A 72,089-nucleotide genomic window follows, 5' to 3' on the forward strand; every position below is an offset into this window, starting at 1 on the left:
ATCCCGTCTAGTGCCCCCCTCAGTGCCCATCACCCATTCATGCCCACCCCCTGCCCTCCTCCCCTTCCACCACCCCTAGTTCGTTTCCCAGAGTTAGCAGTCTTAATGTTCTGTCTCCCTTTCTGATATTTCCCACACATTTCTTCTCCCTTCCCTTATATTCCCTTTCACTATTATTTATATTCCCCAAATGAATGAGAACATATAATGTTTGTCTCTCTCCGATTGACTTCTTCACTTAGCATAATACCCTCCAGTTCCATCCACATCAAAGCAAATGGTGGGTATTTGTCATTTCTAATAGCTGAGTAATATTCCATTGTATACATACTCCACATCTTCTTTATCCATTCATCTTTTGATGGACACCGAGGCTCCTTCCACAGTTTGGCTGTTGTGGACGTTGCTGCTACAAACATCGGGGTGCAGGTGTCCCGGCATTTCATTGCATCTGTATCTTTGGGGTAAATCCCCAACAGTGCAATTGCTGGGTCATAGGGCAGGTCTATTTTTAACTCTTTGAGGAACCTCCACACAGTGTTCCAGAGTGGCTGCACCAGTTCACATTCCCACCAACAGTGTAAGAGGGTTCCCTTTTCTCTGCATCCTCTCCAACATTTGTTGTTTCCTGCCTTGTTAATTTTCCCCATTCTCACTGGTGTGAGGTGGTATCTCATTGTGGTTTTGACTTGTATTTCCCTGATGGCAAGTGATGCAGAGCATTTTCTCATGTGCATGTTGGCCATGTCTATGTCTTCCTCTGTGAGATTTCTGTTCATGTCTTTTGCCCATTTCATGATTGGATTGTTTGTTTCTTTGGTGTTGAGTTGAATAAGTTCTTTATAGATCTTGGAAACTAGCCCTTTATCTGATACGTCATTTGCAAATATCTTCTCCCATTCTATAGGTTGTCTTTTAGTTTTGTTGACTGTATCCTTTGCTGTGAAAAAGCTTCTTTTTAATTGTGTGAAATACATGTTTACTGCTTGAGCCACTCAGTCTAGGATATCTAAGTATAGCAGCCTTAACTAAGACTAATATTTAGACTCTGGAATATATATCCTCACACCTCATAAATAGATCACATTTAGAGGTGACTATTATGAAGTTTTAATTGTCAATCTTTGCATTTATTATTTTAAAAATTGAATATTGGGATCCCTGAGTGGCGCAGCGGTTTGGCGCCTGCCTTTGGCCCAGGGCGCGATCCTGGAGACCCGGGATCGAATCCCACATCAGGCTCCCGGTGCATGGAGCCTGCTTCTCCCTCTGCCTGTGTCTCTGTGCCTCTCTCTCTCTCTCTCTGTGACTATCATAAATAAATAAAAATTAAAAAAAATAAAAAAAATAAAAATTGAATATTTGAGTCCTTATTTTTTAGAACAATGGGAATACATTTAGAAATATGATGGCTCTTTATATTCATATCCATAATGCACTTGACTGACACTCTTTGAATCATTGCTAATCAGTAAGTAAGCTTTTTACATCAAATCCATTCTAATTGACCATTTTGCTCCCAAAGATAGCAAAATAGAACAAACTACAGAACTTCTGATCTAGTATGTTAAGTTTCAGTAATTCTATTGAATTTAGAAACCACAAAATCTAAAATGTTATTAATGTTGTTTTGCAAAAATTATGAAATGGGAAGCTAGGCAAAGGCTCTATACCTGTCCCTCCCTCTTTATTACCTTACAAGTTGGAGAGGTTGGTATAGAGCCATGCAAAGGAGAATTGCATCACTTTCTTTCCCCAACCATCTCTTCTTCCTACAAATTTTCATCAATCAGAAAGGTTTTCCTTTACTGTCTAAAGACTCTGTTAATGTTTTCTCTTTTGTGAGTTGTTGTTTTCCCTCCTATATCTTCCTAGGGCCATTATGTGAGAATAGCTGCCAAAAATATGATTTTGTACTGCAGAAATGAAAACCCATATTCAGTACTTTCAAAGTACCATTTCCTTTGAATCTTCATTCTTTCATAAGTATTCATTGCACACTGAATTGGTACCGAAGAGAATACTAGATTCAACAAAAACAATGATATCTTGCCTTAATCAAGTTAGATCCTCTGAAAATAATTATAAACATATTCTAAGGTCTAGAATGGCATTCACTTCTACTGTGACTTTCATTTATTTCAGTGGGCCAAATGTAATTGTATATCCTCACTAAAATATTCTTTTTAAAAGAACTACCAATATTTCATTGCATTCTTTAGTTTTTCCATCTAATCATAATACACAAGAATAACCAAGGTCTTTTGGTTTTATATAAGGATATTGATTTCCATCAGAATGACCCCTATAATTATTTCATTTTTTGAAGAACAAACTCCAACTGGTGTCATTCAGTTCTCTTAAGTATTCATAGCTTATCATTTTATATGTGTGTATAGGTATCAAACTTAATCAGCTATTTTATGGAGGTTTGGGGACCGTCCTTAAATTTCCATTTATATGATTTTCTGCCCACTATACTCATTTAGCATATAATATTAATACTCAAATAATTAAGAGTACAAACATCAGTGTACAAATAGTAAAATATAGGGTTTTATTTCTCTTGATAAAACAGTTTGAACCTAGATTTGTGAAATATTACCATGTGGCAGGAGCAACACTAAATGTTTTAATCATTATTTAACACTCAATACAACCCCATGGTGCATATGAGGAAACTGATATACATAGAGATTGCATAGCAAATGCAATGTTTCATGCCTGGTAAGTAACACAGCTTGGACTCAAAGAGAAGTGTTTTTCAAAAAAATCTCAATTGAAATTTTTGTTTTGCAGAATACACTTTGGTGCCATGAGAGAAATATTTTTATGGTAGTGATAACTATTTCAAAACTATGCTGTGAATAAGTAGTGTCAAGATAGCCCTTTCTTTGAAAAGAGGAAAAGCAATTGCTATCAATTCCACCTTATCTAAGAAGTAATTATTCTTCAGTATCAGACAAACTCAACCTTCTCTGTCAAGCCTTTCATAAAGTCTCTGGATTCTAATAGATAATTTCCTTAAATCCTGGTAGCAACTTGTGATTTTTCTTAATATTTCATCTCCTTTGACAATCTCACTAAGGAATTTTTGAGGCTATAACCTGTGTCTGTACTTATCTTGCACCTGGTCCCATATAATGGGTACTTTTAAAAAATACTAACTATTGGAACACATGCACATTTGTTGTAATTACAAGTCACATTTGATGAAATGAATATACCTTGTTGAGTTGGTCTCTGTTGGTATCTATTTGATACAAATGATATTAGTTTCAGGTGTACAACATTGTAATTTCACAGTAATATCCATTACTCTATCATTGATAAGTATAGTCACCGTCTGTCATGATGCAATGTCATTACAGTATTATTGACTATATTCCCTATGTTCTACATTTTATCTCCATAAACTATTTATTTTATAGCTAGAAGTTCAGACCATTAATCCCCTTCTACTGTTCTCCTATCTCCCATTCCACCATAATGGACCACCCCCCCACCCCAGCAACTACCCAGTAGGGTTGTTCTCTGCCTTAAAGTCTTTTGTTTTTCTAGATTCCACTAATAAGTGAAATTGTATGGAATTTGGCTATATGAGTCTGATTAACTTCACCCAGCGCAAAACTGTATAGGTCCATCCATGTTGTGACAAATGGCAAATTTTGATTCTTTTTCAATGGATGAGTATTCATTCTATATTTATATGTCATATCTTCTTTAGCCATTTGTATATAAATGGACCCTTGGGCTGCCTCTGTCTCTTGGCTATTTGAAATAATGCTGCAATAAAGGGGTGTGTATCACTTTGAATTAGTGTTTCATCTGTGTTGGGTAAATACCCAGAAGGAGAATTGCTGGATCATGTAGCATTTCTATTTTTAACTTTTTGAGGAACCTCCATACTGTTTCCCATAGTGGTTGCATCAATGTACATCTGTACAAACATTGCATGAACCGTCCCTTTTTTCCATATCCTCACCAATACTTGATATTTTTTGACTTTTTGATATAACCAGTCTACTAAGTGTGAGGGGATACCTCATTGTGGTTTTGATTTGCATTTTCTTGATGATTACTGATTTTGAATACCTTCACATGTGCCTGGGGGCCATCTGTTGATCTTCTTTGGAAAAAATGTCTATTTTAAATCTTTTTCCATTATTCAATCAGGTTGTTTTTGATTTTGATATTAAGTTATGTAAGGCCTTTATATATTTTGGATATTATTACCTCTTATTTTATTTATGATTGCAACCTACTGAATGTGAAAAGATATTTACAATTTGTTTTTTTTGATAAGGTTTTCTTCATTGTACAGAAACTTTTTATTTTGGCTAGTCCCAATTGTTTGCTTTTGTTTCTCATATCCATAATTATCTTGCTCAATCGATGTCCATGAAATTACTATATTTTCTTTCAGGGTTTTATGGTTTAAGGTCTTTAGTCAATTTTGCATATATTTTTTTAGTATAAGAAAGTAGTTGAGTTTTCCCAACAGCATTATTGAAAAGACAGTCTTTTTTCCATTGTATATTCTTGCCTTTGTCCTATATTAATTGACAATATAGGAGCGGTTTATTTCTGTGGTCTCTATACTGTGCTGTTAATCCATCCATTTTTGTGCCAGTACCATATGGTTTTGGTTATTATAACTTTATAGTATCTCTTTGAGTCTATGCTTGTCATATCTCCAGCTTTGTTCTTCTTTCTGAAGATTGCTTTGGCTATTCAAAGACTTGTTCCACACAAGTTTTAGGAGTAATCTAGTTCTGTAGAAAATGTTGGTATTTTGATAGGGATTACACTATATCTGTAGATTGCTTTGAGTAGTAGGGATATTAATAATATTATCTTCAATTTATTACATCAATAGCTTACTGTTTTCATAGTGTATGTCTTTCACCTCTTTGGTTAAATTTCTCTTAACTTCTCTTTCTAGACCTACAATAATAATGATCAGAAACACAACATATTTCTATAGATTAATTTTATATCCTGCAACTTTACTGAATTCATTTATTGTGCTAGTTCTTTGGTAGAGTCTTTAGAGCTTTCTATATACAGTATCATGTCATCTACACTGAATGACGGTCTTACTTTTTCCTTTCCAATTTGGATATCTTTTATTTCTTTTTCTTGTTTGATTTCTGCAGCTAGGACTTCCAATACTATTTGGATAAAATGGTGAAAGTAGATATCCTTGTGTTTTTCCTAATCTGAGATGGAAAGATTCATTTTTTTTTCCACCATTAAGTATGATGGCTTTTTTCATATATGGCCTTTATTCCATTGAGCCCACTTTGTTGAGAGTTTTATCATGAGCAAATGTGTATTTTGTCATAGGCTTTTATCCTTCCTCTTGTTAAGGGGATGTATCACACTGATTGATTTGGGAATCAAATATTTCCTGGTGTCCCTGGAAAAAATCCTACTTGATCCTGGTAAATTAAATTTTTAATGTATTGCTGGACTCAGCTAATATTTTGTTGAAGATATTTGCAGGTATGTCTTCAGAGATTGTGGCCTGTAGTTTTCTTTTGTGTGTGGCATCTCTACCTGGTTTTGGTATCGAGAGTAATGCTGACTTCATAGAATGGATTTTAATGTTTTCCTTCCTCTTCTCTATTTAGGAATACTTTGAGTAGAATAGCTGTTAACTCTTTAAATGTTTGGTAGACTTCTCTTGTTTTTTTAAGGATTTTATTTATTTATTCATGAAAGACACACACAGAGAGAGGCAGAGACACAGGCAGAGGAAGAAGCAGGCTCCATGCAAGGAGCCCGATGTGGGACTCGATCCAGAGGCCACAGATCACGCCCAAGCCAGGGGTAGGTGCTCAACCGCAGAGCCAACCAGGCGCCCCGGTAGACTTCTCTTGTGATGCCATCTGGTCATGGACCTTTGTTTGAAAGTGTCTGTTTAAATTTTCGAATTCTTTCTGATCCAGCAGTGTTGGAAGATCATACATGTCTAGGAATTGATCCATTTCATCTACATTATCCAATTTATTGCCATATAATCTTTCAGAAAATTGTATTTCTGTTGAGGTTTTGTGTCTTGTATTGATAAAAACTTCCCTCTTACACACAGCGAAAGCAGCTCTGTGGTTTTTGATTTCTTCATTGACCTCTTAGTAGCATATTATTTAGCCTCCAAGTCATTGCAGGTTTGTTCTCCCAGTTTTAACTTGTAATATGTCAAATTTGCTGAGACAATAGAAACAATTTGTATTCTGCTGGTTTTGGAGGGGGCAGTCTAATGTGTCATTCAAAGTCACTGGACGGAAGGAGGGGCAAGATGGTGAAAGAGTAGGGTCCCCATGTCACCTGTCCCCACCAAATTACCTAGATAACATTCAAATCATCCTGAAAATCTACAAATTCGGCCTGAGATTTAAAGAGAGAACAGCTGGGATGCTACAGTGAGAAGAGTTCGTGCCTCTATCAAGGTAGGAAGACGGGGGGGGGGGGGGGAAGTAAATAAAGAAAAAAAAAAGGCATACAAGGGGGAGGGGCCCCCCGAGGAGCCAGGCTAAGGCCGGGCGAGTGCCCCCAGGACAGGAAAGCACCATCCCGGAGAAGCAGGAGCTTCACCAATGTTAACGGACAGAAAGTGGCTCACAGGGAGTTAGAGCAGGACCGCAGGAGGACGGGGATGCCCTCAGGCTCCATGGGACACTAACCGACACCTGCGCCCCGGGGAGACCACGCCAGCTACCTAAAAGGCTGCAGCGCGTACATGGCTGGATCCGGGAGCAGTTGGGCTTGACCCGGGAGCAGCTCAGAGGGGCTCCGGCCGAGGTTCCACGTGGAGGGGGCTGCGCGGCTCCGGGAGCAGCTCGGAGGGGCTCAGGTAGCGACTCCGCGGAGAGGAGGCTGCGCGGCCCTGGGAGTAGCTCGGAGGGGCTCAGACTGCAGCTCCACGGAGAGGGGGAGAGGGGGCTGCCCCGCCTGGAGCGCGAATCCAAGAGCGCAAGCCTGGAAGCACAGGGCGCCGGGACACAGCCCAGGATCCGACCTCCCTCCGGGACAGGAAGAGCCCAGGAGGGCCCAGGACAGCAAGGACGCTCCTGCCCCCACCTGAGCAGATAAGTGGCAACGCCCCGGAGCATCCAGGCCCCTGCAGACTGAGAGCTCCATAGTTACTGCGGGGGCTGAATCCAGGGCTCCAGAGCTACCGCCACCACTGGGGTTGTTCCTCCAGGGGCCTCCCAGGGTAAACAACCCACACTGAGCCCTACACCAGGCAAGGGGCAGAGCAGTTCCACAAAGTGCTAACACCTGAAACACAGCACAACAGGCCCCACCCCCAGAAAACCAGCTAGACGGACAAGTTCCAGGGGAAGTCAAGGGAAAGAAAGTATACAGAATCAGAAGATACTCCCCCGTGGTATTTTGTTTTCGTATTTTTGGTTTGTTTGTTTGTTTGTTTTGCTTTTTGATTTCTGTTTGCTATCCCCACCCTTTCTTTCCTTTCTTTTTCTTTCTCTTTTTCTACTCTTTTTTCTTTTTTTCTTCCTTTTTTCTTTTTTTCTCTTTTCTTACCTACTTTCTCTCCGCTATTTTTATCTTTTCCCAATACAACTTGTTTTTGCCCACTCTGCACTGACCAAAATAAATAGAAGGAAAACCTCACCTCAAAAGAAAGAATCAGAAACAGTTCTCTCTCCCACAGTTACAAAATTTGGATTACAATTCAATGTCAGAAAAACAATTCAGAAGCACTATTATAAAGCTACTGGTGGCTCTAGAAAAAAGAATAAAGGACTCAAGAGATTTCATGACTACAAATTTAGATCTAATCAGGCAGAAATTAAAAATCAATTGAATGAGATGCAATCCAAACTAGAAGTCCAAACGACGAGGGTTAACTAAGAGGAAGAACGAGTGAGTGACATAGAAGACAAGTTTGTGGCAAAGAGGGAAACTGAGGAAAAAAGAGACAAACAATTAAAAGATCATGAAGATAGATTAAGGGAAATAAGTGACAGCCTGAGGAAGAAAAACCTACGTTTAATTAGGGTTCCCGAGGGTGCCGAAAGGGACAGAGGTCCAGAATATGTATTTGAACAAATCATGGCAGAACACTTTCCTAACCTGGGAATGGAAACAGGCATTCAGATCCTGGAAATAGAGAGATCCCCCCTAAAGTCAATAAAAACCATTCAAAACCTCGACATTTAATAGTTAAGCTTGCAAATTCCAAAGATAAAGAGAAGATCCTTAAAACAGCAAGAGACAAGAAATCCCTGATTTTAATGAGGAGGAGTATTAGTGTAATAGCAGACCTCTCCACAGAGACCTGAGAGGCCAGAAAGGGCTGGCAGGATATATTGAGGATCCTAAATGAGAAAAACATGCAAACAGGAATACTTTGTCCAGCAAGGCTCTCATTCAGAATGGAAGGAGAGATAAAGAGCTTCCAAGACAGGCAGGAACTGAAAGAATCTGTGACCTCCAAACCACCTCTGCAAGAAATTTTAAGGGGGACTCCTAAAATTCCCCTTTAAGAAGTCCCGTGGAACAATCCACAAAAACAAGGACTGAATAGATATGAGGAAGCAGTATTTTCATGGAAAACCCAGGTTTCAGTTAAAGCAAGGAAATTCAAGAAACAGGAAATCAAGAAACCGTCCAAGGACACAGGAAGTTGTCAGGTATTCACCTGGACTTCTTAATAATATAACTGATATTCATAGAGTGACCTAAGTGATGTACGAGGGCTCTGGAGAAGGGAGTAAGTTAACTAGCTGGAGGCATGCACTTCCCACTTTACCCACACCTGCTTCCGATGCATTCTCTTGGTGCCCAGGCCCTGACTGCAGCACAGCCCTTTGATCGATCTTTGCCTAGTGAGGGGCAACACTACATGTTCTCCCAAGGCCTAGGGACTCCTATGACAATTGTCTGTCTCCTATGACAGACATTCTTCTGTCTGCTATTTCCTGGGATCACTCTCCAACCTCGCACCCGGGGCCATGTCCCTGGCTGGTGAGCCTGCTGACGTGCCCAGAGGGAGGGGCACACACATATCATAATGGGCATTGAGCCAGGGGATGATGCGCGGCCTGGCGTGGGACATAAATAATGGGGTAAGTCTGAGCTTATGTCCAGTTACTCATTTGGTCAAGATGAGTAACTAGCCAAACGCCCTTGGAGAAATGACACAAAAGCTGCCTCGGATTTCTTCTTCTCGACCCCAGGCTCCACCTACGCACTCTATTCCTTCCTCCTCTCCACCCCGGGCTCCACCTACCCACTCTATTCCTTCCTCCTCTGGACCCCGGGCTCCACCTATCCACTCTATTCCCTCCTCCTCCCGACACCAGGCTCCACCTACCCACTCCATTCCTTCCTCCTCTGGACCCCGAGCTCCACCTACCCACTCTTTTGCTTCCTCCTCACGAACCAGGGTTCCACCTACCCACTCCATTCCTTCCTCCTCTGGACCCCGAGCTCCACCTACCCACTCTTTTGCTTCCTCCTCACAAACCAGGGCTCCACCTATCCACTCTATTCCTTCCTCCTCTCGACCCCGAGCTCCACCTACCCACTCTTTTCCTTCCTCCTCTCGAGCCCGAGCTCCACCTACCCACTCTTTTCCTTCCTTCTCTCATTGTCCAAGGCCGTTTCCTCTTGTACGTAACTCTTTTTGTCCACAGAACACTCCCCAGCGTCAGCCACCTCTCTCAACTCATAAGCCTATCTCTTTCCCTCCTGTTCATAGTGATGTCCCTCCTGGCCGCCCCAATGTACAGGTTTCCCCACCCAAAACTTCCTCTATTCCTTCCAAAACCTCCAGCACCCGCTCCTCTTTTCTCTCTACTGTTCTCCATTACTCCAGTTTGTTCTTTGATCCTACTCCCCCTCCCAGCCCTAAGTAGACGTTAAAGTCTTCTGCTCCCCAACATTCCAGCCAACTCCATCCAGACCTCTGTGATTCACAAATCCTATCCTGGAGAGATCATTTCCCTGTGAGTGGGGCGGTTCTGATATCATCCAGAATTGCCAGAACAATCGATCCCCAGGAGCTTCCCTTGGTGAATGTTGAGAACTCAAGACAATGCCAATCAACATTTAGCTTGCAGGGTAAGCCTTGTCCATGATGGTGTTTTCACCCACAACATGGTTATCGTACTATTCTCTGTATGTTACCTTCACCCTTGTAAATCGCCTTCAGATGCCAGAGATACCTTTAGCGAGATCGTCTCTGCCAGAAAATCAGTTTCTTTCCTCTCTTTCCTAATTAGCCGGACTGAATGAATTCTACATTTATAACTGGTTTCTCCATGGAATTTGGTCTGTGACCACAGAGCAAACAGCAAGACCAGGGACACAAGGTAGAGAAGAGCGAGTGGAAATCATGTCATCTGATCTCTACACAGGTGAGTCCTATTGATCTGCCCTGGATGAAAGTGAATGCGAGAATAGGTGACCTTTAAGAACTCCCACACAAGCACAAGACCCCTATTATAGACATAGAATGGTTCAAGATTCTTTGGTCTGGTTCCTCCAAGACTCTATTGTTCTGCACCAAGGATTTGTGGAAATGGACTAGGGACTTTTTGCCTTTGAGAAATACCTCCTGCAAAAAAGAAGGCACCCCCCCCCTTATGATCTCATTGAAGCTCTGACCCTTGAACCTCTGAATCCCAGAAAATGGCAGGCACCAAAGCCTAGAAGTAAAGTATACATCCATATCCTTTCGAGGTGATAGCATCAAATAAACAGATGATATATATATATATATATAGTATATATATATATATATGTTAAATAAACAGTTGATAAAGATATACATTAAGTATATATTTATATATATATATTTATATTAATATAAATTAAAATCGTTTTCATAAACCGTTTCATAAATCATAAATAGATTCCGTGGAATCTCAATCAAGTATATATTTATACTTTATATAATCAAGTATATATTTATATATATATATTTATATTAATATAAATTAAAATCGTTTTCATAAATCGTTTCATAAATCAGAAATAGATTCCGTGGAATCTCAATCAAAATTCAGACACATATCTTTAGGAAAGGTGAGAAGCTGATGATACTTTGCAATGACAGGCAAAAGAGCCAGGAATACCCATGACTCCTTTAAGAACTGGTAAGAATAATTTTGCTACCGGATACCAGACTTACCACAAGCACCAAAATTCCATAGCCCTTGCCTCTCTACCTTTCTATTGTGGGGCGTGGCACTCTCACCCCATTCTACAACTCTAGTCCAGGCAGGTGTCTCTGTCACAAGGCTGCCTCAGGGGAATTGGGGTAAAGGGCTCAGTTCAAAGAAAGCAAGGGAGGGAGGGAGGTGTGGACTGAAGGCCAGAGAAAGAAAGGGAGGAAGCAAGAAGGGACATAAGGAAGCAAGGAGGGAGAGGAAATTAAGGAGGGAAGGAAGGAAGGAAGGAAGGAAGGAAGGAAGGAAGGAAGGAGGGAGGGAGAGAGGGAAGGAAGGAAGGAAGGCCTTAGTAAAAAGCTCCCCATTTACTGTAGCTTCTCTTCGGCAGTGGGGCATCAACCCTGCAGGGCAGACTGGGAGACCAAAGGGTCCAGCGGGGAAGCCCAACCTCCACAAGGGGTGCTGAGCCTGAGAGAGCTCCATTTTCCCCAATGTATCTTAGGGCCCCCTGCCCCCCACTCCAATAGCAAAGCTTCTGCCCCCCCCCCACCCCGGACATGAGACCATGCCACTCCCAATGTGGGGACACTGGGGAAGCCACACTCCAACACCTGCAACTTCTGCCCTCCTGGTAAATTTGAGGAAAATGCATCCATTCAATTAATTGTGTAAGTTAATCTTACAGCTTCTCTAAGATGGACGTGTCAGAGCGCTTGCTGTTGCTTCTCCGTGTAACCACGTCAACAACGTCCATTCTTTCATCCTGTGATCGTGTGCTGAGCCCCTGTGGTGTGCTGGCCCAGGCCCCACGGACTTTGAACCCAGGTCGCCCTCCCTCCCCCTGGGGCGTCCTTCTGATGCCCACGATCTCCTCTCTGGGTCAGCCCGGAACGTGATGACCACAGGCTGAACCATGTCAGGGTGCACAGCGATATCGCGCTCCACAACGCTAAAGTGTGGAGCTTGGGAGAAGATGATCGCCACACGGAGTGTTCAGCGCGCATCTCAGCCTCGTTCCTGAAACCCAGCCTGTGTGCTGCGTGGATAAATAAAGAGGACTTTCAAGCGTCAGTCGCACCTTTCCTTTGTGGAGTCTCACATTTTTCTGCCCGCATGCACTGGTTCAAATCCTTCATCTTGGGCATGGCTGCGGGGCCCAGCGGTTTAGCACCTGCCTTCAGCCCAGGGCGTGATCCTGGAGTCCCCAGCGGTTTAGCACCTGCCTTCAGCCCAGGGCGTGATCCTGGAGTCCCCAGCGGTTTAGCACCTGCCTTCAGCCCAGGGCGTGATCCTGGAGTCCCGGCATCCAGCTGCACAGCCGGCTCCCTGCCTGGAGCCTGCGTTCCCCCTGCCTGTGTCGCTACCTGTCTCTCTCTGTGTCTCTCGTGATTACATATATACAATCTTTAAAAAGTTCGTGGTGTCCATCTGAAGTGTATACTATCCACTGATTTCTTTATCTCAATGACTCCATTTTTCTTTCTGGGGCTGGTTTCGTTGTTTGTTTGTTTTGGCATCTGTTCTTCAGTGTCTTGTACTTTTTCATAGAATTTCAAGTTCTTGTTCTACGCCTTTCATGACGTGAAATTATTGGTGAAGTATTTGTGTAAATATGCCCTTTTTTATACCTGTTGACCATCCCTCACATGGATTGTTTGCTCGTCTGTTTCCTAATTTTGGATTGTGAGCTCACCTTCAGCGGGGCTTTCCTTGTGATCTGGACCATGGTGGTGCTCCTACAGTGTGACAAATATTCTATCTAACACCTCAGAAGTCCCATGGACCTAAAACCAGTTTCATTTTTGGCTGTGGATCTCTATATCACCTAGCTCACATCTTGGACTCAAAACCCGGGCAAGCGGTAGGCACAGGATTTCTTTTATTTTGGTTTTAAGATTTTATTTATTTCCCCATGACAGACACACAGAGAGAGGCAGTGACACAGGCAGAGAGAGAAGCAGACTCCCTTCAGGGTGCCCTATGCGGAACTCGATCCCAGGTCCCCAGGATCAATCCCTGATCCAAAGGCAGATGCACAGCGGTTGAGCCACCCAGGCATCCCAGGCACAGGATTTTGGTATCTCAGGGGAAATTATGTTTAACTCAGATACCAGTCAGAGACCTTTCCAATTCTTAGTGACGACAGTTGTTTTACTTCCAGATAAGCAGCAAACACCAAGCCCCTAGCAGTTAACAACTTTTATCATCTGCACGCCCCTGCATCCTAGACTGCCATTAACATAACCTCAGCTGCTTGTCTCTCCTTATTTTTTACATCTGGACATTTCCTTTTCGTATTCTAGGATTGGCTGCACCGTCGTTTTTTTATATAAATTCATTTATTATTGGTGTTCAATTTGCCAACATACAGAACAACACCCAGTGCTCATCCCATCAAGCGCCCCCAACGGCGCCCTTCACCCAGTCACCTCCACCTCCCCTTCCCCTCCCAGTTCGTTTCCCAGAGTTACCAGTCTCTCATGTTCTGTCTCCCTTTCTGATATTTCCCACTCATTTTTCTCCTTTCTCCTTTGTTCCCTTTCACTATTTTTATATTCCACAAACAAGTGAGACCCTATAATGTGTGTCCTTCTCCGATTGAATTATTTCACGTAGCATAATACCCTCCAGTTCCATCCACGTCGAAGCAAATGGTGGGTATTTGTCGTTTCTAATGGCTGAGTAATATTCCATTCTATACATACACCACATCTTCTTGATCCATTCATCTTTTGATGGACACCAAGGCTCCTTCCACAGTTTGGCTGTTGTGGACATTGCTGCTAGAAACATCGGGGTGCAGGTGTCCCGGCGTTTCATTGCATCTGTATGTTTGCGGTAAATCCCCAGCACTGCAATTGCTGGCTCGTAGGGCAGATCTAGTTTGAACTCTTTGAGGAACCTCCGCACACTTTTCTAGAGTGGTTGCACGAGTTTACATTCCCACCAACAGTGCAGGAGGGTTCCCCTTTCTCCACATCCTCTCCAACATTTGTGGTTTCCTGCCTTGTTAATTTTCCCCATTCTCACTGGTGTGAGGTGGTATCTCATTGTGGGATCGATTCGTACTTCCCTGATGGCAAGTGATGCGGAGCATTTTCTCGTGGCTGCACCACAATTTGCCTAAGTCCTTATTGACGTGCATTAAGGTTGTCTCGCATATTTCTCAACTCTAATAAAAAAAAAATCTCACCGTGAACAGTCTTACAGGCATTGAGAATTACGGTTACTTTTTTCTATCTTCCTCGTTGTATGACATTTTGTTCAGCAGCATTCATCAACATCAGAATGTCAAATTGTTGGAGTCTGTCAGACTGGGGATTTTCTGCCCAAGAAAGCAGAACAAAGAGATCTGGCAAGAGAGCATAGACTTTGGTAAGAAAATCATTGAAATTAGGAATCAGAGATTCTGAAGTGGGTGAGGAGAGAAATCAACATAAAAGGAATCAGAATCAATAAGAAGAAAGGAAGGGTCACTGGTTGTAGTCCCCATGAAGTAAGAACAATTCAGTGATTACATTGCAAGCTCAGGAAGTGGTAGTCAGAAAATGCAATGTATGAGTACATGATTTCAGAAGTGGGATAATTCTTGGGTACTGGAAAACACCAGGTATGGCCATAAGCAGCTAAGGTGGAATGGATATGTGGATATTATTGATAAAGAAATCAAAGGAGAAAACAAAGCATCGAATCTACATGGACACTGTAGATTCAATGGGATCATCTACATGGACGCTGAGGTCACTCAAGATGATGGACTCAAGGGGTGCCAGGGTTGCTCAGTGCGTTGAGCATCTGCCTCTGCTCCAGATCATGATCCTGGGTTCCTGGGATCACCACATGTCAGACTCCACACTGAGTGGGACGTCTCCTTCTACTTCTCCCTCTGCCCCTCCCCAGCTTCTTCTCTCTCTCACACACACTGCCTCTCCTCCCTCTCTCTCTCTCTCACTCTCTCTCTCTATCCCTCCCTCCCTCCGTCCTGCTCTCGCTGTCATTCTCTGTCTCTCTCTCTCTCTCTGGCTAACTCTCTCTAATAAATAAATATTTTTGTTCAAAACGATGATGGCCTCGAGACTAAGACTTTGAGATAAGCGCAAATTTCTCATAGAAAAAAACGGGTATCTACATCTGGAGTGCCAGGGAAATGGTGAGTAGCAAAGTTTCCATGGAACAAGAGATTTCCTAATGAGGAAGAGTAATAATAGCTTGAAGGTGTCAGAAGAAACAAGGAAAATACTGTACATCCCCAGCTCGAAGAACTGTAGAGTTTGGGAGGAAGGGTCCCTATTTAAGACATACGCAAAGGAAGTGGTATTTTCATGGAAAATCCAGGTTACAGTTAAAGCCAGGAAATCATGAAACCGACTAAGGAAACAGGAAGTTTTCCAGGTATTCACCTGGACTTCTTAATAATATCACTGATATTCATGGAGTGACCTAAGTGATGTAAGAGGGCTCTGGAGAAGGGAATAAGTTAACTAGCTGGAGGCATGCACTTCCCACTTTACCCACACCTGCTTCCGATGCATTCTCTTGGTGCCCAGGCCCTGACTGCAGCACAGCCCTTTGATCGATCTTTGCCTAGTGAGGGGCAACACTACATGTTCTCCCAAGGCCTAGGGACTCCTATGACAATTGTCTGTCTCCTATGACAGACATTCTTCTGTCTGCTATTTCCTGGGATCACTCTCCAACCTCGCACCCGGGGCCATGTCCCTGGCTGGTGAGCCTGCTGACGTGCCCAGAGGGAGGGGCACACACATATCATAATGGGCATTGAGCCAGGGGATGATGCGCGGCCTGGCGTGGGACATAAATAATGGGGTAAGTCTGAGCTTATGTCCAGTTACTCATTTGGTCAAGATGAGTAACTAGCCAAACGCCCTTGGAGAAATGACACAAAAGCTGCCTCGGATTTCTTCTTCTCGACCCCAGGCTCCACCTACGCACTCTATTCCTTCCTCCTCTCCACCCCGGGCTCCACCTACCCACTCTATTCCTTCCTCCTCTGGACCCCGGGCTCCACCTATCCACTCTATTCCCTCCTCCTCCCGACACCAGGCTCCACCTACCCACTCCATTCCTTCCTCCTCTGGACCCCGAGCTCCACCTACCCACTCTTTTGCTTCCTCCTCACGAACCAGGGTTCCACCTACCCACTCCATTCCTTCCTCCTCTGGACCCCGAGCTCCACCTACCCACTCTTTTGCTTCCTCCTCACAAACCAGGGCTCCACCTATCCACTCTATTCCTTCCTCCTCTCGACCCCGAGCTCCACCTACCCACTCTTTTCCTTCCTCCTCTCGAGCCCGAGCTCCACCTACCCACTCTTTTCCTTCCTCCTCTCGAGCCCGAGCTCCACCTACCCACTCTTTTCCTTCCTTCTCTCATTGTCCAAGGCCGTTTCCTCTTGTACGTAACTCTTTTTGTCCACAGAACACTCCCCAGCGTCAGCCACCTCTCTCAACTCATAAGCCTATCTCTTTCCCTCCTGTTCATAGTGATGTCCCTCCTGGCCGCCCCAATGTACAGGTTTCCCCACCCAAAACTTCCTCTATTCCTTCCAAAACCTCCAGCACCCGCTCCTCTTTTCTCTCTACTGTTCTCCATTACTCCAGTTTGTTCTTTGATCCTACTCCCCCTCCCAGCCCTAAGTAGACGTTAAAGTCTTCTGCTCCCCAACATTCCAGCCAACTCCATCCAGACCTCTGTGATTCACAAATCCTATCCTGGAGAGATCATTTCCCTGTGAGTGGGGCGGTTCTGATATCATCCAGAATTGCCAGAACAATCGATCCCCAGGAGCTTCCCTTGGTGAATGTTGAGACTCAAGACAATGCCAATCAACATTTAGCTTGCAGGGTAAGCCTTGTCCATGATGGCGTTTTCACCCACAACATGGTTATCGTACTATTCTCTGTATGTTACCTTCACCCTTGTAAATCGCCTTCAGATGCCAGAGATACCTTTAGCGAGATCGTCTCTGCCAGAAAACCAGTTTCTTTCCTCTCTTTCCTAATTAGCCGGCCTGAATGAATTCTACATTTATAACTGGTTTCTCCATGGAATTTGGTCTGTGACCACAGAGCAAACAGCAAGACCAGGGACACAAGGTAGAGAAGAGCGAGTGGAAATCATGTCATCTGATCTCTACACAGGTGAGTCCTATTGATCTGCCCTGGATGAAAGTGAATGCGAGAATGGGTGACCTTTAAGAACTCCCACACAAGCACAAGACCCCAATTATAGACATAGAATGGCTCAAGGTTCTTTGGTCTGGTTCCTCCAAGACTCTATTGTTCTGCACCAAGGATTTGTGGAAATGGACTAGGGACTTTTTGCCTTTGAGAAATATCTCCTGCAAAAAAGAAGGCAACCCCCCCTTATGATCTCATTGAAGCTCTGACCCTTGAACCTCTGAATCCCAGAAAATGGCATGCACCAAAGCCTAGAAGTAAAGTATACATCCATATCCTTTCGAGGTGATAGCATCAAATAAACAGATGATATATATATATATATGTATATATATATATAAAGTATATATATTTATATATATGTTAAATAAACAGTTGATAAAGATATACATTAAGTATATATTTATATATATATATTTATACTAATACAAATTAAAATCATTTTCATAAACCAATAAATAGATTCCGTGGAATCTCAATCAAAATTCAGACACATATCTTTAGGAAAGGTGAGAAGCTGATGATACTTTGCAATGACAGGCAAAAGAGCCAGGAATACCCATGACTCCTTTAAGAACTGGTAAGAATAATTTTGCTACCGGATACCAGACTTACCACAAGCACCAAAATTCCATAGCCCTTGCCTCTCTACCTTTCTATTGTGGGGCGTGGCACTCTCACCCCATTCTACAACTCTAGTCCAGGCAGGTGTCTCTGTCACAGGGCTGCCTCAGGGGAATTGGGGTAAAGGGCTCAGTTCAAAGAAAGCAAGGGAGGGAGGGAGGTGTGGACTGAAGGCCAGAGAAAGAAAGGGAGGAAGCAAGAAGGGACATAAGGAAGCAAGGAGGGAGAGGAAATTAAGGAGGGAAGGAAGGAAGAAAGGAAGGAAGGAAGGAAGGAAGGAAGGAAGGAAGGAGGGAGAGAGGGAAGGAAGGAAGGAAGGCCTTAGTAAAAAGCTCCTCATTTACTGTAGCTTCTCTTCGGCAGTGGGGCATCAACCCTTCAGGGCAGACTGGAAGACCAAAGGGTCCAGCGGGGAAGCCCAACCTCCACAAGGGGTGCTGAGCCTGAGAGAGCTCCATTTTCCCCAATGTATCTTAGGGCCCCCTGCCCCCCACTCCAATAGCAAAGCTTCTGCCCCCCCCCACCCCGGACATGAGACCATGCCACTCCCAATGTGGGGACACTGGGGAAGCCACACTCCAACACCTGCAACTTCTGCCCTCCTGGTAAATTTGAGGAAAATGCATCCATTCAATTAATTGTGTAAGTTAATCTTACAGCTTCTCTAAGATGGACGTGTCAGAGCGCTTGCTGTTGCTTCTCCGTGTAACCACGTCAACAACGTCCATTCTTTCATCCTGTGATCGTGTGCTGAGCCCCTGTGGTGTGCTGGCCCAGGCCCCACGGACTTTGAACCCAGGTCGCCCTCCCTCCCCCTGGGGCGTCCTTCTGATGCCCACGATCTCCTCTCTGGGTCAGCCCGGAACGTGATGACCACAGGCTGAACCATGTCAGGGTGCACAGCGATATCGCGCTCCACAACGCTAAAGTGTGGAGCTTGGGAGAAGATGATCGCCACACGGAGTGTTCAGCGCGCATCTCAGCCTCGTTCCTGAAACCCAGCCTGTGTGCTGCGTGGATAAATAAAGAGGACTTTCAAGCGTCAGTCGCACCTTTCCTTTGTGGAGTCTCACATTTTTCTGCCCGCATGCACTGGTTCAAATCCTTCATCTTGGGCATGGCTGTGGGGCCCAGCGGTTTAGCACCTGCCTTCAGCCCAGGGCGTGATCCTGGAGTCCCCAGCGGTTTAGCACCTGCCTTCAGCCCAGGGCGTGATCCTGGAGTCCCCAGCGGTTTAGCACCTGCCTTCAGCCCAGGGCGTGATCCTGGAGTCCCCAGCGGTTTAGCACCTGCCTTCAGCCCAGGGCGTGATCCTGGAGTCCCCAGCGGTTTAGCACCTGCCTTCAGCCCAGGGCGTGATCCTGGAGTCCCGGCATCCAGCTGCACAGCCGGCTCCCTGCCTGGAGCCTGCGTTCCCCCTGCCTGTGTCGCTACCTGTCTCTCTCTGTGTCTCTCGTGATTACATATATACAATCTTTAAAAAGTTCGTGGTGTCCATCTGAAGTGTATACTATCCACTGATTTCTTTATCTCAATGACTCCATTTTTCTTTCTGGGGCTGGTTTCGTTGTTTGTTTGTTTTGGCATCTGTTCTTCAGTGTCTTGTACTTTTTCATAGAATTTCAAGTTCTTGTTCTACGCCTTTCATGACGTGAAATTATTGGTGAAGTATTTGTGTAAATATGCCCTTTTTTATACCTGTTGACCATCCCTCACATGGATTGTTTGCTCGTCTGTTTCCTAATTTTGGATTGTGAGCTCACCTTCAGCGGGGCTTTCCTTGTGATCTGGACCATGGTGGTGCTCCTACAGTGTGACAAATATTCTATCTAACACCTCAGAAGTCCCATGGACCTAAAACCAGTTTCATTTTTGGCTGTGGATCTCTATATCACCTAGCTCACATCTTGGACTCAAAACCCGGGCAAGCGGTAGGCACAGGATTTCTTTTATTTTGGTTTTAAGATTTTATTTATTTCCCCATGACAGACACACAGAGAGAGGCAGTGACACAGGCAGAGGGAGAAGCAGACTCCCTTCAGGGTGCCCTATGCGGAACTCGATCCCAGGTCCCCAGGATCAATCCCTGATCCAAAGGCAGATGCACAGCGGTTGAGCCGCCCAGGAATCCCAGGCACAGGTCTTTAGTATCTCAGGCGAAATTCTTTTTTAATAATATATTTATTTTTTATTGGTGTTCAATTTGCCAACATACAGAATAACACCCAGTTCTCATCCCGTCAAGTGTCACATCAGTGTTCGTTACCTATTCACCCCCCTCCCCCATCCTCCAACCCTTTCACCACCCTTAGCTCATTTCCCAGAGTTAGGAGTCTTTTTTTTTTAGTTTATTTTTTATTGGTGTTCAATTTACTAACATCCAGTAATTGGTGTTCAATTTACTAACCCCCATTGCCCATCACCCATTCACTCCCATCCCCCGCCCTTCTCCCCTTCCACCACCCCTAGTTCGTTTCCCAGAGTTAGCAGTCTTTATGTTCTGTCTCCCTTTCTGATATTTCCCACACATTTCTTCTCCCTTCCCTTATATTCCCTTTCACTATTATTTATATTCCCCAAATGAATGAGAACATATAATGTTTGTCCTTCACCGACTGACTTACTTCACTCAGCATAATACCCTCCAGTTCCATCCACGTTGAAGCAAATGGTGGGTGTTTGTCATTTCTAATAGGTGAGTAATATTCCATTGTATACATAAACCACATCTTCTTTATCCATTCATCTTTCGATGGACACCGAGGCTCCTTCCACAGTTTGGCTATCGTGGCCATTGCTGCTATAAACATCGGGGTGCAGGTGTCCCGGCGTTTCATTGCATTTGTATCTTTGGGGTAAATCCGCAACAGTGCAATTTCTGGGTCGTAGGGTAGGTATATTTTTAACTGTTTGAGGAACCTCCACACAGTTTTCCAGACTGGCTGCACCAGTTCACATTCCCACCAACAGTGTAAGAGGGTTCCCTTTTCTCCGCATCCTCTCCAACATTTGTGGTTTCCTGCCTTGTTAATTTTCCCCATTCTCACTGGTGTGAGGTGGTATCTCATTGTGGATTTGATTTGTATTTCCCTGATGGCAAGTGATTCAGAGCATTTTCTCATATGCCTGTTGGCCATGTCTATGTCTTCCTCTGTGAGATTTCTGTTCATGTCTATACACTAACAATGAGACTGAAGAAAGAGAAATTAAGGAGTCAATCCCATTTACAATTGCACCCAAAAGCATAAGATACCTAGAAATAAACCTAACCAAAATGTAAAGGATCTATACCCTCAAAACTATAGAACACTTCTGAAAGAAATTGAGGAAGACACAAAAAGATGGAAAAATATTCCATGCTCATGGATTGGCAGAATTAATACTGTGAAAATGTCAATGTTACCCAGGGCAATATACACGTTTAATGAAATCCCTATCAAAATACCATGGACTTTCTTCAGAGAGTTAGAATAAATAATTTAACATTTGTGTGGAATCAGAAAAGACCCCGAATAGCCAGGGGAATTTTAAAATAGAAAACCATATCTGGGGGCATCACAATGCCAGATTTCAGGTTGTACTACAAAGCTGTGGTCATCAAGACAGTGTGGTACTGGCACAAAAACAGACGCATAGATCAGTGGAACAGAATAGAGAATCCAGAAGTGGACCCTGAACTTATGGTCAACTAATATTCGATAAAGGAGGAAAGACTATCCATTGGAAGAAAGACAGTCTCTTCAATAAATGGTGCTGGTAAAATTGGACATCCACATGCAGAAGAATGAAACTAGACCACTCTCTTTCACCATACACAAAGGAGTCTTTATTTTCTATTTTCTCTTCTATCTTTTTTCTCCTTTTCCCCTTACAAATTGTTTTAGTCCACTCTGCACGAAGCAAAATGACTAGAAGGAAAAACTCATCTCAAAGGAAAGAAGCAGAAACAGTCCTCTCTCCCAGAGTAACAAAATTTGGATTGCAATTCAACATCAGAAAGCCAATAAAGCCAATTAGAAGCACAAAGCTACTGGGGGCTCTACAAAAAAGCATAAAGTATTCAAGAGACTTCATGACTGCAGAATTTAGAACTAATCAGACAAAAATTAAAAATCAATTAAATGAGATGCAATCCAAACTAGTGTTCCTAATGATGATGATTAATGAGGTAGAAGAATGAGTGAGTGACATAGAAGACAAGTTGATGGCAAAGAGGGAAACTGAGGGAAAATGAGAAAAACTATTAAAAGATCATTAGGATAGATTAAGGGAAATAAATGACAGCCTCAGAAGGAGAAATCTACATTTAATTGGGTTTCCCAAGGGCGCTGAAAGAGATAGAGGTCTAGAAATTGTATTTGAACAAATCATAGCTGAGAACGTTCGTAACTTGGGAAGGGAAACAGGCATTCAGATCCAGGAAATAGAGAGATACCCCCCAAATCAATAAAAACCATTCAGCACCTCGACATTTAAGAGTGAAGATTGCAAATTCCAAAGATAAAGAGAAGATCCTTAAAGCTGCAAGAGACAAGAAATATCTAACCTTTATGGGGAGAAATATTAGGTTAACAGCAGACCTCTCCACAGAGACCTGGCAGGCCAGAAAGGGGTGGCAAGATATATTCAGGGTCCTAAACAAGAAGAATAGGCAGCCAAGAATACTTTATCCAGCAAGGCTCTCATTCAGAGAAGAAGGATAGATAAAGAACTTCCAAGATAGGCAACAAACTGAAAGAATGTGACCACCAAGCCAGCTCTGTAAGAAATACTAAGGTTGATTCTGTAATAAAGGATGTCCAAGAAAACAATCCACAAAAACCATGACTGAATAGGTAGTATGATGACACTAAATTCATATCCTTCAATAGTAACTCTGAAAGTGAATGGGCTTAATAACCTCATCAAAAGGTGCAAAGTTTCAGACTGGATGAAAAAGCAAGACCCATCTATTTGCTGTTTACAAGCGACTCATGTTAGACATAAGGACACCTACATCCTGAAAATAAAAGGTTGGAGGACCATGTACCATTCAAATGGTCCTCAAAAGAAAGCAGGGGTAGCCATCCTTATATCAGATAAAGTTTATCCCCAAGACTGTAGTGAGAGATAAAGAGGGACACTATATCATACTTAAAGCATCTATCCAACAAGATGACCTAACAATCATCAATATTTATGCCTTGAATGTGGGAGCTGCCAAGTATATCAATCAATTAATAACCAAAGTTAAGACATACTTAGATAATCATACACTTATACGTGGTGACTTGTACGTAGTGCTTTCTTTTTTTTCTTTTGTTTTGTTTTTTTCGTAGGGCTTTCTATAATCAACAGATCTCTAAGCACATCTCCAAAGAAACAAGAGCTTTAAATGATACACTGTACCCAATGAATTTCACAGATATTTACAGAACTTTACATCCAAACTCAACTGAATACACATTCTTCTCAAGTGCACATGGAACCTTTTCCAGAATAGACCATATACTGGGTCACAAATCAGGTCTGAACTGATAAGAAAAGATTGGGATAGTCCCCTGCATATTTTAAGACCATAATGCTTTGAAATTAGAATTAAATCACAAGAAGACGTTTGCAAGGATTTCAAAAACGTGGAGGTTAAGGACCATCCTGCTAAAACATTAAAGGGTCAACCAGGAACATAAAGAAGAATTAAAAAGATTCATGGAAACTAATGAGAATGAAGATACAACCATTCAAAATCTTTGGGATACAGGATAAGCAGTCCTGAGGGGGAAATACATCACAATGCAAGCATCCATCCAAAAACTGGAAAGAACTCAAATACAAAAGCTAACCTTGCACCTAAAGGAGCTGGAGGAAAAAAAGCAAATAGATCCTACACTGAGCAGAAGAAGAGAGTTAATAAAGACTTGAGCAGAACTCAATGAAACAGGGACCAGAAGAACTGTGGAACAGTTCAACAAAACCAGGAGTTGGTTCTTTGAAAGAATTAACGATAGATAACCCACTAGCCAGCCTTATTAAAAAGAAGAGAGAGAAGACTCAAATTAATAAAATCATGAATGATAAAGAAGAGACCACTACCAAACCCAAGGAAACACAAACGATTTTAAAAACATATTATGAACAGCTATGTACCAATAAATTACACAATCTAGAAGAAATGGACGCATATCTGGAAAACCAGAAACTACCAAAACTGGACTTGGAAGAAATAGAAAACCTGAACAGGCCGATAACTAGAGAGGAAATTGAGTAGTCATCAAAAACCTCCCAAGACACAAAAGTCCAGGACCAGATGGCTTCCTGGGGAATTCTATCAAACATTTAAAGAAGATACCATACCTATTCCAGTAAAGCTGTTTGGAAAGATAGAAAGAGATGGAGTACTTCCAAACTCATTCTATGAGGCCAGCATCACCTTAATTCCAAAATCAGATAAAGACCCCACCAAAAAGGAGAATGATAGACCAATATCCCTGATGAACATGGATGCAAAAATTCTCAAAAATATACTAGCCAATAGGACCCAACAATACATTAAGAAAATGATTCACCATGACGAAGTGGAATTTATCTCTGAGATGAAAGGTTGGTTCAACACTCCTAAGAGCAATCAATGTGATTGATCATATTAGCAAGAGAAAAAACAAGAACCCTATGATCCTCCCAATACAGGCAGAGAAACCATTTGATATAATACAGCATCAAAACTCTTCAGAGTGTAGAAGGGATAGAGGGAACATTCCTCAATATTTTAAAAGCCATCTACAAAAAGCCCACAGCAAATATCATTCTCAATGGGGAAACACTGGGAACCTTTCCTGTAAGAACAGAAACAACATAGGGATGTCCACTCTCACCACTGCTATTCAACATCGTACTAGAAGACCTAGCCTCAGCAATCAGGCAACAAAAAGAAACAAATTGCATTCAAATTGGCAAAGAAGAAGTCAAACTCTCCCTCTTTGCTGATGACATGATACTCTACATATAAAACCCAAAAGACTCCACCCTAAGATTGCTGGAAGTCATAGAGCAATTTGGCAGTGTGGCAGCATACAAAATCAATGCACAGAAGTAAGGGGCATTCCTATACACTAAAAATGAGACTGAAGAAAGAGAAATTAAGGAGTCAATCCCATTTATAATTGCACCCAAATGCATAAGATACCTAGGAATAATCCTAACCAAAGAGGTAAAGGATCTATACCTTAAAAACTACAAAACACTTCTGAAAGAAATTGAGGACGACATAAAGAAATGGAAAAATATTCCATGTTCATGGATTGGAAGAATTAATATTGTGAAAATGTCAAAGCTACCCATGTAATTTACACATTTAATGCAATCCCTATCAAAATACCATGGACTTTCTTCAGAGCGTTGGAACAAATTATTTTAAGATTTCTGTGGAATCAGGGGATCACTGGTGGCGCAGCAGTTTGGCGCCTGCCTTTGGCCCAGGGCGCGATCCTGGAGACCCAGGATCGAATCCCACATCGGGCTCCCGGTGCATGGAGCCTGCTTCTCCCTCTGCCTATGTCTCTGCCTCTCTCTCTCTCTCTCTCTCTGTGTGTGACTATCATAAATAAATAAAAATAAAAATAAAGGTTTGTGTGGAATCAGAAATGACCCTGAATAGCCAGGGGAATATTGAAAAAGAAAACCAGAGCTGGGGGCATCACAATGCCAGATTTCAGGTAGTACTACAAAGCTGTGGTCATCAAGACAGTGTGGTGCTGGCACAAAAACAGACACATAGATCAATGGAACAGAACAGAGAATCCAGGAGTGGATTCTCAACTTTATTGTCAACTAACATTTGACAAAGGAGGAAAGACTGTCCACTGGAAAAAAGACAGTCTCTTCATTAAATGGTGCTGGTAAAATTGGACATCCACATGCAGAAGAATGAAACTAGACCACTCTCTTGCACCATACACAAAGATAAACTCAAAATGGATGAAAGATTTTAATGTGAGACAAGATTCCATCAAAATCCTAGAGGAGAACACAGACAATGCCCTTTTCGAACTTGGCCACAGTAACTTCTTCCAAGATTCATCCATGAAGGCAAGAGAAACAAAAGCAAAAATGAACTATTGGGACTTCATCAAGATAAGAAGCTTTTGCAAAGCAAAAGATACCATCAACAAAACTCAAAGACAACTTACAGAATGGGAGAAAATATTTGCAAATGACATATGAGATAAAGGGCTAGCATCCAAGATCCATAAAGAACTTATTCAACTCAACGGCAAAGAAACAAACAATCCAATCATGAAATGGGCAAAAGACATGAAGAGAAATCTCACAGAGGAAGACATAGACATGGCCAACATGCACATGAGAAAATGCTCTGCATCACTTGCCATTAGGGAAATACTAATCAAAACCACAATGAGATACCATCTCACACCAGTGAGAATGGGGAAAATTAACAAAGCAGGAAACCACAAATGTTGGAGAGGATGTGGAGAAAGGGGAACCCTCCTGCACTTTTGGTGGGTATGTGCACTGGTGCAGTCACTCTTGAAAACTGTGTGGAGGTTCCTCAAAGAGGTAAAAAGAGATCTGCCCTACAACCCAGTAATTGCACTGCTGGGGATTTACCCCAAAGATACAGATGCAATGAAATGCCGGGACACTTCCACCCTGATATTTATAGCAGCAATGTCCACAATAGCCAACTGTGTAAAGAGCCTTGGAATCCATAGAAAGATGAATGGATAAATAAGATGTGGTATATGTATACAATGAATATTACTCAGCCATTGGAAACGACAAATACCCACCATTTGCTTCAACGTGGATAGAACTGGAAGATATTATGCTGAGTGAAATAAGTCAATTGGAGAAGGACAAACATTATATGGTCTCATTCATTTGGGGGAATATAAAAATAGTGAAAGGGAATAAAGGGGAAAGGAGAAAAAAATGATTGTGAAATATCAGAAAGTGAGACAGAACATGAAAGACTCCTTACTCTGGGAAACGAACTATTACGCAGAAATGTAATAGACTAGAAACGACAAACACCTATCATTTCTTTGAGATGGATGTACCTGGAGGGTATTATGCTGAGTGAAATAAGTCAATTGGAGAAGGACAAACATTATATCGTCTCATTCATTTGGGGAATATAAAAATAGTGAAATGGAATAAGGGAAAGGAGAAGAAATGAGTGGGAAATATCAGAGAGGGAGACAGAACATGAGAGACCCCTAAGTCTGGGAAACAAACAAAGGCTGGTGGAAAGGAAAGTGGGCAGGGGGTGGGGGTGAATGGATGATGGGCACTGGGGGGGGGGCACTTGATGGGATGAGCACTGTGTGTTATGCTATATGTTGGCAAATTGAACTCCAATAAAGAAATAATTACTACGAATGTAAATGGACAAAACACTGATGAAAAGACATAGGTTGATAGGGTGGATTCACAAACAAAACTCTACAAAATAAAACAAAACAAACTAAACTCTTTCGATCAACAACAGCAACAACACCAACAAAAGGAAACAAGTCTCGCTTATATGCTGACTATTAGAAATTCATTTCAGATCTACAGACACCTGCTGAATGATAGTGAGCAGATGGAGAAAAATATTTATCACTCAAGAGGTTGTCTGAAGAAGGCAGGAGTAGGAACACTTCTTCCAGACAAAACAGACTTTAAAACGGAGCGTGTAGTAAGAGACAAAGAAAGACATTATGTAATAAGAATGGAGACCTCACAACAAGAAGATTTAACAGTTTTAAATATATGTACACAAAACATAGGATCACCTGAATACATAAAGCAATTAGGCATTAAGGAAATAATTGACAGTAATACAACAATAGTAGGAGACTTTAACACCCCTCTTACATTAATAGAGGGATGACCCAAACTGAAAATCAAAAAGGAAACAATTACTTGGATTAATTCACTGGTTCAAACTTGTTCAAACAGCAGAATACTCATTCCTTTCGAATGCACGTGGTAACTTCTTCAGCATAGGTCACAGATCAGGCCGCAAAACAAGCCTCAAAAATTCAAAAACATTGAAATCCTACCAAGCATCTTTTCTGAGCACAATGCTGTGGAACTAGAAATCAATCCCAAGAGAAAAAAAATTGGAAAAAACCACATACACCTGGTTTACACCATGCTAGTAAACAATGAATTCATCGAAGGAAAACTCCAAGAAGACAGAAAAGATTACATGGAAAAAAATAAAAATGGCAAGACAATGGTCCAGCATCTTTGAGATACAGCAAAATGGATCCTAAAGAGGGAAGGTTACAGCAATGCAGACCTACCTCAAACAAAAATCTCGAACCACATAAACCTATGCTAAAGGACTCGGCAAAAGAACAGTAAATAAAACCAAAAAACAGCAGAAGGCCACAAGTACTAAAAATTAGAGCTGAAATATATGTTACAGAAACAAAAGTAAAAACCAGTAGAACAGATTCATGAAACCACTATCTAGTTCCCTGAAGATCAACAGAATGATAATCTTGTAGCTAGACTCATGAAAGAAGGAGAAGCAAACAGAATCACAAAGGATAAAGGAGAAATTACAGCCAATTCCATACATTCATTAAATGATTGAAACAGAATATCATGAAAAACTATTGGCCAACATATTGGACAACCTACACGCAGTGGATAAATTCCTAGAAGTCTAGAAGCTACAAAAACTGAAGGAGGAAGTAGGTGAAAAGTTCAATGGACTGAATACCAGCAAGGAAATTGAGTCAGTAATAAAAATAACTGCCAACAAACAAATGTTCAGGACCAGATGGCCTCAGAGGAATTTCGACCAAACACTGAAGGAGTGGTAATACCTGCTCTTCTGAAATTCTTCAAAAAAAAATCAGGCCCGAGGGAGGGGCTTATTCAGTTTTGCTGTTACCTTACCTCAATTGATTAGGCAAATTGTAACTGTTGCAGTTTGTGCACAAAAACTACTTAAAATGGTGGATTTTGTCTGTGTCCTATACCTTTCTTTTCATTGTTAAGGGCATATATGTGAAATTTTTAAAAAAAGTTTTATGGGTAAATCTTTAAAATAGCTTCCAAAATTTTGGTAACCTGAATCTTTGACGTTTCATGTATATTGAAATTCGATTTACAACCCACAGTATAACAGCCAGTACTTATCCCGACAGGTGACCCCTCACCTGGTGACCCGACAGGTGTTCCATCACCCAGTCACCCCATGCCCCCCACCCACCTCCCTTTCCCCAACTCTTTGTTCATTTTCCAGAGTTAGGATTCTCATGGTTTGTCTCCCTCTCTATTTTTCCCATTCATTTCCCCTCCTCCCCCGGATAATCCTTTCACTATTATTATAATCCCCATATGAATGAAACCATATAATGTTAGTCCTTCTCTGATTGACTTATTTCACTCAGCATAATCCTCTCCAGTTCCATCCAGGTTGAAGAAAATGGTGGGTATTCGTCCTTCTAATGTCTGAGTAATATTCCATTATATATATATATATATAATGCATCATCTTTATACATTCATTTGTCTAAGGACACAGAGGCTCCTTCCACAGTTTGGCTATTGTGGATGTTGCTGTAATAAACACTGGGGTGCAGGTGTCCTGGCATTTGACTGCATCTATATCTTTGGGTAAATCCCCAGCAGTGCAATTGCTGGGTCATAGGGCAGATCCATTTTTAACTCTCTGGGGAACGTCCACACAGATTTCCAGAGTGGCTTCACCAGTTAACATTCCCACCAACAGTGCAGGAGGGTTCCCCTTTCTCCACACCCTCTGCAACACTTGTTTCACGTCTTGTTAATTTTCCCCATTCTCACCATTCTGAGGTGGTATCTCATTGTGGTTTTGATTTGTATTTCCCTGGTGGCCAGTGATGCAGAGCATTTTCTCATGTGCTTCCTGGCCACGAATATGTCTTCTTTGGTGAAATGTCTGTTATGTCTTCAGCCCATTTGATGATTGGACTGTTTCTTTCTTGGGTGTTGAATTTGATATGTTCTTATTAGATCTTGGATACTAGCCCTTTATCTTATATGTCATTTGCAAATATCTTCTCCCATTCTGTAGGTTGTATTTTAGTTTTGTTGACTGCTTCTTTTGCTGTGCAGAAGCTTTTATCCTGATGAAGTCCCAATAGAGTTCATTTTTGCTTTCATTTCCTTTGCCTTCATAGCTGTATCTTGCAAGAAGTTGCTGTGGCCAAGTTCATAAAGGGTGTTGCCTGTCATCTCCTCTAGGATTTTGATGGATTCTTGTCTCATCACATTTAGATCTTTCATCCATTTTTAGTTTATCATTGTGTCTGGTGTGAGAGAATAGTCTAGTTTCAGTCTTTTGTACGTGTTTGTCAACTTGTCCCAACACCATTTAATGAAGAGAGTGTCCTTTTTACAGTGGATAGTCTTTCTTGCTTTGTCAAATATTAGTTGACTATAGAGTTGAGAGCCCATTTCTGGGGTCTCTATTCTGTTCCATTGATCTATGTGTCTGTTTTTGTGCCAGTACCACACTGTCTTGATGATCACAGCTTTGTACTACAGCTTGAAATCTGGCATTGTGATGCCCCCTGATCTGGAGTTTTTTTTCCCAATATTCCCCTGGCTATTTGGGGTCTTTTCAGATTCCACACAAAACCTAAGATTATTTATTCCAACTCTGTGAAGAAAGTCCATGGTATTTTGATAGGGATTTCATTGAACCTGTAAAAGGCCCTGGGTAGCATAGACACTTTCATAATATTTATTCTTCCAATACATGAGCATGGAAAGTTTTTTCATCTCTTTGATTCTCCCTCAATTTCTTTCAGAAGTGTTCTGTAGTTTTTAGGGTATAGATCCTTTACCTCTTTGGTTAGGCTTATTCCTATGTATCTTCTGGTTTGTGGTCCAATCGTAAATGGGATTGAGTCCTTAATTTCTCTTTCTTCCCACTCATTGTCAGTGTAGAGAAATGCCACTGATTTCTGGGCATTGATTTCCATATCCTGCCACATCGCTGAATTGCTGAATGAGTTCTAGCAATCTTGAGGTGGAGTCTTTGGGTTTTCAAAGTACAGTATCTTGTCATCTGCGAAAAGGGAGAGTTTGACTCCTTTGCCAATTTGAATGCCTTTTGGCTAGGACTTATGATAATGTGTTGAATAGCAGTGGTGAGAGTGGACATCCCTGTCATGTTCCTGATCTTAGGGGAAAGGCTCTCCCATTTTCCCCACTGACAATGATGTTTCCTGTGGGCTTTTCAGAGATGGCTTACAGATATTGAGGAATGTTCCCTGTGCGTAACTCTGAAGAGTACTGATCAGGAATGGATGCTGTACTTTGTCAAATGCTTTCCCTGCATCTATTGAGAGGATCCTATGGTTCTTGTTTTTTGTCTTGTTGATGTGATCACGTTGACTATTTTACAAGTGTTCAAACCCCTTGCATCCAAGGTATAACTCCCAGTTGAAACCCGGCCCTGCCGCTCATGAAGCCTGAACCTTCAAGGCACCAGCGTCTGCCTGGCAAGCCGCTCATCCCCACCCACCACCTCCTGGGCGGCGATCTACGCATGGAATGAGGGGACCTGAACCCTGGCCCCGGGGAGGAGGGCCCAGACCTGGATAGAGGTGGCTGTGGGGCTGGCAGATGCCGAGCCTGGCTCATGCCGCCCTTCCCTGTCCTTCCCACTGCCTAACTAACTCCAGTAGGGGAAGAATAATCTCAGAGATGCACAAACAGTGGGGAGTTGTAGAGGAAACAGGGAGTCATTTGACTTGGGCACACAGGGAAAGTTTCTCCAGGCATGTGTCAGCTGCAGTTGTAAGGGAAGGGCGTTGAGGTCAAGGGAACAGCAAGGGTAAAAGTATGGAGGAAGGCCCATGCAATGTATGAATTTCTAAAACTCAAACAAATGATAAGGTAACACATAGCCATTGTCAATGTTTTAAAGTTAGTAAAAGAAAACACATCTTTTAGCAATCAATTATTAACCAAAGTGAAGAAATACTTAGATAATAATACACTTATACTTGGTGACTTCAATCTAGCTCTTTCTATACTCGATAGGTCTTCTAAGCACAACATCTCCAAAGAAACGAGAGCGTTAAATGATACACTGGACCAGATGGATTTCACAGATATCTACAGAACTTTACATCCAAACTCAACTGAATACACATTCTTCTCAAGCGCACATGGAACTTTCTCCAGAATAGACCACATACTGGGTCACAAATCGGGTCTGAACCGATACCAAAAGATTGGGATTGTCCCCTGCATATTCTCAGACCATAATGCCTTGAAATTAGAACTAAATCACAACAAGAAGTTTGGAAGGACCTCAAACACGTGGAGGTTAAGGACCATCCTGATAAAAGATAAAAGGGTAAACTTATACTTGGTGAATTCAATCTAGCTCTTTCTATACTCGATAGGTCTTCGAAGCACATCTCCAAAGAAACGAGAGCTTTAAATGATACACTGGACTGGTGTTGGTAGTGATCTCTCCTTTCTCATTCATGATTTTATTAATTTGAGTCTTCTCTCTCTTCTTTTTTAAGGCTGGCTAATGGTTTATCTATCTTATTAATTCTTTCAAAGAACCAACTCCTGGTTCTGTTGATCTGTTCCACAGTTCTTCTGGTCTCGATTTCGTTGAGTTCTGCTCAAATCTTTATTAACTCCCTTCTTCTACTGGGTGTAGGATCTATTTGCTGTTTTTTCTCTAGCTCCTTTATGTGTAAGGTTAGCTTTTGTATTTGAGTTCTTTCCAGTTTTTGAATGGATGCTTGTATGGCGATGTATTTCCCCCTTAGGACTGCTTTTGCTGCATCCCAAAGATTTTGAACAGTTGTATCTTCATTCTCATTAGTTTCCATGAATCTTTTTAATTCTTCTTTAATTTCCTGGTTGACCCTTTTATCTTTTAGCAGGATGGTCCTTAACCTCCACATGTTTGAGGTCCTTCCAAACGTCTTGTTGTGATTTAGTTCTAATTTCAAGGCATTAGGGTCTGAGAATATGCAGGGGACAATCCTAATTTTTGGTACCGGTTCAGACCCGATTTGTGACCCAATATGTGGTCTATTCTGGAGAAAGTTCCATGTGCACTTGAGAAGAATGTGTATTCAGTTGAGTTTGGATGTAAAGTTCTGTAGTTATCTGTGAAATCCATCTGGTCCAGTGTATCATTTAAAGCTCTCGTTTCTTTGGAGATGTTGTGCTTAGAAGACCTATCGAGTATAGAAAGAGCTAGATTGAAGTCACCAAGTATAAGTGTATTATTATCTAAGTATTTCTTCACTTTGGTTAATAATTGATTGATATATTTGGCAGCTCCCACATTCGGGGCATATATATTGAGGATTGTTAAGTCCTCTTGTTGAATAGATCCTTTAAGTATGATATAGTGTCCCTCTTCATCTCTCACTACAGTCTTTGGGGTAAATTTTAGTTTATCTGATATAAGGATGTCTACCCCTGCTTTCTTTTGAGGACCATTTGAATGGTAAATGGTTCTCCAATCTTTTATTTTCAGGTTGTACGTGTCCTTCTGTCTAAAATGAGTCTCTTGTAGACAGCAAATAGATGGGTCCTGCTTTTGTATCCAGTCTGAGACCCTGCGCCTTTTGATGGGGTCATTAAGCCCGTTCACGTTCAGAGTTACTATTGACAGATATGAGTTTAGTGTCATCATGATATCTATTCAGTCCTTGTTTTTGTGGACTGTTCCACTGAACTTCTTCTTAAAGGGGAATTTTAAGAGTCCCCCTTAAAATTTCTTCCAGAGCTGGTTTGGAGGTCACATATTCTTTCAGTTCCTGCCTGTCTTGGAAGCTCTTTATCTCTCCTTCCATTTTGAATGAGAGCCTTGCTGGATAAAGGATTCTTGGTTGCATGTTCTTCTCATTTAGGACGCTGAATATATCCTGCCAGCCCTTTCTGGCCTGCCAGGTCTCTGTGGAGAGGTCTGCTCTTACCCTAATACTCCTCCCCATAAAAGTCAGGGATTTCTTGTCTCTTGCTGTTTTAAGGATCTTCTCTTTATCTTTGGAATTTGCAAGCTTAACTATTAAATGTCGAGGTGTTGAACGGTTTTTATTGATTTTGGGGGGGGGGATCTCTCTATTTCCTGGATCTGAATGCCTGTTTCCCTTCCCAGATTAGGAAAGTTTTCAGCTAGAATTTGTTCAAATACATATTCTGGCCCTCTGTCCCTTTCGGCGCCCTCGGGAACCCCAATTAAACGTAGGTTTTTCTTCCTCAGGCTGTCGTTTATTTTCCTTAATCTGTCTTCATGGTCTTTTAATTGTCTGTCTCTTTTTTCCTCAGTTTCCCTCTTTGCCATCAACTTGTCTTCTATGTCACTCACTCGTTCTTCCACCTCGTTAACCCTCATCGTTAGGACTTCTAGTTTGGATTGCATCTCATTCAATTGGTTTTAAATTTCTGCCTGATTAGCCCTAAATTCTGCAGTCATGAAGTCTCTTGAGTCCTTTATGCTTTTTTCTAGAGCCACCAGTAGCTGTATAATAGTGCTTCTGAATTGGCTTTCTGACATTGAATTGTAATCCAGATTTTGTAACTCTGTGGGAGAGAGGACTGTTTCTGATTCTTTCTTTTGAGGTGAGGTTTTCCTTCTAGTCATTTTGCTCAGTGCAGCGTGGCCAAAAGCAAGTTGTATTGGGAAAAAGAGTAAAAGAGAGGAGAGAAAGAAGGAAAGAAAAGAGAAAGAGAAAAAAAAGGGAAGAAAAAAAAACGAAAAAGAAAAAAAAAGAAGAAAAAGAAAGGAGAAAAAAAAGGGGGTGGGGGAAGGAAACAAATCAAAAAGCAAAACAAAACAAAACAAAAAACAAAAAACAAAACAAAACAAAAGAACCACGGGGGAGTATCTTCTGATTCTGGGTACTTTAAGTCCCTTGGCTTCTCTTGGAAGTTGTCAGTCTAGCTGGTCTTCTGGGGGAGGGGCCTGCTGTGCTGATTTTCAGGTGTTAGCAGTTGGGGGAGCTGCTGTGCCCCTGCCTGGTGCAGGGCTCAGTGGGGGTTGTTTACCCCGTGAGGCCGCAGGAGGAACAGCCCCAGTGGCGGGGCAGCTCTGGAAACCTGGATTCAGCTCCGGCAGGAACTCCGTGTGCAGGGCCTGGAGGCTCCGGGGCGGGGCCGCTGATCTGCTCAGCTGGGGCAGGAGCGTCCTCGCTGTCCTGGGCCCTCCCGGCCTCTGCCTGTCCCGGGGGAGGCCGGATCCTGGGCTGTGTCCCGGCGCCCTGTGCTCCGGAGCCTGCGCTGGTGGATTCGCGCTCCCGGGCCGCGCAACCCCCTCCGCGGAGCTGCCGCCCGAGCCCCTCCGAGCTGCTCCTGGAACCGCGCAGCCCCCTCTGCACGGAGCCTCTTCCTCTGCCCGAGCCCCTCCGAGCTGCTCCCGGGACCGAGCAGCCCCCTCCGCGGAGCCACCCCCGAGCCCCCCGAGCTGCTCCCGCCCCGCAGCCCCCTCCGCGGAGCCGCCCCCGAGCCCCCCGAGCTGCTCCGGGTCCCCCGTGCGCGCTGCAGCCCTTAGGGAGCTCGGCGTACTCTCCCGGGGCGCAGGTGTCTGTTACTGTCCCCGGGAGCCCGAGGGCATCCCCGCCCTCCTGGGTCCTGCTCCACCTCCCCGCGAGCCCCTTTCCCCCGGAAAGGTCGGTGCAGCTCCTGCGTCTCCGGGACGGGGCTCTCCTGTCCTGGGGACACTCCCCCGGCCTCAGCCCGGCTCCTCGCGGGCCCCTCCCCCTTGGAGGTCTTTGTTTCTTTACTTCTTTTTCCCCGTCTTCCTACCTTGATAGAAGCGCGAACTCTTCTCACTGTAGCGTTCCAGCTGGTCTCTCTTTAAATCTCAGGCCGAATTGATAGATTTTCAGGTAATTTGAAGGTTTTCTAGGTAGTTTGGTGGGGACAGGTGACTTGGGGACCCTGCTCCTCCTCCATCTTGCTCCTCCCCTGAAATCCGGATCCATCCATGTTTTCGAAGCGTCCATTGACTGTAAGAAATAAGGCAATACCTATTCCAAAATTCATTCTAAGATCAACATATAAACAAATATTAAATGTATCATCCAGACAAATTTAGTCACTCCTCAAAAATATTTGTGTCTAATGATACGAGTGCATGTTACGTGAAGGAAAGAGGAAAAGAAATCATCTGTGCCTTAAGTAACCTAGGGTCCAGAGAGAGACCACATTCCCCAGCGGAGCGCGTGATACACCTCATACTCAGGAACACTCAGCACTTGGACGGGCACTTTGTCCATCTGTGGAAGCTTGGGGAAGGCTTCTGAGAAGCATTTCTGGAAGATGAGCAGAATTTAGGCATGCAAGAACGTAGAAGAAGACAAGGCACACAGTCAGAGAACTGGACGGAATTTAGCATGGCTCTAGCTAACAGGGAGAGGACGAAGGCAGGAATGAAAGGGAAGATGAAGAGGTAAACAGGTCAGATCACAAAAGCTCCTTAGCCCATCACTTGAGTTGAGAGGGTAATGAAAAGTGTAACCATCTTAAGTTCATTTTCCTGAAACTTAATACCTCTATCTATACTGATTTTTTTCCTGACCTACCTTTATTATTTAGGCTAAACAGTATATTTAACAAAAGATGAGGGATCCCTGGGTGGCGCAGCGGTTTGGCGCCTGCCTTTGGCCCAGGGCCGATCCTGGAGACCCGGGATCGAATCCCACGTCGGGCTTCCGGTGCATGGAGCCTGCTTCTCCCTCTGCTTGTGTCTCTGCCTCTCTCTCTCTATCTGTGTGTGACTATCATAAATAAATAAAAATTAAAAAAAAAGATTTAACAAAAGATGAAATCACCTTTTTTTTTTATTTTTGGCCAGGCAATTGCTGAGGCAATGTCACATTTATTATTTGAGGTATAAGTAAACTCAAATGGAAAAATAAAGCTTATCTCTTTGAGGAGCTGCTATTACCCTAAAAGGCGAAATCTGCACGTCCGTTCAGACATTTAACACTTATTAAACTGTTCTAGCCCAGATCCAGGTCATGGAAAAAGGGGAGAAAAAGACCTAAGCAAGATTTCAGGATTCTTTGAGCACAATCTCATTCCACCCACGGTAGATATAAAGTTTTACAGACTGTGGGTAAACCATATTATTAAATAAAATCAGGTTTTGTAATTATGTGCATATGAAGAATGTGGAAAACAGAAATCCTTCACTGGGCTACTGCAGTCTATAAAACACTTATAATTATTATTTTTAAACAAATAAAAAGGTAAAGACGGAAGACTATGTTCTTTTTTTTTTTTTTTTTTTTTTTTTATGTTCTATTTTTGTTAATTTTGTTATCAGAAAAGATACCTCTCCCTGTTGGAAATTAATTTTTAACCCCATGTAATCTCGATTTGATAAATTAAAGTTGATGAAAAGATACAGAATTTAGAATTAATATTTATTTTTATATACTAAGCTCTTTGGCTTACCTCAGTGGAGAGGTTAAATTCTCTTTGTTCTTAAGATTTATTTACTTATTTATTCATGACAGACGGAGAGAAGAGAGAGAGAGACAGACAGACAAGCAGGCTCCATGCAGGGAGCCCAAGGAGTTAGGACTCCATCTCGGGTCTCGAGAATCACACCCTGGGCCAAAGTCGACGCTAAAACATTGGGCCACAGGGGCTGCCTGGAGGGTTAATTTCTAATGAAGATTAAGTAGCAAGTGTTCCAAAAGTGGCAATTAAATTACTACAAAAGCAAAAATATAAAACACATAAGCCTGATACAGTTATCCAACAACAGGTTATGTTTTAAAGCATCACCCGCTTTGCTCAGCTTTGTAGACTGATGGAAAAATTTTCTTATCTAAGGCCCATCTTAGTCTATCTAAGACTTAGTTATGAGATTGTACAACAAGAAAAAAAACCATTTATGTAAAATAAGCAAACATTTGTTTAACTGATGTATTCAACAGGTCAAATAGATGGAAATAAATGACATTAAAAAAATAAAAACCACCAGGGAAATCTTCAGGGGTCTAAAGAATGTCATTGTTTTGCAAAAGATATCCAAATGACATAAACAGGAACAACACAAGTACAGAAGGAAAAGTTGCCAGAGACACCAACATGAACAATTTCACTACTACATTAAATGCCGTACATCATTATGAGAATGATGTGAATGCATTCGTAAATAAGAATTTTAAACCTTGGGCACAGTACTTTTTTTTACATAAGCAATTATGAAATAATGTATTTCAAATATGAAAGAGTACATGTAACAATGATATAATGGAATTTCGAAGAGGCTGTAAATTTATGGGCCAATACAGAAAACTGAAATTGGTTATTGAATTAGATTCAGGATACTTTTTACTAGATACTCGTCATTTCTAACACACTTGCTAGGTGGTTAGGCAATTAAACAATGAATCAAAGATCTCAAAGAGCTGAGAATTTAGCATATTAGGTAAACAAAAAAATCTTAAGCAACGTTTTCAAAACATAGTAACGCATCAATGTCTGAATGAAACAACCAGAGATTAAAGAATTCTAATTCCTAAAACAATAGACTATGAAGAAAAATTATGAAATTTGTCCAAGATATAATAAACAACTATAATCCAGAGAGTACATTTTTATGATGAGAGAAACATTTACAAGTTTAGGACTGCATCCCTAGCAACAGGGAGCAAATTTACTCGTGAGAAACTAATGAAGGACCCAGCTTCGATTGAACCTGACATTTTTAAATGACATGTGGGATACTTGCATCTAAAAGGGAATCTGGAGGACTGCCTATATCTCTTTCTCAGGGACTTTCATCACTGAAGTTCCCAAAATCTGTGCACAAGGCCCCAAAACAACAATGTACCTTTAGAAAAAAAATCTTCGGGCCTTCTCTGCCTCAGGTACTGTTGTAGGTACTGGGGTGGATACAGACAGTAGATAGGAAACAAATACATAAAGTGCACTGTTCTACAATTATTAATTATTTCAAGCTCCCAAAATGATGCCAACCAGCTCACAAAAGTTCCTTGGATTTTCACATCAGCTTGCCTTGTCCAGCTGGCTCAGAAACATCACGACATGAGAAACGAGGCAAGAATGATGCGGACAGCACAGAGGAAATGAGGCAAGAATGATGTGGATAGCACAAGGGCACAATTAATATTGTGAATCTCATGGACAGGATGTGGGATGTGGACAGGGAGAAACCCAGCACATCTCCAAGGTGGATGGTTCACATAAGCACAAGTGGAATAAAGAAGTCTATCATGGAACACTGGGTTGGGGGGCCTGAGGTGTAGGGAAATCATTTTGTTTCCATAAGTTAAATTTGAGATGTCCATTAGACACAGAAGTGAAAAGACAACACCAAAGGTTCAACCAGGAGTGGACTCAGGTAGGGGATCCCAGGCAGTGAGGTCACTTCTTTGACAACAGAGCCCAACAGAACTTGGAACCCCTGTAACCAGGCACCCACATTCTAGTGCAGCCCCACATCAGGCTCACTTGGCTGGAGACATCCGCTAGTGAAAGATGTTCTCTTGCTGCCTGCCAACTTTCAGGGGCTCTGGCTTCCAGAAAGCCCAGGGTTGCGGCTCTTTCACATGCTATAGACTTTGGTTCTACGTCACAGCCCATGCCTCAGGGCGTTTGCCAGGAGGTTCCCTAAGGTAATATAGAGCAGCCCAGGCCAGGCCAGGCCACCTGTGCCAGCCATCCTGGGCAGCCCCATCCCCTCCTCTTCAGTTTCAGGGGACCAGGGATGTGTGGGCAGGTCCCACCTAGGTTGGAGGAGGTTGCAGGGCAGCAGGTACCCCGGTGATCCCTGCATGGTCACACTGATGTCATGGTGGGCAGGGTGGAAAGAGGATTCCTGAGGTGCCTCTTATCCATCCCAGAGTTAACCCAAGGTCCTAGAGCTGCATCCCTTTTCTCTTCTTGGGGGAGATGTGTGCTGACTGTGGTGTGGTATGTCTGGAATGGAGTCAGCTGGGTGTAGCGGCCCAGCCAAAGCAGCGAGACTGGGCGAAGAGTCCTCCGCCTGGCTGCTGGGCACTGTCGTTACAGAACTCCACACAGGAGATGGGGCAGGAGTGCGAGGAAAAGAACCTCTGCTCCCCCTCCTTGAGGAATGGGATAGTGCCCTGCACAGCTAAAAGAGGCCAGCGCAGACTCGAGGTGAGTGAAGGGCCTGAGGTGATCGAGCTGGGCAGGGCTGCTGGAGTTGAGTGCCTGGCTCGAGCCGAGAGGCCAGGTGCTGAGTCCAAGCCAATGCAGGTGATGGTAACATCTCTGACTCACTGTTCTGACTTGAATAGCTATCTGCACCCTTGGCAACCCAGGAAGAAGAGCTCACCATGGTGCAGGGTACCCAACATGCTGGAGCAGCCACCTGCCTCAGTGGAGCACCCAGCTTCGGCCCTTAAGCAACACCCTGAATCACATCAAGAAGCTACCCCAGCTACTATTGTGGGGCCTACTGAAGCTTCAGGTCCTGAGTTGATCAAGCCAGTCAAGGCTGCTACAGCTGGGTGCTTGGCCCAATCCGAGATGCTAGCTGCTGAGTCCAAACCAATGCACGAGGCAGTCACACCTCTGATTCAGCGTCCCGACAAGGAGGACCTACCTGTAACCTTGGCCACCCTGGAGGTAGATCACGTCCCGGCGCATGCAATCCGTTTCCCCCACATGCTGCAGCAGCCACCTGTGTCAGGGGACCAACTAGCTTCCGCTCCTGAGCAAGATCCCAAACCACCTCAAGAGCCCACCCCAGCTCCTACCACGGGGCCTGCTGAAGCTTCAGGGCCAGAGGTGATTGAGCCAGTCAAGGCTACTGGAGTTGAGTGCTTGCCCGGGGCCAAGATGGCACCTGTTGAGTTGAAGACACTGCAGGTGTTGGTCACACCTCTGATTCACTCCGCCTCTCTGTCTCTCATGAATAAGTAAAATCTTTAGAAATAGATACATAAAGCCTAAAATGCCTAATGACTGACAGAGGGAAGGCCATCTGAAGACACAGGAAAAAAGGCCATTTATAAGGCAAGGGGAAAAGCACAAAGAGAAACCAATCCTGCTAAAACTTTAATTTCAGACGTTTTTAGAAATATGAGAAAATAAATTTCAATAGTTTGAGCCAAATAAGTAAATAAATAAAATGTGTAGAATTCGGAGGAGGAGGGGCAAGGTGGCGGAAGAGTAGGGTCCCCAAATCACCTGTCCCCACCAAATTACGTAGATAACCTTCAAATTATCCTGAAAATCTACGAATTCGGACTGAGATTTAAAGAGAGACCAGCTGGAACGCTACAATGAGAAGAGTTCGCGCTTCTATCAAGGTAGGAAGATGGAGAAAAAGAAAGAAATGAACAAAAGGCCTCCAAGGGGGAGGGGCCCCGCGAGGAGCCGGGCTGAGGTCGGGGCGAGTGTCCCCAGGACAGGAGAGCCCCGTCCCGGAGAAGCAGGAGCTGCACCGACCTTCCCGGGCGGAAAGGGGCTCGCAGGGAGTTGGAGCAGGACCCAGGAGGGCGGGGATGCCCTCAGGCTCCAGGGACACTAACAGGCACCTGCGCCCCGGGAGAGTGCGCCGAGCTCCCTAAGGGCTGCAGCGCACGGCGGGACCCGGAGCAGCTGGGGGGGCTCGGGGGCGGCTCCGCGGAGGGGGCTGCGGGGCGGGAGCAGCTCGGGGGGCTCGGGGGCGGCTCCGCGGAGGGGGCTGCGGGGCGGGAACAGCTCGGTGGGGCTAGGGGGCAGCGGCTCCATGGAGAGGGCTGCGGGGCGGGAGCCGCTCGGGGGGCTCGGAGGCGGCTCCGCGGAGGGGGCTGCGGGGCGGGAGCGCGAGTCCAACAGCGCAGGCCCCGGAGCACAGGGCGCCAGGACACAGCCCAGGATCCGGCCTCCCCCGGGACAGGCAGAGGCCGGGAGGGCCCAGGACAGCAAGGACGCTCCTGCCCCAGCTGAGCAGATCAGCGGCCCCGCCCCGGAGCCTCCAGGCCCTGCAGACCGAGAGCTCCGGGGTTACTGCGGGGGCTGACTCCAGGGCTGCAGAGCTGGCCCCGCCACTGGGGCTGTTCCTCCTGGGGCCTCACGGGGTAAACAACCCCCACTGAGCCCTGCACCAGGCAGGGGCACAGCAGCTCCCCCAAGTGCTCACACCTGAAAATCAGCACAACAGACCCCTCCCCCAGAAGACCAGCGAGACAGACAAGTTCCAGGGGAAGCCAAGGGACTTAAAGTACACAGAATCAGAAGATACTCCCTCCTGCTTCTTTTGTTTTGTTTTGTTTTGTTTTGCTTTTTGATTTTTCCTTCCCCCACCCCCACCTTTTTTTCCTTTCTTTTTCTTTCTCTTTTTCTTCTTTTTTTTCGTTTTTTTCTTCCTTTTTTTTTTCCTCTTTCTCTTTTCTTTCCTTCTCGCTCTTTTTCTCCTTTTCCCAATACAACTTGCTTTTGGCCACGCTGCACTGAGCAAAATGACTAGAAGGAAAACCTCACCTCAAAAGAAAGAATCAGAAACAGTCCTCTCTCCCACAGAGTTACAAAATCTGGATTACAATTCAATGTCAGAAAGCCAATTCAGAAGCACTATTATACAGCTACTGGTGGCTCTAGAAAAAAGCATAAAGGACTCAAGAGACTTCATGACTGCAGAATTTAGAGCTAATCAGGCAGAAATTAAAAATCAATTGAATGAGATGCAATCCAAACTAGAAGTCCTAACGACGAGGGTTAACGAAGTGGAAGAACGAGTGAGTGACATAGAAGACAAGTTGATAGCAAAGAGGGAAACTGAGGAAAAAAGAGACAAATAATTAAAAGACCATGAAGATAGATTAAGGGAAATAAACGACAGCCTGAGGAAGAAAAACTTACGTTTAATTGGGGTTCCCGAGGGCGCTGAAAGGGCCAGAGGGCCAGAATATGTATTTGAACAAATTCTAGCTGAAAACTTTCCTAATCTGGGAAGGGAAACAGGCATTCAGATCCAGGAAATAGAGAGATCCCCCCCAAAAAAATCAATAAAAACCGTTCAACACCTCGACATTTAATAGTTAAGCTTGCAAATTCCAAAGATAAAGAGAAGATCCTTAAAACAGCAAGAGACAAGAAATCTCTGACTTTTATGGGGAGGAGTATTAGGGTAAGAGCAGACCTCTCCACAGAGACCTGGCAGGCCAGAAAGGGCTGGCAGGATATATTCAGGGTCCTAAATGAGAAGAACATGCAACCAAGAATCCTTTATCCAGCAAGGCTCTCATTCAAAATGGAAGGAGAGATAAAGAGCTTCCAAGACAGGCAGGAACTGAAAGAATATGTGACCTCCAAACCAGCTCTGGAAGAAATTTTAAGGGGGACTCTTAAAATTCCCCTTTAAGAAGAAGGTCAGTGGAACCATCCACAAAAACAAGGACTGAATAGTATCATGATGACACTAATATCTGTCAATAGTAACTCTGAATCTGAATGGGCTTAATGACCCCATCAAAAGGCGCAGGGTTTCAGACTGGATAAAAAAGCAGGACCCATCTATTTGCTGTCTACAAGAGACTCATTTTAGACAGAAGGACACCTACAGCCTGAAAATAAAAGGGTGGAGAACCATTTACCATTCAAATGGTCCTCAAAAGAAAGCAGGGGTAGCCATCCTTATATCAGATAAACTAAAATTTACCCCAAAGACTGTAGTGAGAGATGAAGACGGGCACTATGTCATACTTAAAGGATCTATTCAACAAGAGGACTTAACAGTCCTCAATATATATGCACCAAATGCAGGAGCTGCCAAATATATAAATCAATTAATAACCAAAGTGAAGAAATACTTAGATAATAATACACTTATACTTGGTGACTTCAATCTACCTCTTTCTATACTCGATAGGTCTTCTAAGCACAACATCTCCAAAGAAACGAGAGCTTTAAATGATACACTGGACCAGATGAGTTTCACAGATATCTACAGAACTTTACATCCAAACTCAACTGAATACACATTCTTCTCAAGTGCACATGGAACTTTCTCCAGAATAGACCACATACTGGGTCACAAATCGGGTCTGAACCGATACCAAAAGATTGGGATCATCCCCTGCATATTCTCAGACCATAATGCCTTGAAATTAGAACTAAATCACAACAAGAAGTTTGGAAGGACCTCAAACACGTGGAGGTTAAGGACCATCCTGCTAAAAGATGAAAGGGTCAACCAGGAAATTAAGGAAGAATTAAAAAGATTCATGGAAACTAATGAGAATGAAGATACAACCGTTCAAAATCTTTGGGATGCAGCAAAAGCAGTCCTAAGGGGGAAATACATTGCAATACAAGCATCCATTCAAAAACTGGAAAGAACTCAAATACAAAAGCTAACCTTACACATAAAGGAACTAGAGAAAAAACAGCAAATAGATCCTACACCCAGTAGAAGAAGGGAGTTAATAAAGATTTGAGCAGAACTCAACGAAATCGAGACCAGAAGAACTGTGGAACAGATCAACAGAACCAGGAGTTGGTTCTTTGAAAGAATTAATAAGATAGATAAACCATTAGCCAGCCTTAAAAAAGAAGAGAGAGAAGACTCAAATTAATAAAATCATGAATGAGAAAGGAGAGATCACTACCAACACCAAGGAAATACAAAACATTTTAAAAACATATTATGAACAGCTATACGCCAATAAATTAGGCAATCTAGAAGAAATGGACGCATTCCTGGAAAGCCACAAACTACCAAAACTGGAACAGGAAGAAATAGAAAACCTGAACAGGCCAATAACCAGGGAGGAAATTGAAGCAGTCATCAAAAACCTCCCAAGACACAAGAGTCCAGGGCCAGATGGCTTCCCAGGGGAATTTTATCAAACGTTTAAGAAGAAACCATACCTATTCTCCTAAAGCTCTTTAGAAAGAGATGGAGTACTTCCAAATTCGTTCTATGAGGCCAGCATCACCTTAATTCCAAAACCAGACAAAGACCCCACCAAAAGGGAGAATTCCAGACCAAAATCCCTGATGAACATGGATGCAAAAATTCTTAACAAGATACTGGCCAATCGGATCCAATAGTACATTAAGAAAATTATTCACCATGACCAAGTAGGATTTATCCCCGGGACACAAGGCTGGTTTAACACCTGTAAAACAATCAATGTGATTCGTCATATCAGCAAGAGAAAAACCAGGAACCATATGATCCTCTCATTAGATGCAGAGAAAGCATTTGACAAAATACAGCATCCATTTCTGATCAAAACTCTTCAGAGTGTAGGGATAGAGGGAACATTCCTCGACATCTTAAAAGCCATCTACGAAAAGCCCACAGCAAATATCATTCTCAATGGGGAAGCACTTGGAGCCTTTCCCCTAAGATCAGGAACAAGACAGGGATGTCCACTCTCACCACTGCTATTCAACATAGAACTGGAAGTCCTAGCCTGAGCAATCAGGCAACAAAAAGACATTAAAGGCATTCAAATTGGCAAAGAAGAAGTCAAACTCTCCCTCTTCGCAGATGACATGATACTCTACCTAGAAAACCCAAAAGTCTCCATCCCAAAATTGCTAGAACTCATACAGCAATTCGGTAGCGTGGCAGGATACAAAATCAATGCCCAGAAATCAGTGGCATTTCTATACACTAACAATGAGACTGAAGAAAGAGAAATTAAGGAGTCTATCCCATTTACAATTGCACCCAAAAGCATAAGATACCTAGGGATAAACCTAACCAAAGAGGTAAAGGATCTATACCCTCAAAACTATAGAACACTTCTGAAAGAAATTGAGGAAGACACAAAGAGATGGAAAAATATTCTATGCTCATGGATTGGAAGAATTCATATTGTGAAAATGTCAATGTTACCCAGGGCAATATACACGTTTAATGCAATCCCTATCAAAATACCATGGACTTTCTTCAGAGAGTTAGAACAAATTATTTTAAGATTTGTGTGGAATCAGAAAAGACCCCGAATAGCCAGGGGAATTTTAAAAAAGAAAACCATATCTGGGGGCATCACAATGCCAGATTTCAGGTTGTACTACAAAGCTGTGGTCATCAAGACAGTGTGGTACTGGCACAAAAACAGACACATAGATCAATGGAACAGAATAGAGAACCCAGAAGTGGACCCTGAACTTTATGGTCAACTAATATTCTATAAAGGAGGAAAGACTATCCATTGGTAGAAAACTGGCTCTTCAATAAATGGTGCTGGGAAAATTGGACATCCACATGCAGAAGAATGAAACTAGACCACTCTCTTTCACCATACACAAAGATAAACTCAAAATGGATGAAAGATCTAAATGTGAGACAAGATTCCATCAAAATCCTAGAGAAGAACACAGGCAACACCCTTTTTGAACTCGGCCACAGTAACTTCTTGCAAGATACATCCACGAAGGCAAAAGAAACAAAAGCAAAAATGAACTATTGGGACTTCATCAAGATAAGAAGCTTTTGCACAGCAAAGGATACAGTCAACAAAACTAAAAGACAACCTACAGAATGGGAGAAGATATTTGCAAATGACGTATCAGATAAAGGGCTAGTTTCCAAGATCTATAAAGAACTTATTAAACTCAACACCAAAGAAACAAACAATCCAATCATGAAATGGGCAAAAGACATGAAGAAAAATATCTTAGAGGAAGACCTAGACATGGCCAACATGCATATGAGAAAATGCTCTGCATCACTTGCCATCAGGGAAATACAAATCAAAACCACAATGAGATACCACCTCACACCAGTGAGAATGGGGCAAATTAACAAGGGAGGAAGCAACAAATGTTGGAGAGGATGCAGAAAAAGGGAACCCTCATACACGGTTGGTGGGAATGTGAACTGGTGCACCCACTCTGGAATACTGTGTGGAGGTTCCTCAAAGAGTTAAAAATAGACCTGCCCTACGACCCAGCAATTGCACTGTTGGGGATTTACCCCAAAGATACAGATGCAATGAAACGCCGGGACACCTGCACCCCGATGTTTCTAGCAGCAATGGCCACAATAGCCAAACTGTGGAAGGAGCCTCGGTGTCCATCGAAAGATGAATGGATAAAGAAGATGTGGTTTATGTATACAATGGAATATTACTCAGCTATTAGAAATGACAAATACCCACCATTTGCTTCCACGTGGATGGAACTGGAGGGTATTATGCTGAGTGAAGTAAGTCAATCGGAGAAGGACAAACTTTATATGTTCTCATTCATTTGGGGAATATAAATAATAGTGAAAGGCAATATAAGGGAAGGGAGAAGAAATGTGTGGGAAATATCAGAAACGGAGACAGCACGTAAAGACTGCTAACTCTGGGAAATGAACTAGGGGTGGTAGAAGGGGAGGAGGGCAGAGGGTGGGAGTGAATGGGTGACGGGCACTGGGGGTTATTCTGTATGTTAGTAAATTGAACACCAATAAAAAATAAATTTAAAAAAATCCAAAAAAATGTGTAGAATTCAAACTATCTCATCACAGAAAGTTTATAAATTGAAGAGTTAAATGAGGAGTATTCCAAAAAAAAAAAAATAAAAGAAAAGGGAAGGAAACAAAGAATGGCCATTTAAAGAAAAAAGGAATCAATTTTTGCCATATAATACTAGCAAAAATTAAAAAGAACCAGAGTGAAATAGAGATTAGAGAAACAAAAAATTGTATGTTGGCAAATTGAATTTAAATAAAAAATCAGTGAAACTAACAGTTGATTCTCTGCAAAGATAAGCCTTTCTAAAGGTGTGTCAGTTTTGTTTATCAAGACAAAGAGAGAATGAAAAAAATAAAATCAAATACATGAAATACAAGAAATGAAAGAAGTTACAACCCCAACATGGAAATACAAAGGATTATAAGAGAATATTATGAAAAATTATAAGCCAACAAATTAGACAACCTGCAAGGAATGAATTCTTTTCTAGAAACATACAGTCCTCCATGACTCAATCACGAAGTCATAGAGAATCTAGGTAGACTGATTAATACTAACCAATTAACCAGTAACCAAAACACTCCCAACAAACAAAAATACAAGACCAGCTGACTTCATTGGTGAATTCTACCTAATACTTAAGGAAGAATTAACACTTGTTGTTCTTGTACTAATTCAAAACAACTAGAAGAAGTAACGTTTCCAAATTCATTCCACAAGACCAACAATAACCGGACATCAAAATTATAGACCCATTTCCTGATTAAAATATATCTAAAAATCGCTAACAAAATATGAACAAATGAACTTCAACAACACATTCAAATGATCATCTACTATGACCAGGTGGGATTTGTTCCCGATGTGGAAGGGTAGGTCAATATTCATAAATCAAAGTAAATTACCAAAACAAGGTAATTACCAAAATAAAGGATAAAAATCAGACAATCATCTCAACAGATGCAGAAAGAAATATTGTCCATATCTCAATATCCATTCATGATAAAAAGAAAGTCTCTAAAAGAGGGTGTAGAGGGAACATACCTCAACATAATAAAGACCGTCTATGACAAACCAACAACTGAATACTACTCAATGTTGAAAAGCTGGAAGCTTTTCCTCTAAGAGCAGGAAAAAGACAAGGATATCCATTCTCACCACTTTTACTTAACATATTATTGGAAGGCTCAGCTCACCAATCAGGCAAGAAATGAAGCAAACATCTTCCAATCAAAAGAAAAAGAAAACTGTCGCTACTTGCACATAACATAATACTACAAATAGAAAACCCTAAGATTCCACCAAGAACTAAGACTAATAAACTGAGTAAAGATGCAGGATACAAAATTAATATACAGAAATCTGTTGTGTTTCTGTACACTAATAACAATGTAGCAAAAATGTTTTTTAAATCCTATGTACAATACCATCAAAAGAATAAAATACTGAGGAATAAACTTAATCAAGGAAGTAAAGGATCTATACTTGAAAACTCTAAGACACTAATGAAAGGAACTGAAGACAACACAGATAAATGGAAAGAAAAACCATATTCATGGACTGGGATAATACTGTTAAAATCTCCATACTACCCAAAGCAATCTAGAGATTTAATGCAAGACCGATCAAAATGCCAATAATAATTTTCACAGAACTAGAAAAAACAATCCTAAAATTTGTGTGAAACAACAAAAGACTCCAAATCACCAAAGCAATCATGAGAAAGAACAAAGCTGGAAATGGATGAAAGACCTAAATGTGAGACAGGAATGCAACAAAATCCTAGAGGAGAACAAAGGCAGCAACCTCTTGCTAGACATGTCTCTAAAGGGAAGGGAGAAAAGGCAAAACATGAACTATTGGGAGGGACTTCATCAAGATAAAATGCTTTTCAAAGCAAAGGAAACAGTCGACAAAACCAAAAGACAACCGACAGAATGGGAGAAGATATTTACAAGTGTCTCATTAGTTAAAAGACTAGTATCCAAAATCTATAAAGAACCTATAAACCTCAACACCCAAAGAATAATCCAACAACTGAGAAATGGGAAGAAGAAGTTAGCAGACATTTCTCCAAGGAAGACAGACAAATGGCCAACAGACACATGGAAAAATGTTCACCACCACTCAGTATCTCGGAAATACAATTCAAAACCACAATGAGATAGCACCTCAATCCAGTCAGAATGGCTAAAATTAACAAGTCAGGAAACAACAGAGGTTGGTGAGGATGTGGAGAGAGGGGATCCCTCTTATACTGTTACTGGGAATGCAAGCTTGTGGAGCCACTCTGGAAAGCAGGATGGAGGTTCCTCAAAAAGTTGAAAAGACAGCTACCCTATGATGCAGCCATTGCATTCCTAGGTATTTACCCCAAAGATAAACGTACTGTGATCCGAAGGGGCACCTGCATCCCAATATTGATACCATCAATGTTTACAAGAGCCGAACTATAAGAGACCAGATGTTCATCAACAGATGAATGGATAAAGATGTCATATAGACATACACAATGGAATTCTCCTTAGCCATAATGTGAGGGAAGCCTGGGTGGCTCAGCGGTTTAGTGCCACCTTCAGCCCAGGGTGTGATCTTGAAGACCCGGGATGGAGTCCCTCATCAGTCTTCCTGCATGGGGCCTGTTTCTCCCACTGCCTGTGTCTCTGCCTGCCTCTATCTCTCTCTCACTCTCTCTCTGTCTTTCATGAATAAATAAATAAGATCTTAAAAGAAGAAATTTTGTCATTTGCAAGACATGGATAGAGCTAGAGGTTATCATGCTGAGTGAAGTAAGTCAATGAAAGAAAGATAAATATCATAAAATCTCACTCGTACAGGGAAATTTAAGACACAAAACAGAGGATCATAGGGGAAAGGAGGAAAATACTAAACAAGATGAAATCCGAGATGGAGACAAACCATAAGAGATTTAATCATAGGAAAGAAACTGAGGGTTGCTGGAGGGAAGAGAGGTGGTGGGATGTGGTAACTGGATGATGGACATTAAGTAGGGTATGTGATATAATGAGCACAGGGTATACGACTGATAAAAACACTGTATTCTACTTCTGAAACTAATAACATATGTTAATTAACTGAATTTAACTTAAAACAATAAATTTTTTTAAAAAGCTAAACATATTACCATGCCAGATTCCAAACTATGCTACAAAGCATAGTAATCAAAACAGTTACAGGACAACTAGCTAGCTCAAGTAGAGCATGAGACCATGGATCTCCGGGTTGTGAGTTCAAGCCCCATGTTAGGTATCAAGAGTACTTGAAAATTTAAAAAAAGAGAAGAAAAAAAAAGAGAAGAAAAGAAAAAAAGAAAGAGAAGAAAAGAAAGAAAAGAAAAGAAAAAAAAGAAAAGAGAAGGAAAGGAGAGGAGAGGAGAGAGGAAGAAAAATAAGAAGAAAAAAGAAAGAAAGAAGAAAGAAAGAAAGAAAGAAAGAGAAAGAAAGAAAGAAAGAAAGAAAGAAAGAAAGAAAGAAAGAAAGAAAGAAAGAAAGAAAGAAAGAAACAGGTTTGGTACTGGCACAAAATTTAACAAAGATTGAAGGAACAGAAAGTCCAGAAATAAACCCACACTTATATAGTCCATTAATCTATGGCAAAGAGGCAAGAAGATATAATAAGAAAAACTTATATCTGCAGTAAACAGTATTAGAAACACTGGACGCCTACATGCAGAAGAATGAAACTGGACCACCTGCTTTCAGCATATACAAAAATAAACTCAAAACCAATGAAAGACCTAAATAGAAGTCCTGAAAGCATGAAACTCCTAGAAGAAAAGAGGAGCAATAATCTCTTGGACTCCGGCCTTGGCAGTATTCTCCTAGATCTGTCTCCTTAGGCAAAGGAAACCACAGCTAAAGTAAACAATTGGGAGTCCATGAAACCAAATGGCTTTTGCACCGTGATGGAAAACATCAACAAAATAAAAAAGGAATCTACTAAAAAAATGGAGGTATAAATAAGTCTTATATGCAAAAGGTGTTAATATCCAAAATATACAAAGAACTCCTAAAACGCAACAGTAAAAATAACTCAGTCCAACTGAAAAATGGAAAGAAGGCATGAACAGACATTTCTCCAAAGATGACCTACAGAGAGCCAAGAGACCCATGACGAGATGTACCACATCAATCCTCATTAGGAAAATGCAAATCAAAACCAAAATGAGATATCACCTCATACCCATCAGAATGGCTAAAATAAAAAACACAAGAAACAAGTGGTGGTGAGGATGTGGAGAAAAAGGAACACTTGTGCACTGTTGGGTGGGAGTGTAAATTGGTGCAGGCCCTATGGAAAATAGTATGAAAGTTCCTCCAAAAATTAAAAACAGAAATACCATGTGATTCAGCCATCCCAATGGCTGGGAATTTATTCAAAGAAAATGAAAATACTAATTCAAAAAGATCTATGCACCCTCCATGTTGACTGCAGCATTATTTACAATAGCCAAGGTATGGGAGCAACTCAAGTATCCATCAATAGATGAACGGATAAAGAAGATGCCGCTTACACACACACACACACACACACACACACACACAGACACATATACACATGCAGGATTATTACTCAGTTGTAGAAAGAATTTGCCATTTGTTATAATATGGATGGACCCAGAGGGCATCGTGCTAAGTAAAATAAGTCAGAAAAAGAAAAATGCCATCCATACATATGATTTCACTTCTTTGTGGAATCTAAAAAACAAAACAGCAACAGACCCATAAAAATACAGAGAATAAACTGGTAATTTCCAGATGGGAAGAGGGTCAAAGGATATTGGATAAAACAGGTGAAGGGCTTTAAGAGATATAGACTTCCAGGTATAAAGTAAGTAAGTCACAGGGATAAAAAGTACTATGCAGAAAATACAGTAATATCATCCTAACTTTGGCGACAGAGGGTAATTACACTTATGAAGGTGAGCATATCATGACACTATGTAATCGTCAAATCATGATGTACCTCTGAAATCAAAATAATCTTGTATGTCTGCTATACTTCAATTTAAAAATAAATGTCAGAATGCTGCCAACTAGCTATCTCCTTGGTAAAGCTACTTACAACAGTCTTGAATAAACAATGCAGTCCGGTGATAGTTTCCAGTGTCCCTTCTCTTGCTGATAGAAGGCATGTGATCCCTTTATGTGACTGGCTGAGGAGGCAACGGTGATACTCTAGCATTTGTGAGATTATGACTGCAAGCCTCTATGTCCGAATCTCACCCAGGCTGAATGACAACACAGTGACATGAGGTCTCAACAGTCAGCCCAGCAAACCCACGCACATGTACTGTCACTGGGAAATCTGGTACCAAACCCTTTCATAGATTACCCACGTGTGAGCTGAGGGTCCCTCCATAGCAGAGGAATTTCCTTGCTGTGATCTAATAAACAATAATAAATAACACAAAGACAGGTGCAACTGCTTTGATCGTTTATAAACCTAAACACAAAATAGGTTTTTGTTTATATTCTAACAGTGTAACTATCCCACCAACACTGGAGTTAGGAAATGGGAGGAGAAAGAAAAAGGAAAATCAACCTAAAGTTCTCTTAGGACAGAGGGTTTATTTTTTTTTTAAAGATTTTATTTATTTATTCATGACAGTCACAGAGAGAGAGAGAGAGAGAGAGAGAGAGAGGCAGAGACACAGGCAGAGGGAGAAGCAGGCTCCATGCACCGGGAGCCCGATGTGGGATTCGATCCCGGGTCTCCAGGATCGCGCCCTGGGCCAAAGGCAGGCGCCAAACCGCTGCGCCACCCAGGGATCCCAGGACAGAGGGTTTAGAGAGGAGATAATGAAATTATTTGAGGGAGCCTGGGTGGCTCACTCGGTTCAGCATTGGCCTTCGGCTTAGGTCATAATTCTGGGGTCCTCGATTCGAGCCCCACATCCGGCTCCATGGTGAGCAGAGAGTCTGCTTCTCCTTCTCCCTCTGCAGCTCTCCCACTGTACATGCTCTCGCTCTCTCTCTCAATCTCTCTCAAATAAATACGTTTATTTGAAAGTTTTAAAAATTATTTGAAAGTCTCCTCTTACCAGCATCTAAGAGAAACAAAAAGGTAACAAGGTGCCCTGGTCAGAACATGCTGATGTCATCTCAAATAATGGATGAAAACCATGTCTGAGAATGAATTAAGGAAGGGACAGAATACCCTCCAGATAATGAAAAAACAGCCTCCCTCATAGAATCTAAACATTGAGTTTTAAGATGCCTTTGTTGTATGTGCCACTAAGAACGTTACACTATGACCTATAATAGCTATATGACACGTATTGATTTCACAAGTGTTAAAATATGAAAAATATGACTCTTCAAATCAATTTTTTAAAAATCAAAAACATTCTAAATTCTTAAGGAGGGAAGATGGAAGGCAGAGGGGGAGAGCAGACTAAATAGTACCATAAAACATTTTGAAGCGGTTAGTTAGCACATGTGGCTTAGTCAGTTAAGCGTCTGCTTTCAGCTCAGGTCATGATCCCAGGGTGCTGGGATTGAGGCCAGCAGCAGGCTCCTGGCTTAGTGGGGAGCCTGCTTCTGCCTCTATCCTTTCTCTCTTCTCCTGCACTCTCTGGCAGTCTCTCACTCCAACACAAGTAATCTTTAAAAAAATGTTTTTAAAACATTATAAAAATAATGTTAATGTAAAAAGAAGTAAAGTTTTGAAAAATCAAGGATATTAACCATTACACTAAGTGTTAAAGGATTAACTAGTTTATCTCAAAAACAGATGACCAGATTGCACTAAAAAGTAAAACCTACGGACCCCTGGGTGGCTCGGACTGCTGAGGGAGAGTCCAACTCTTGATTTTGGCTCCAGTTATGCTCTCAGAGTCATGAGATGGAGCCCCATATCAGGTTCCATGCTCATACACTAACTACATACTACAAAGGTCATAATCCAACAAGATTTAACAAATATATATGCACCCACGGTGGGAGGAACCAAATACACCAGTCAACTGATAACAAATATGCAAAGTGGAATGAAGAATAACACAGTACCAGTAAGGGATTTAACACCCCATGTATAGCAATGGACAGATCATCAAAAAAGAAAATCAACAGTTACTTTGAATAATGCACTGGACCTGATGGATCTGCAGATATATTTAGAACATTCCATCTTCAAACAGCAGAATACTTTGCAAGCCAAACTATTCTCCAGAATAGGTAACATTTGAGGCCACAAAACCAGTCTTAACAAATTCAAAAAGACTGAAGTCACACAATGCATCTTTTCTGACCACAAGGCTATGTATGAAACTAGAAATCAAACACAAAAAACCATCTGGAGAGAACACACATATACAGAAGTTAAATAACCCGATACTAAGAAATGAATGGGTCAACCAAGAAATCAAAGAGGAATTAAGAAAATACACGAACAAATGCAAATGAAAACACAACAATCCAAAACCTCTGAGTGCAGCAAAAGCTGTTCTTAGGAGTAACTTTATAACAACACAGACCTACCTCGAAAAGCAAGAAAAATCTCAAATAAATAACCTAACTTCACAGAATAAGGACCTAGAAAAAGGAGTAAGCAAAACTCAGGACCAGTAAAAGGAAAGAAAGCATAGAGTAGAAATAAACGAAATAGAAACGAAAAAAGCAATGGAAGTGATCAAAGAAACCAGAAGCTGATTCTTTGAAAAGTTCAACAAAATGGATAAATCTTTAGCAACACTCATTTAAGAGAGAGAGACAGAGTGAGATAGAGAACAAAAAAAAAAAAAAAAAACCAGGGTTGAAAAAAAGACAAAAACTGACAAAGAAATACAAAGGATTATAAGAAAATATAATGAAAAATTACATGTCAACAACCTGGGACAAACGAGAAGAAATGGATAAATTCATAGAAACATAACCTCCCAAAAGTGAATCAGGAAAAGAGAAAAGAGAAATCTGAACAGACTGGTTACCAGCAAAGAAATCGAATCGGTAATCAAAAAGAACCCAACTGCTTAATCAAGATAAAAAGCTTCTGTACAGCAAAAGAAAGAGGCTGCAAAACTACAAGACAACCTACAGAATGGGAGAAGATATTTGCAAATGACCTATCAGATAAAGGGCTAGTATCCAAGATCTATGAGGAACTTATTAAATTCAACAGTAAAGAAACAATCCAATCATGCAATGGGCAAAAGACATGAAGGGAAACTTCACAGAGGAAGACATAGACATGGCCAACAAGCACATGAGAAAATGCTCTGCATTACTGGAAATCAGGGAAATACAAATCAAAACCACAATGAGATGCCACCTCACACCAGTGAGAATGGGGAAAATTAACAAGACAGGAAAAAACAAATCTTGCAGAGGATGTGGAGAAAGGGGAACCCTCTTGCACTGTTGGTGGGAATGTGAACTGGTGCAGCCACTCTGGCAAATTGTGTGGAGGTTCCTCAAAGAGTTTAAAATAGAATTGCCCTACAGCCCAGCAATTGCACTGCTGGGGATTTACCCAAAGATACAGATGTAGTGAAAAGGCTGAACACCTGCACCCCAATGTTTATAGCAGCAATGTCCACAATAGCCAAACTGTGGAAGGAGCCTCGGTGTCCATCGAAAGATGAATGGATAAAGAAGATGTGGTCTCTATATACAATGGAATATTACTCAGCCATTAGAAACAACAAATACCCACCATTTGCTTCAACATGGATGGAACTGCAGGGTATTATGCTGAGTGAAATAAGTCAATTGGAGAAGGACAAACATTAGTCTCATTCATTTGGGGAATATAAAAAATAGTGAAATGGAATAAAGGGGAAAGGAGAGAAAATGAGTGAAAATATCAGTGAGGGTGACAAAACTTGAGAGACACCTAACTCTGGGAAATGAACAAGGGGTGGTGGAAGTGGAAGTGGCTAGGGTTTGGGGTGACTGGGTGATGAGCACTGAGTGGGGCACATGGCAGGATGAGCACTGGGTGTTATGCTGTATGCTGGCAAATTGAACTCCAATGAAAAAATAATAATACAAAAAACAAAAACAAAGAAACAAAGAAAAAAAGCACCCAACCAAAGTCTAGGACTGGACAGCTTCACAGGTGAATTCCACCAAACATTTAAAGAGACGATAGTTTCTATTATTCTCAAACTATTTCCAAAACTAAAATGGGAAAGAAAGCTTCCAAATTCATTCTGTCGTTACCCTGACACCAAAATCAGGTAACATCACTACAAGAAAAAGAAATACAGGTCAACATCTGATAAATACAGATACAAAATCCTCAACAAAATATGAGCAAACAGAACCCAACAATACATTTTTAAAAAAATCACTCATCACAATGAAGTGAGGTTTATTCCTGGGATGCAAGAGTCGGTTGAAATTCACAAATCAGACAACATGAAACATCACAATGACAAGAAAAAGAAGAAAAACCACATGAACACTTCAATAGGTTCAAAAAAGCATTGGAAAATGTATAGAATGTATTCATGTTAAAACACCATCCACAGGGCAGCCCAGGTTGCTCAGTGGTTTAGCACCGCCTTCGGCACGGGTGTGGTCCTGGAGACCCAGAATCCAGTCTCATGTCGGGCGCTCTGCATGGAGCCTGTTTCTCCCTCTGCCTGTGTCTCTGCCTCTCTCTCTCTCTCTCTCTCTCTCTCTCTCTCACTCTCTCTCTCTCTGTCTCCGTGTGTCTCTCATTAATAAATAAATAAAATCTTTAAAAAAAACCCTCCACAAAGGAGGTTTACAGGGAACCTCCTCAACATAATAAATGCCATATATGAAAAGCCCAAAGCAAACATCATACTCAATTGGGGAAAACTATTAAGAGCTCTCCCCCAAGGTCAGGAACAAGGAACAAGACAAAATGCCCACTCTCACCATTTCTATTCAACGTAGTACTAAAGTCCTAGCCACGGCAATCAGACAACAAAAGGAAATAAAAGGAACCCAAATTGGTAAGGAAGAAGTAAAACTTTTACTATCTGCAGACGAAATGACATAGGCTATCCTAAACACTCTACAAAACAGAAACAAAAACAAAAAGTAAAACAAGCCTACTCGAAATGGTACATTCAGTCAGAGTATAGAATACGAAATCGATATACAGAAATCCACTGCATATCTATACACTAATAAAGAGGTAGCACAAAGAAACATTAAAAATCCCATTTACAATTGCAGTAAAAATAATGAAATACCAGGGAATAACTTAGCCAAGGAGGTGAAAGACTTGTACTATGAAAACCGTAAGACACTGATGAAAGAACTTGAAGACAACACAAGCAAATGGAAAGATACTCATACCCACGGACTGGAAGAACAAATATTGTTAACATGTGTACATGAGCAAAAGCAATGTGGATATTTAATGCAATCCCTATGAAAAATCAAACCAACAGTCCTTTTCTCACAGAGGTAGGATAAACGAGCCTAAAATTTTTAAGGAACCACTAAAGTCCCCCAAGAGCCAAAGCAATCTTGAAGAATAAAAAAACCAGAGGTATCACAACCAGATTTCAAGATATACAACAAAGCTGTAGGAATCAAAATAAAATGGTACTGGCCTTCTGACCATGCGAGACTCCTAACTCGGGGAAACGAACAAGGGATAGTAGAAAGGGAGGTGGGCGGGGAGTTGGGGTGACTGAGTGATGGGCACTGACAAGGGGGCACTTGATGGGATGAGCACTGGGTGACATGCTATATTTTGGCAAATTGAACTCCAATAAAACAATTTAAAAACAAAAAAAATGGTACTGGCACAAAAATAAACACATAGATCAAGAGAACAGAAAACAAAGGCCAGAAACAAACCCATAATTATAGGGTCAATTAATCTTCAACGTATGACCTAAAAATACATAATGGAAAAGATCTCTTCACCAAATGGTGTTAGGAAAACTGAACAGCAACCTGCAAAAGAATGAAACTGAACAGCAACCTGCAAAAGAATGAAACTGAACTGCTTTCTTACACCAAACACACACAAAAAAAAACTCAAAATTGATTAAGGACCTAAATGGGAGACTTGAAACCATAAAAAGAATAGAACAAAGGCAGTAATTTCTCTGATGCCGGCCATAATGTTTTTGTATCAGTGTCTCCTGAGTCAAGGGAAATAAGTGCAAAAATAAACTATTGGAACTACATGAGAATAAAAAGCTTCTGAGCAGCAAAGAAAACAATCCACAAAATACCTGATAAAGAGTTCCTATTTAAATATATGAAGAACTACTGTAACCCCAAAAAACAAAATAATCCAATTGTTTTAAATGGGCAAGAAGACATGAACATACATTTCTGAAAAAAAAAAAAAAGACACACACGGCCAACAGACACATGAAAGGATGCTCAACATCAATCATCAGGTGAATGCAAATCAAAACCTCAATGAGATGTCACTTCATACTGTCAGAATTACCATAGTCAAAAAACGCAAGAAACCAACAAGAAATATTGAGTGTGATGTTTGAGAAAAATATGTGCATCCAAGAACACTTTATCCAGCAAGGCTGTAATTCAAAATAGAAGTAGAGATAAAAAGCTTTCGGGATAAACAGAAACTAAAATAATTGGGGCTCACTAAATAAGCCGTGCTAGAAATATTAAAGGAGATCCCTTAAGTAAAGGACGATCCCCAAAGTAACAAAGACAAGAGGGGAACAGAGAGAGTGACTTTATCAGTAATACAATGGCACTACGTTCATATCTTTTTGAAAATCTTTTTTTTTCTTTGAGAGAGAGAGAGCCCACAAAAGAGGGAAAAATAGAGTCCCAATTGAGCAGGGAGCCCAATAAAGAGCCTGATCCCAGGATTCCAAGTCTATGACCTGAGCTGAAGGCAGAGGCTTAACCAAACTGAGCTACTCAAGCACCCCTAAATTCTTATCATTCAATACTCAAGGTAAACAGAATAAATGCCCCAGTCAACACACAAAGGATACCAGGCTGGAAAAAAAGCAAGACCCACTGATATGCACCTTATAAGAGTTTCATTTCAGATTGAAAGACACCTCCAGATTGGAAGGCAGAGGGAGTAGAGAATCGTTTGTTGTATTAATATATATCAAAAGAAACCTCATGTAGCAATCCTTATATCAGACAAATTAGATTTTAAACCAAAGACTGTAATAAGAGATGAGGAAAGATTCTATAGCATAATTAAAGGGTCCATCTAACAAGAGGTTCGAACAATTGCAAATATTGATGCCACTAACATGGGAGCAGCCAGTTATATAAACCAACTAATAACAAAATTAAAGAAATACACTGATAATAATACAAAAGAAGGAGACTGTAACACCCCATTCACTTCAATGGACAGGTCACCTAAAAGAAGATAAACAAGGTCTTTGAATGACACACTGGACCAGATGGATGTCACAGATATATTCAGAGCTTTCTTTTTGTAAAGATTTTATTTACTCATTAGACAGACAGACAGACAGACACACACACACACACACACACACACACAGAGGCAGAGACATAGGCCAAGAGAGATGCAGGCTCCCTGCGAGAAGCCCGATGTGGGACTCACTCCCAGGACTCTGGGATCAGGTCCTGAGTCAAAGGCAGACACTCACTCAAATCAATGAGCCACCCGGACTTCCCTATTCAGAGCATTCTATCATAAAGCAACAGAACACACATTCTTTGTGAGTGCACACAGAACAGTCTACAGAATAGATCACATACTGGGTCAAAATCAGGTCTCAACCAGTACCAAAAGGTTGAGATCAACCTCTGCGTTCTTTCAGTGCTTTGAAGCAACTCAATCAGAAGAAGAAATTTGGAAAGAACTCCAATACATGGAGTCTATACAGCATCTTACTAAAGAACGAAAGGGGGAAAAAAACCAACCAAAGGGTCAACGAGGAAATTAAAGAAGAATTTTAAAAATTCATGGAAGAGGGATCCCTGGGTGGCGCAGCGGTTTGGCGCCTGCCTTTGGCCCAGGGCACGATCCTGGAGACCGGGGATCGAATCCCACGTCGGGCTCCCAGTGCATGGAGCCTGCTTCTCCCTCTGCCTATGTCTCTGCCTCTCTCTCTCTCTCTATCTCTCTGACTAACATAAATAAATAAAAATTAAAAAAATTCATGGAAGAAAATGAAAATAATAACACAACTGTTCAATACCGTCAGCAGGGAGAAAAGGCAGTCCTAAGAAGGAAGTATACGGCAACAAGCCCTTCTCAAGAAACAAGGTCTCAAATATACAACCTAACCTTATACCGAAAGGAGGTAGAGAAAGAACAGCAAAAAAAGCCTAAAACCAGCAAGAGAAGACAAATAATAAATTTGAGCAGGAATCAATGAAACAGAAACCAAAGACTGTACACAAGATCACAAGACTGATACGCTGCTTATAAGAGATTCCTTTGAGCTTGGAGAGAATAAGATCGATAAACCTCCTGATCAAAGAAAAGGCTTCCCAGAGGAATCATACTAAACATCTAAAGAAATACTCCCAATTCTTCTGAATCTGTTTCAAAGAATATAAATGGAGTAAAATAGGAAAAGAGTTCCAAACTCTTCCTAGAAGGCCAGCATTACCTTGATCCCGAAACCAGACAAAAACCCCACAACAAAAGAATGATAGACCAATATCCCTGGTGAACATGGATGCAGAATTTCTCACCAAACAACTAGCTAACAGGATCCAACAGTACATTAAAAGGATTATTCACCACCACCTCGTGGGATTTATTCCTGGGCTGCAAGAGTTGTTCAACATCTGCAAATCAATGTGAGAGATCACATCAATAAAACAAAGGACAAGAACCATAGGATCCTCTCAATAGATGCAGAAAAAGCACATGACCAAGTACAGCACCCTTTCTTGATAAAAACTCCACAGGGTAGGCATAGAGGGAAAGTGAAAAGACAACACTGAAGGTTTAACCAGGAGTGGACACAGGTAGGGGATCCCAGGCAGTGAGGTCACTTCTTTGACAACAGAGCCCAACAGAACTTGGAACCCCAGCAACCAGGCACCCACATTCTACTGCAGCCTCACATCAGGCTCACTTGGCTGGAGACATCTGCTACTGAAAGATGTTCTATTGCTGCCTGCTGACTTCCCAGGGCTCTGGCTTCCAGAAAAACCAGGGTCTTGGCTCTTTCACATGTTGTAGACTTTGGTTTCACCATCACACTCCATGCCTCAGGGCGTTTGCCAGGAGGCGCCCTATAGTAATACAGAGCAGCCCAGGCCAGGCCTTAAAAAAAAATTTAAGTCTGTAGTTCTCAATCATCTGGTAATGCACTCTACTGTTAATGATTTTATCAGTTACTAACCTGTCCTAAGTCACTAAAAGGCCTTAAAATATAAGCCTTCTATACGTACAAGATTCACATTAATTTTACCTTTTCAAGAGGTTGGCACACCTGATTTAAAGTAGTCACTGTGAATACAGGTGAAGTTTTATCTGAAACCATCAGAACAATTAATCACTCTGTAAACTAATCATGAAGAGGTCTGCTGGGGCACCCAACCACCTGTTTGCCCAGCAAACTGTCTAAAACTGTCTCAGTTTTAGAATGCAAAGTCCCACATCCCAGCAAAACCCACAGCCTGCACAAGCTAAAACAAGTGGTCACCCACCAGCGGCTGCTCTCAAAGTTCCTACTGAGCAACTCAGTTCACCTTAGGGAAACGAATGGGCCTAGACACCTTTAATCTCTAAACCAAAGCCATGAGTGACAAGGCCTCAGAGGCCAGAGGAAAGGTGTGACAACAGGGAGTAGTGGGGGTAGTGATAAACTAGAAAGCACATGATCCTGCTCAAGGCCTTACAATCAGAAAAGATTTTAAACATGTTGCCTAGTCAAAAAGTCCGAGGGTCTCTGCCTGCTTGCTGCCCACTCCAGGCCTGTGCCTCGTACTTTAGGAGACTGGCTGCAATGGATGTTTCACACAACCCAGGAGAGACGGTCTCCTGGAGGCCAAACAGGAGAGATGTCCCCCATTCTTATTAGTCCACCAGGGGTAATCAGAACCAAACTGCCCTTGTGGAAAGTCTGACAATTCAAAATTAATATCTTGAGAGACAACATTAGAATTGAAATGGGAGAATATTTCCAATCGGAAAAACAGAACATGAGAGATAGCTCAGATCTTCACATGTTAGGGTAGTATTGGTTCTTTACCTCATAACCCATCAGTTCTTATATAAACACATTCTTAACCTAGCGGTGTATGAATAGGCATCAGTAGAACCATGAAACTCTCAAAATCACATGAACAATACAGTCTTTCACATAAAATGTTTCTGTAAAGATTCTCTGTGGGGCCCACGATCCAAAGTACATTAGAAACCATTTCCCTGAAATATGAAAGTATCAGCCAAGCAAATGCAACAGCCAAGGGAGGGGAAGTGGGAAATCAGACCATTAAAGACACTAACCCAGATAAACCTATTTTACTTCAATGAGTTAAAAATCTATTTTTTTCACATCACTAAGTAAAGAGTTCCAACTTCTATTTACTATATTCTGAAGTGCTTTTTCTCTGAACTTTAATTGAAGACTCTTAAAGAAAAATCTACAGTAACATTGCTAACTTGTATGATCATTAGAAATCCGCAATTTTGAGAAAAAAGAACTTCATGTTTTATACTAATCTATGTCATGTAAGAATCTAAAACAGTCCTTTCAGAACGTCCTTGATGTTTTAGTTGTTAAATTTTGAAGCAGGCCATATATCCCAACCCACTAATCATGTTGAAATGATCTGGGCCACAGCCCAAGTGATGTAGTGACTCAGATGCATGGAGCTGTCAGAGAGAGAGGAAAGGCAGAAATGGGGAAGAGGGCATCAGATCTCTTACTTTCCGAATAAAGTTGGTGAAGTAGATAATTTTTCATTTTGAATGACTCTGACCTTATGAAATTACACCTTGGTCCTACCTTTGTCTTCCAAATTCTCTCCTCTTCCATTTTAAGAATTCCCTTCCCCTTTCCTATAAAAATGCTTCCCCTGCATGTATGTTCCCCTGGCCCTGATTTCCCTTGATCTAGTTCATTCTTTCCTTCTATTATGCCTTTTCCCCCCAGAGTATTCCATAATCATTTTCCATATTTCTTCACATATCATCCTTTCCAAGCTAGCCATTGTTCATTCCTGAACCACAAGGATGGTTTCATTAAACTTCTGCTTTTATCTATTTTATTTTTCCTTTATTTTTTTTTTAATTTTTTTTAAATTTATTTATGATAGTCACAGAGAGAGAGAAAGAGAGGCAGAGACACAGGCAGAGGGAGAAGCAGGCTCCATGCACCGGGAGCCCGACGTGGGATTCGATCCTGGGTCTCCAGGATCGCGCCCTGGGCCAAAGGCAGGCGCTAAACCGCTGCACCACCCAGGGATCCCTATTTTTCCTTTAAAACAAACATACCAACCTACCTCAAAACGCAAAGGTACAGGGGCCGCCCAGGTGGATGAGTGGGTAAACGCCATCTTCAGCCCAGGGCCTGACCCTGGAGACCCAGGATCAAGTCCCACGTCCAGGTTCCTGCATGGAGCCTCCTTCTCTCTCTGCCTGTGTCTATGCACCTTTCTCTCTCTCTCTCTCTCTCTCTCTCTCTCTCTCATGAATAAATAAATAAAATCTTTTAAAAAGAAAAGGTACATATATGTATATTCTGCTTCAAGAAGGAGTTTTTAGAAGGTATCCAAAGACGTAAAAGGGAATAGGACACTACAAAGTCTCCCCCTCACTCCTGACCCTATGTCCCACATCTCCAAAAGCAACCAATATATAAAGGACCCCTGAAATCTCCAATTGAATGAATCTATTTGATTTTGAGCTCAGTAGCTAGGAATTCCTGCAATCCATTTCTTTCTTCTTACAATAGCTTTCCACCATATGTATTCACAAATATAAGTGTGTCCTCCTCCCTTTCACCTTTTTACACAAATGTCAGAATATTTTACATATTTTTCTATGTCTTAGAATTTAAATAATTTTTGTGATTATTCCATATTAGTACCTAAAGAGCCTCTTTCCCTTTTACTAATGACCACAGTATATTTCTTGTACTTTAATTAGTCCTCTATTTTGTACTTCCAAACTGCTTCTGACTTTTGTTATTATAAACAATGTACAAGTAATAACCTTGCACATATATCACACACCATTTCTGCAAGCGTATCTGAAGAATAAATTCCCAGCAGAACCCCTTGGTTACAGGGTATGTACATCTGTAATTTTGCTAAATGCTATAATACTGATCTACCTAGACCCTCTTCTATAAAGGGCTATACACTTGTTTCCTTCATTACCAAACTTTAGGATCACTGCAAGTGAAATAACTGAAAAATACTATTATGGAGTGGTTTCTCTCCATGAGTAAGTTCCATGAACTTTTCTTAAACATTTAGCAAACATTTTCATTTCCTTTTCTCCAAACTGTTTATATCTTTTGCCCAATTCAACACTCAGCTGGTCTTTTTCATTTCTTCTCCCTTCCCTTATATTCCCTTTCACGATTATTTATATTCCCCAAATGAATGAGAACATATAATGTTTGTCCTTCTCCGATTGACTTAATTTCACTCAGCATAATACCCTCCAGTTCCATCCACGTTGAAGCAAATGGTGGCTATTTGTCAATCCTAGTGGCTGAGTAGTTATTACCAGTTATTAATACTGATGTTTGAACAGAGGTAGCTGTTGAGATTTTTTTTTATTTCCTGAGTATTGTCTACTGCAGATTTAAGAACATGTGTAGTCACCTTTTTAGGACTGAGCTAAATAAATTCAAAAAATGTTGAAAAAGCTAAGAAGAATCTCTTCTTAGGGAGAAAAAAATGATACAGGAAAATAATTTATAGAGAAATATGGCTTTCAAGGAAATGTTTATATCAAATAGAAGTGAAATCAGGCCACCCTTCTCAGATCTGCCTGACTCTGGGGGGGCAGAAGCTATTCCTGCATATTCAACATGCCATAAATACACAAGCCTTGCTTCTGGGTAAGTCACAGTGCCTGCTTTAACTGTCTTACCTATTTATGGCTGTGATGTTTGAGAAGTAAGCAAAAATAATTTTTATTACTGTAATATATTGAAGGATTTCCTCTCTTATCAGACATTATTCTTTATATCCTATACATTCACTGGACCTATACGACTAGCATACCAGACACTATACATTTATTTGAAAGCTTTGCTAGTAATGTATGGAATTACATCTGTCCCCCTGGAATGGAGCGATGTCATCTTTGATCAAAAGTCAGACACTTAAGTACAAAACAAGGGAAATCATGAAATTTAAAAAGTGAAATAATTTAATTTAAAAAGTTAAGCTACTTCTTTAAAATAATGTGTATCAGGTAATAATCTTGACAGAAGTGTTGAGGCATTAATGACAGGGTGGGAGGGAATGTGATAAGACCAGAATTCATGACAGAGTTTAAAGAGAAATGTAGTCATTGACCATTGAGTGGCAGCTATGTAGACAGCACTACCAGTTAATTAATACACACATCTTTGAAAGCTACAAGGTGTGACTATTCATCCAGGGCAAGTAAGCTCAATTTTGGAATATATTATAGGGACAATGCATTTATGATGTTTATATATGAGAAGATGCCAGTTGACACCATCAGAGTTTATAACTCAAGCCATCCCTGAGTCTTAACACCTTGTACTTAGGGCAAAAATGTTGAGTTGACAAGATCAGTTTAAGAAGTTACATATTTCAGTCTCTAATGTGAAATCTGATTCAGCTCACTGGATAATATCAACACCAAATACAGGTTTTTTTTAAGTTTTCTTTTTAATTTTTATTTATCTATGATAGTCAGAGAGAGAGAGAGGCAAAGACACAGGCAGAGGGAGAAGCAGGCTCTATGCACCAGGATCCCAATGTGGGATTCGATCCCGGGTCTCCAGGCTCGCGCCCTGGGCCAAAGGCAGGTGCTAAACCGCTGCGCCACCCAGGGATCCCCCAAATACAGGTTATTTCATATTTTGCTCAGCAGTTTATAAAACGGGTCCCAAATAATAACAAATACATCTTGAATAGTGGTTAATTAGAACATCTATCTAAACCTGCACTCTACCAGAATTCCCTGAAGTAGGCAAAAACTTATTTTAAAAAGGGGGAGGGAGAATGAATTAAACTCTGGATCTTTTTTTTTTTAATTTTTTTTATTTATTTATGATAGTCACACAGAGAGAGAGAGAGAGGCAGAGACATAGGCAGAGGGAGAAGCAGGCTCCATGCACCGGGAGCCCGATGTGGGATTCGATTCCGGGTCTCCAGGATCGCGCCCTGGGCCAAAGGCAGGCGCTAAACCGCTGCGCCACCCAGGGATCCCTAAACTCTGGATCTTAAATAAATTCTGCCAAATAGAGTATAGAAAGTATCAGACAATAGAAAGAGGACTCTGGTCCATGATTCCAGGGATGATGAAAAAGTCTGTTTGGGATACAAGTAGAGCAGACCTCAGAGGTTGAGTAACCACACGGTCTATCTTGAGAGGTCATGGGAGGTGGGTTCTTTGCAGCTGTTCTTTGGGTAGAGGCTTCAGAGTGCTTCCCCCTGGTTTGTGCTCCGAAAGACGACTATGTCAGCAGAAAGAGGGGCTAAGGTGGGTAAACAGGCTTACAAAATGAGGGTGGACTGCCCCTCCCCACTACTAAATATATGAAACTCATAAGCTATCCCAACACACCACTTGGTAGTGTGAGTTCCAGCTACTTACTAGCTGTGTAACCTAGGTTAATAAGTTAACGTGACGTCCTTACCAACATCAATTCCTGCATCTGAAAAACAGGAATGATAATAATAATATTAACTTGTGGATACTGCCTGGGTTGGTGGAGACACAGAATGTAAAGCAGTAAAATATATGAGACACACAGGAAGAGCTCAATAAATATTGGTTAAGATCATTATTAATGTTCATAACATCTATAATGAAGCTTTTATTGTCCTTTGTGTGGCTTTACTATGTCATATGACAGGCAAGTGGACATAGGATCTGGCAAAGTAGATAACAGACAAACTATTTGAATATCTCTTCACCAGATTATGGAGAACTATACTTAATTCAAACAAAATTCTGTAGAGTTTATATCAACTTCCAATAACTGTGCCTACACAAATGAGAAAACAGAAAGATCCCAGTTGTTTTGTTAAAAACAAAAGATTCTTAAAAAAAAAAAAAGATTCTTTACTCTGAAACAGGGGGCTTACCCTGGAGAACCACTGTTTTACTGTGAAAGCAATGTCCTACAAGAAGTACAAAACAATGTTAGAAAATTTCTAATGTATCTTCTCAACAGAATTCAAAAGCTGAAAAGATTCTTCAGCTTTCACAATACAGCACTCATGATACACTAGGAAAGCTTAGAGATTTTTTTTAAGGTTGCTTTAAAAGTATAAATATATATGGTATATAAAAATATGTAACCTATTTGTTGTAAGTTTTGTCCTTACTCTCTTTTTTCAACTAACAAACTGGATACACTCTGTGCCCTACACACTATGACACAGCAGTGTGTCAAAATTTCATTGATTATATAACTGCCTGTATGGTCTACTGTGCTTTTGATTATTTTTTGATTAATTGCTTTAATTTTTGAGATCACTTTGAACAAATGTTTTCCCTTCTTAATATTCACTCTTCTTGTCCAGGACAACAGCATTCAAATTTCGTATAATAAACAGTCAATAAGCATTTATGAAATGAATGAATAAATGCCACCCGATTATTTTTTACAATGCTCTTAAGAAAGGTCCTAACATTTCTCTTCAAGGTTATTTCAAAGCATTTTGTGTTTTTGGTCAATTAAATCTTTTTCTTCCTGCAAAATTTTCTATTTAATTGTCACTATTTACTAGTTTAAAGGATGCTGAGCAGAACTTTTTCCTTTGCCCAACAATTGGCAGCATAGGAACAACTTTTTATGAAAACCCAAAGCAAGCTGTAAGTATTTTTCATTTTAAAGAGAATTACATGCAACAGGGCTAGATCCTTCCACCCAACTAGTCAAGTGTGGCAAAACTGTACAATACCACTGGATCCAGATCGCCTTCTACTATTCCATTTCTCTAAGATGGCTGAAAAAGCACGCTAAGAATTTCTTCTCACCTGGACATTTCTGAAGAAGGCTGTCTTACTGGAGCAACTCATACTGGGAAGGGACAACAGTGTGGTTAGCTGACAGGGACCAAAGGAAGACAAAACTGCTACTCTCCAAGGAAGTGAGGGGTGGACTTGAAACCAAGTTGAAAACTGTCCACAAATACTCTTATCTTTACTGAGGAAGTTCCTTTCTTGGCAGACTCCAAGCACATACAGAACCAATTCAGAGTCACCACCCTCTCATCCCTATCACATTTAACATCACCTGTTACTTAACACCTATCATATCTTCTGTCTCTCCTTTGACCATGCATTCCAGACGATTTAGAAGGGGCGGGGGAGAGATGTCCCCCAAACACACTTTTTCCCCACAAGATTCTGAATGGGTATACCATGGTCTTTCCCCACTCAGGTCCCTTACTTAAATTGGACTGTGGCTGGGTTTTAGATAAGTTATTATTTATGCTTAGTGTTTGGCACTTATTAAGTATACAGTCAAGGTAATGAATTTATAAATGTGAAGAAAGCTATCCAAGCTTTATCTCACATGGGAACAAACCTAGTCATTCTATTTCCACTCTGGAAAAGAGGATGCAAAAGACGTCACAACAAAATGTTCCAAAATAACATTTATTTAGAATTGTAAAATATGAGCAACAGCAAATAAAATGTCTTCATTCCGACAGTTTTTTAAGAGTTTGAAATCAAAGCATTTGCCCAGAAAGTTTTATGTATCTAGATCTCAGTCTGTACCCATCATAGTTTCTTTTTAGTTCGTCTAATAAATGGCCTAGCCACAATGAGTTCAAACAAATATATTTTTTTCAATACAGAAACACCAGAAATAACTTTAATACACAAAAGGCTTATATTCAATTATGGCACAACTATAAAATATAATATTATTCAGGATTAAAAATATTTATGAAGAGTTTTTTAATAATAAATTTATTGCTTATTGGTGTTCAATTTACCAACATACAGAATAACACCCAGTGCTCATCCCGTCAAGTGCCCCCCTCAGTGCCCGTCACCCATTCACCCCAACCCCTCGCCCTCCTCCCCTTCCACCACCCCTAGTTCGTTTCCCAGAGTTAGCAGTCTTTACGTTCTGTCTCCCTTTCTGATATTTCTCACACATTTCTTCCCCCTTCCCTATATCATTCTCTTAAAAACCATCTATGAAAAGCCCACAGCAAATATCATTCTCAATGGGGAAGCACTGGGAGCCTTTCCCCTAAGATCAGGAACAAGACAGGGATGTCCACTCTCACCACTGCTGTTCAACATAGTACTGGAAGTCCTAGCCTCAGCAATCAGACAACAAAAAGACATTAAAGGCATTCAAATTGGCAAAGAAGAAGTCAAACTCTCCCTCTTCGCCGATGATAAGAGATTATTTTAGCCTTAATTTCATATTTAGTTGGTTTTATCTTCTATTTTGAGTTAACTTTTGCACATGATGCAAGGTTAAGAGCTGAATATCATTCTTTTATATGTGGATATCTAGTTGTATCAGCGTCATTTGTTGAAAAAACTTCTTTCTCCATAGAATTGTCTTTGAATTCTTGTTGAAAATCAATTATCCGTAAATGTATGCATTTATTGCATTCATTACATAAATGTATAAGTTTATTTATAGACTTTCAATTAATAAAAAAAGACTTTCTTTTTTTTTAATTTTTATTGGTGTTCAATTTAGTAACATACAGAATAACCCCCAGTGCCCGTCACCCATTCACTCCCACCCCCGCCCTCCTCCCCTTCTACCACCCCTAGTTCGTTTCCCAGAGTTTCAATTCTATCCAATTGATCTATATGTCTATCTTAACACCAACATCACACAATCTATCTACTTATTACAGGTCTATTCTAGTTTTTAATTAGTTTCAAAACTGTAATATGTGAGTCTTTTAACTTTGTGTTTCTTTCTCAAGATTGTTTTGGCTACTCTAGGTCCCTTTACTTTCCATATGGGGTTTAGGATTAGCTTTTCTATTTCTGCAAAATAAACAGCTGGGATTTTGATAGCAATAGTGTTAAATCTGTAGATTAGGGAGTATTGGCATTTAGACAGTATTGCCAGTATTGCATTTTCCAATCCCTGACCACAGGATATCTTCCAATTTATTTAGGTATTCTATAATTTCTTTCAATGATTGTTTAGTTTTCAGGATACAAGTCTTGTACTTTTTATTCGAAAATATATTTCTTAGAATTATTCCTAAGTTTTTTACTCTTTCTAATGCTTTATGTATTGAATTGTTTTGTTAATTTCATTTTCAGATTGTTCATTGCTAGTGTAGAGAAATGCAACTCACCCGAAAAAAAAAAAAAAAAGAAATGCAACTCATTTTTGTATGTTGGTTTTTCACACTGAAATTTTACTGAAATCATTTATTAATCATAATAGCAATTTAGAGGATTACTTAGGATTTTCTTTAGTAGAAAGTGCATATATTCTTGTCCTATTCCTAATTCTCTGTTCAGTTTTTCTCCCTCAATCTATTTTTTTTCTTATTGGTCAAATTGGGTAATTCTATTGTGAAATGTCAAATTCACTGATTCTTTCCTTTGTCTCCTTCATTCTGATGTTAACTAATGCATTGAGTTTTTGAGTGTCCTTTATTGTGTTTTTCAGTTCTAAACGTTCCATTTTTTTCTTATCTTCTATTTCTTTGCTGAGTCTTTCTAATTTGTCATGTGTTTCAGGCATTTTCATTACTGCCTATTGAAGTATTTTAACAATGACTGCTTTCAAATCTTTTTCAGGTAATTCTAACACCTCTATTATCTCAGTGTTGTTATCTGTCACCTGTATGTCTCCATTCCAATGGACATTTTTTTTTTTTGGTTGTTGTTTCTTGGCATGACAAGTGATTTTTAATTGAACCTAGATTTTGAATATTATGTAATGAGACTTTGTATCTTATTTAAACCATCTGTTTCTACTGGCTTATTGCTGCCATGTGGTGGTAGAAATTCAGGTTACCCCTTAGTCTCAACTGACGAAGTAGGGAGGTGTGCTTGTTACTGTTGGCTAAGAATTGGGATTCTGGGTCCCATGGTCTTCCACTGATATCAGTCTGGATAAGAGAGGCTCCTCCTCATTACTGCTCCTCATATGTCCTTAAATGACACCAGAGGCAGGAGGAGGGTTTCTTTAGCAGAGACAGTGGTGACAGTCTTGATTTATATGAGGTCTCTCCTGATATCACTCAACAGGGAGGAGGAAGGAGCACCCCGTTACTGCCAGGTAGAAATGAAAGCCCATGTCCCCTATATGGTCTCCATTGAAGCTGATGCCCAACAGAGATAAAAGTCTCTGCTTCCTACCCAGTCTTTTCTACCACATCCCTGGAAGGGTATGTAGGAAGGACGAGGTAGTTCAGTATAGCATTGTAAGGGTGGAAATAAAGACTCCCCACTCAGCCTTTCCTGACATTGAGTAACATGGGACCACAGGTATTTTCTGTGATGTTTGGCTGGATTAAGGTGGTTGTTTTCTACATTTTATGTCATCTACATTATCCCTTCCCTGATCATTTAGCTAGAAAGAATAGAATTTTGTTGGGGCCATTTTGTTGTTGTTGTTGTTGTTGTTGTTGTTGTTGTTGTTGTTTATTCCCATTGCT

The 72,089-nt window shown here is 41.2% G+C and overlaps 1 long non-coding RNA gene across 4 annotated transcripts; it reads left to right on the plus strand.

Moving 5' to 3' along the window:
* The first annotated feature begins 8,934 nt into the window (after positions 1-8,934).
* Positions 8,935-19,016, plus strand: LOC140602306 (uncharacterized). Of its 4 annotated transcripts, none has more exons than XR_012005260.1 (6): positions 9,108-10,095; positions 10,257-10,391; positions 11,015-11,132; positions 11,833-13,008; positions 17,174-17,308; positions 18,631-19,016. It is a non-coding gene; the product is annotated as an uncharacterized lncRNA (long non-coding RNA). The 4 variants fall into 4 exon arrangements; XR_012005258.1 differs by lacking the exon at positions 11,015-11,132 and adding an exon at positions 17,810-17,927; XR_012005259.1 differs by lacking the exons at positions 9,108-10,095; positions 11,015-11,132 and adding an exon at positions 8,935-9,098.
* Positions 19,017-72,089: the final 53,073 nt, after the last annotated feature.

This window comes from Canis lupus, chromosome 13 (assembly GCF_048164855.1).
Source record: "Canis lupus baileyi chromosome 13, mCanLup2.hap1, whole genome shotgun sequence".
NCBI lineage: Eukaryota > Metazoa > Chordata > Mammalia > Carnivora > Canidae > Canis > Canis lupus.